This window comes from Pseudophryne corroboree, chromosome 2, assembly GCF_028390025.1.
Source record: "Pseudophryne corroboree isolate aPseCor3 chromosome 2, aPseCor3.hap2, whole genome shotgun sequence".
Classification (NCBI taxonomy): domain Eukaryota; kingdom Metazoa; phylum Chordata; class Amphibia; order Anura; family Myobatrachidae; genus Pseudophryne; species Pseudophryne corroboree.
Window position 1 is genome coordinate 23,069,569 of NC_086445.1, and position 72,089 is coordinate 23,141,657.

Below are 72,089 nucleotides of genomic sequence, written 5' to 3' on the forward strand. Positions count from 1 at the left end.
GCAATACTTCCATATGCCGTTTGGAATCCGCATCACCTGACCACTGTCGCGTCCATAACCCTCTTCTGGCAGAAATGGACAGCGCACTTACTCTTGATGCCAGAGTGCAAATATCCCTCTGTGCATCTCGCATATATAGAAATGCATCCTTTAAATGCTCTATAGTCAATAATATACTGTCTCTGTCCAGGGTATCAATATTTTCAGTCAGGGAATCCGACCAAGCCACCCCAGCACTGCACATCCAGGCTGAGGCGATTGCTGGTCGCAGTATAATACCAGTATGTGTGTATATACTTTTTAGGATATTTTCCAGCTTCCTATCAGCTGGTTCCTTGAGGGCGGCCGTATCAGGAGACGGTAACGCCACTTGTTTTGATAAGCGTGTGAGCGCCTTATCTACCCTAGGGGGTGTTTCCCAACGCGCCCTAACCTCTGGCGGGAAAGGGTATAATGCCAATAATTTTTTAGAAATTAGCAGTTTTTTATCGGGGGAAACCCACGCATCATCACACACCTCATTTAATTCATCTGATTCAGGAAAAACTACGGGTAGTTTTTTCACACCCCACATAATACCCTTTTTTGTGGTACTTGTAGTATCAGAAATGTTCAAAACCTCCTTCATTGCCGTGATCATGTAACGTGTGGCCCTACTGGAAAATACGTTTGTTTCCTCACCGTCGACACTGGAGTCAGTGTCCGTGTCTGGGTCTGTGTCGACCATCTGAGGTAACGGGCGCTTTAGAGCCCCTGACGGTGTTTGAGACGCCTGTACAGGTAATAACTGATTTGCCGGCTGTCTCATGTCGTCAACAGTCTTTTGTAAAGTGCTGACACTATCACGTAATTCCTTCCATAAGACCATCCAGTCAGGTGTCGACTCCCTAGGGGGTGACATCACTATTACAGGCAATTGCTCCGCCTCCATACCATTTTCCTCCTCATACATGTCGACACAATGTACCGACACACAGCACACACACAGGGAATGCTCTGATAGAGGACAGGACCCCACTAGCCCTTTGGGGAGACAGAGGGAGAGTTTGCCAGCACACACCAGAGCGCTATATATATACAGGGATAACCTTATATAAGTGTTTTTCCCTTATATAGCTGCTGTATAGATTTATCTGCCAAATTAGTGCCCCCCCTCTCTTGTTTTACCCTGTTTCTGTAGTGCAGGACTGCAGGGGAGAGTCAGGGAGCTTCCCTCCAACGGAGCTGTGAGGGAAAATGGCGCCAGTGTGCTGAGGAGATAGGCTCCGCCCCCTTCTCGGCGGCCTTTCTCCCGCTTTTTTAAGGAAAAATTGGCAGGGGTTAAATGCATCCATATAGCCCAGGAGCTATATGTGATGTATTTTTTGCCATATAAGGTGTTTTTATTGCGTCTCAGGGCGCCCCCCCCAGCGCCCTGCACCCTCAGTGACCGGAGTGTGAAGTGTGCTGAGAGCAATGGCGCACAGCTGCGGTGCTGTGCGCTACCTTATTGAAGACAGGACGTCTTCTGCCGCCGATTTTCCGGACCTCTTCAGTCTTCTGGCTCTGTAAGGGGGCCGGCGGCTCGGCTCTGGGACCCATCCATGGCTGGGCCTGTGATCGTCCCTCTGGAGCTAATGTCCAGTAGCCTAAGAAGCCCAATCCACTCTGCACGCAGGTGAGTTCGCTTCTTCTCCCCTTAGTCCCTCGGTGCAGTGAACCTGTTGCCAGCAGGATTCACTGAAAATAAAAAACCTATACTTAAACTTTTTTACTAAGCAGCTCAGGAGAGCCACCTAGTGAGCACCCTTCTCGTTCGGGCACAAAAATCTAACTGAGGCTTGGAGGAGGTTCATAGGGGGAGGAGCCAGTGCACACCAGGTAGTCCTAAAGCTTTTACTTTTGTGCCCAGTCTCCTGCGGAGCCGCTATTCCCATGGTCCTTTCGGAGTCCCCAGCATCCACTAGGACGTCAGAGAAAAATTGTGTAGTTTCAGAGTAGCTCCAGACCTACTCCTACCTTGCGATCACTTCAGACTTATAATATGTGATTATTACTGCGCTTATGTATATTAGCTGCTCCACATAAAATAAGAGTACCAAAATAATTTAAATAAAGAAGCGCTTGTTGTGAATAATACCGCTCATACCTTCCTCCGCCTCCTTCCTCCGTCTCTCTCTCTCCAACGCGTTTCGGGGTTTGAACCCCTTTGTTCAAACCCCGAAACGCATTGGAGAGAGAGACGGAGGAAGGAGGCGCCGCTACACGTCATCGTTGGACGCTCGGCAGAGCAATTTGCTCACATACCGCTAACTGGCGGTGAGGAAACCAGGTCCGGAGACCGGAAGCAAGCCGCGATCAGCGGCTTGTAAGTTAGGGACAGCAAGGCTAGACAGGACGGGACAGCTTCACATTAACACTACCCACTTCTGTTACCGGACCATTATACATTTGGAATCCTCAATACTCCATATCCTCATCTTAAACAAAAACACCTCTAAAAGGGGCTGTAAACATCATTTTTAACCCAATTTTTTACAGGTATGAGCGGTATTATTCACAACAAGCGCTTCCTTATTTAAATTATTTTGGATCACTTCAGACTATTTAGTTCCTGTTTTGACGTCACAAACACGCCCTGCGTTCGGCCAGCCACGCCCGTGTTTCCCCAGGCACGCCTGCGTTTGTATCTGACACGCCTGAGTTTTTACACACACTCCCCGAAAATGCTCAGTTACCTCCCAGAAACACCCAATTCCTGTCAATCACTCTGCGGCCAGCAGTGTGACTGAAATGCGTCGCTAGACCTTGTGTGAAACTGCATCGGCTGTTGTGAAAGTACGTTACGCGTGTGCATTGAGCCGCATACGCATGTGCAGAAGAGCCAAATTTTAGCCTGATTGCTGCACTGCGAACAACTGCAGCTAGCGATCAACTTGGAATGACCCCCATTGTTTTGTGCTGCATTGTAGTGCTCAGTATACTACAGTACATTAGTAATAGTCCAGTGCTGCATCTTGCTGCTCAGTGTCAGTTCTCAGTATTATCCTCATCAGTGCTCAGTATCACTACTCATTGTCTTGTGCTGCATTGTGGTGCTCACTAATACTACATTACTAATACTAGTCCAGTGTCTTGTGCTGCATCTTGCTGCTGTAGGGTGCTGTTGTAGTGTCCTGTCACTGTGCATGGGTCATCATCATTCCAGTCACAGTGGTATCTGGTATCTAATTCCAGACAATACCGCCGTCTAATTCCAGATATATTACTGGCATATAATTCCACACATTAAATAATGGAGAACAAAAATGTGGAGGGTAAAATAGGGAAAGATCAAGATCCACTTCGACCTCGTGCTGAAGCTGCTGCCACTAGTCATGGCCGAGACGATGAAATGCCATCAAAGTCGTCTGCCAAGGCCGATGCCCAATGTCATAGTAGAGAGCATGTAAAACCCAAAAAGCAAAAGTTCAGTAAAATGATGACCCAAAAATCTAAATTAAAATCGTCTGAGGAGAAGCGTAAACTTGCCAATATGCCATTTACGACATGGAGTGGCAAGGAACGGCGGAGGCCCTGGCCTATGTTCATGGCTAGTGGTTCAGCTTCACATGAGGATGGAAGCACTCAGCCTCTCGCTAGAAAAATGAAAAGACTCAAGCTGGAAAAAGCACAGCAAAGAACTGTGCATTCTTCTAAATCACAAATCCCCAAGGAGAGTCCAAATGTGTCGGCGGGTGCAATGCCTGACCTTCCCAACACTGGACGGGAAGAGGTGGCTCCTTCCCAGTGGCGTAACTAGAAATGTTTCTCCCCCAAGCCAAAAAATTATTCGGCGCCCCCCCCCCATAATTGTCAGTAGCAAAGGGACAAATGTGCCGCCAAAAAGGGTGTGTGTGGCTTCGCTGAAATGGGCATGGCTTCGCATAAAGGGGCGTGGCATTGCAGGAAAAGACTACCTTATACCCCAGTTTTGCAACCTGCACGCCCAGACGTTGGCCACCACAGGATAGAAAAATAATCCTGATTCATGCCCCTGTTATTATTTGTCATTTTTCCTCCTTATAGTAATGCCACATACTGCAATGGCCCTTAGACATTATGCCACACACAATAATGCACATGACACAATGGCCCTCATTCCGAGTTGTTCGCTCTGTATTTTTCTTTGCATCGCAGCGATTTTCCGCTTATTGCGCATGCGCAATGTCCGCACTGATATGCAGTTAGGAATTTTACTCACGGCTTTTTCATCGTTCTGGTGATCGTAATGTGATTGACAGGAAGTGGGTGTTACTGGGCGGAAACTGGCCGTTTTATGGGTGTGTGTGAAAAAACGCTACCGTTTCTGGGAAAAACGCCGGAGTGGCCGGAGAAACGGAGGAGTGTCTGGACGAACGCTGGGTGTGTTTGTGACGTCAAACCAGGAACGACAAGCACTGAACTGATCGCAGATGCCGAGTAAGTCTGGAGCTACTCAGAAACTGCTAAGAGAGGTCTAATCGCAATATTGCGAATACGTCGTTCGCAATTTTAAGAAGCTAAGATTCACTCCCAGTAGGCGGCGACTTAGCGTGAGCAAATCTGCTAAAAGCAGCTTGCGAGCGAACAACTCGGAATGAGGGCCAATATGCACACACTGTAATGCCCCTGACACATTATGCCACACACCGTAATGCCTGTGACACATTATGACAGGAATCGCAATGCCCGTTATACATTATGCAACACACTGCAATGCCCCTGATACATTATAGCACATACAATGTCTGTGACACATTATGACACACACCGCAATGACCCTGAGACATTATACCACATACCACAATGATCGTGATATAGTATCCAACGCACCGTAATGCCTGACACATTATGACACACACCACAATGATCCTGAGACATTATACCACATACCACAATGATCGTGATATAGTATACAACACACCGTAATGCCTGACACATTATGACACACACCGCAATGTCCGTGATACATTATGCCACACACTGCAATGACCCTGAGACATTATACCACATACCACAATGCCCGTGATATAGTATACCATACATCGTAATGCCTGACACATTATGACACACACCGCAATGTCCGTGATACATTATGCCACACACTGCAATGACCCTGAGACATTGTACCACATACCACAATGCCCGTGATATAGTATACCATACACCGTAATGCCTGACACATTATGACACACACCGCAATGTCCGTGATACATTATGCCACACACTGCAATGACCCTGAGACATTATACCACATATCACAATGCCCGCGATATAGTATACCATACACCGTAATGCCTGACACATTATGACACACACACCGCAATGTCCGTGATACATTATGCCACACACCGTAATGCCCATTACACATTAAGTTCTACAGTAAGGGTTCTAATTACTTTTAAATTACCTGCTCGTTGCCAGAGGTTTCATGCTCTTGGTTCCATGCACGGTGCCAGGGGTTTTCATGCTCAGGGTGTCATGCTCGTTGCAAGGGGTTTCATGCACTAGGTGTCATGCTCGTTGCTAGAGGGTAGTGCTTGTTGGTAGGGCTGTGCCCACAGTGCCACATATGCCCCCAGTGCCAGATATTCCCCCACAGTGCCAGGTACATGCCCCCCAGTGCCAAATATACCCCCCCAGTGCCACATATGCCCCCAGTGCCAGATATTCCTCCACAGTTCCAGGTATATGCCCCCGGTGCCAGATATTCCCCCACAGTGCCACATATGCCCCCTCAGTGCCTGCTCCCCCCAGTGCCAGGTATATGCCCCCAGTGCCAGATATTCCCCCACAGTGCCACATATGCCCCCTCAGTGCCTGCTCCCCCCAGTGCCAGATATTCCCCCACAGTGCCAGGTATATGCCCCCAGTGCCAGATATTCCCCCACAGTGCCGCCAGGTACATGCCCTCAGTGCCAGATATTCCCCCAAAGTACCTGCTCCCATATCCCCCCCCGCCGCTCCTTTGTGTTGGAGGGACACGGAGCGCACAGCGCGCGTATCTCCCGTGTCCCTCCTGGCTCTCCTGCGGGTCTAATAAAGGAAGTGCTGGTTCGTGAGCCAATCGGAGCTCATGAATGGCACTTCCTTTATTAGACAGCCGGAGAGCCAGGAGGGACACTGGAGAGGCGCGCGCGGTGCCCTCCGTGTCCCTCCAACACAGCAGCGGAGGGAAGAGACCGCAGATTGACATGCGGACGCATGTTCTAAGTCAGTGGCGTCCCCGCAGCCCCTCGCCCCCAAGCCACCGCGAGGACTGCGGGGGCAGTAGTTACGTCACTGCTCCTTCCACCATTTGCACGCCCCCTGCAAGTGCTGGAAGGAGCACCCGCAGTCCAGTTCCTGATAGTCAAATTGAAGATGTCAGTGTTGAAGTACACCAGGATGAGGAGGATATGGGTGTTGCTGGCGCTAAGGAGGAAATTGATGAGGATGATTCTGATGGTGAGGTGGTTTGTTTAAGTCAGGCACCCGGGGAGACACCTGTTGTCCATGGGAGGAATATGGCCATTGACATGCCTGGTCAAAATACAAAACAAAATCACCTCTTCGGTGTGGAAGTATTTCAACACAAATGCGGACAACTGGTGTCAAGCCGTGTGTTGCCTTTGTCAAGCTGTAATAAGTAGGGGTAAGGACGTTAACTACCTAGGAACATCCTCCCTTATACGTCACCTGCAGCGCATTCATCATAAGTCAGTGACAAGTTCAAAAACTTTGGGTGAACGCCAATAGTCCTGCAGGCCATGTCACTGGCAAGTCTGACGAGTCCTCTCCTAACTGGGATTCCTCCGATGGATCCTTGAGTGGAACGCCTACTGCTGCTGTTGCTGCTGGCGCTGCTGTTGTTGCCGCTGGGAGTCGATGGTCATCCCAGAGGGGAAGTCGTAAGCCCACTTGTACTACTTCCAGTAAGCAATTGACTGTTCAACAGTCCTTTGCGAGGAAGATGAAATATCACAGCAGTCATCCTGCTGCAAAGCGGATAACTGAGGCCTTGACAACTATGTTGGTGTTAGACGTGCGTCCGGTATCCACCGTTAGTTCACAGGGACTTAGAGACTTGATTGAGGTAGTGTGTCCCCGGGTCCAAATACCATCTAGGTTCCACTTCTCTAGGCAGGCGATACCGAGAATGTACACAGATGTCAGAAAAAGAGTCACCAGTGTGCTAAAAAAATGCAGTTGTACCCAATGTCCACTTAACCACGGACATGTGGACAAGTGGAGCAGGGCAGACTAAGGACTATATGACTGTGACAGCCCACTGGGTAGATGTTTGGACTCCCGCCGCAAGAACAGCAGCGGCGGCACCAGTAGCAGCATCTCGCAAACGCCAACTCGTTCCTAGGCAGGCTACGCTTTGTATCACCGCTTTCCATAAGAGGCACACAGCTGACAACCACATACGGAAACTGAGGAACATCATTGCAGATTGGATTACCCCAATTGGACTCTCCTGGGGATTTGTGACATCGGACAACGCCACCAATATTGTGCGTGCATTACATGTGGGCAAATTCCAGCACGTCCCATGTTTTGTGCAAACAATTAATTTGGTGGTGCATAATTTTTTGAAAAATGACGGGCGTGCAGGAGATGTTGTCAGTGGTCCGAAGAATTGCGGGCCACTTTCGGCATTCAGCCACCGCGTGCTGAAGACTGGTGCGTCAGCAAACACTCATGAACATGCCCTGCCATCAGCTGAAGCAAGAGGTGGTAACAAGGTGGAATTCAACCCTCTATATGCTTCAGAGGATGGAGGAGCAGCAAAAGGCCATTCAAGCCTATACATCTGCCTACGATATAGGCAAAGAAGGGGTAATGCACCTGACTCAAGCGCAGTGGAGAATGATTTCCATGTTGTGCAAGGTTCTCCAACCCTTTGAACTTGCCACACATGAAGTCAGTTCAGACACTGCCAGCCTAAGTCAGATCATTCCCCTCATCAGCCTTTTGCAGAAGCAGCTGGAGAGATTGAAGGAGGAGCTAAAATAGAGTGATTCCGCTAGGAATGTGGAACTTGTGGATGGAGCCCTTCATTCGCTTAACCAGGATTCACGGGTGGTCAATCTGTTGAAATCAGAGCACTACATTTTGGCTACCGTGCTCGATCCTAGGTTTAAAGCCTATGTTGTATCTTTCTTTCTGGCAGACACAAGTCTGCAGATGTTCAAAGACCTGCTGGTGAGACAATTGTCAAGTCAAGCGGAACGTGACCAGCCAACAGCTCCTCCATTTTCTACCACCACTGAAGCTGCCAGGATAAAATTTCCAAAACCACCCGCTGGTGGTGATGCAGGGCAGTCTGGAGCAAGTGCTGACATCTGGTCCGGACTGAAGGACCTGCGAACGATTACTGACATGTCGTCTACTGTCACTGCATATGATTCTGTCGCCATTGTGGAGGATTATATGAGTGACAGCATCACTGTAGGCACGTCAGACAGTCCGTACGTATACTGGAAGGAAAAAGAGGCAATTTGGAGGCCCTTGTACAAACTGGCTTTATTTGACCTAAGTTGCCCTCCCTCCAGTGTGTACTCCGAAAGAGTGTTTAGTGCAGTAGTTCATATTACAAATGCTTTTTGTGAATGGTCACTTCTTTGTGCCATATCATTATACACATATATATAGTGGCTTACAAGAAGACTTCTGTGTCGACAGTCTCAGAATATTGACATTAGGGCTAGGTGCAGGGCAAGGTAAGGGTTCAGCTGTGTGTTTGTGTGTCTGTGGGGGGGGGGGTAGGTTTAGGCACTAGAGGGCGGGTTTGAGGTATGTGTTAGGAAAAGAAATTAAATACCCGAATGCCGGAGGATAACGTATGCCTCACCCTTAATCTACTATGCTAATACTAATACCCTAACCCTCACCCTTAATCCTAATACCTTAACACTAACAACCCAGCCCTTACTCTTAATCCAAACCCTGACCCTAATACTCTTACACTAATGCCCTAATCAAATCCCTAACCCAAACCCATAATCCAACACTAACTCCTAACCCTAATAACAGCACCCTAGAAAGGCAGACAAAAAGGCCCAAATGGTTCTTATCCTGGAAAAGTGATTACAGAACTTGATCTACAAGTCCAACATACTTAGAATTGATTTATGTCATCTCCTCCTACAGTTTCTCAAGCTTTTTTTCCAGTAGTTTAATTAAGGGAATCACCTGACTTAGGCTGGCAGTGTCTGAACTGACTTCATTGGTTGCTTCTTCAAATGGTTTCAGTAGCTTGCATAAAATGGAAAGCATTATCCGCTGTGCTGGACTAAGATACATTCCCCCTCCTCTTCCTATGTCATGTCTTGTTGTGTAGGTTTGGATGGCTTGATACCGTTCATCCATTCACTGAAGCATAAAAAGGGTAGAATTCCACCTTGTTATCACAGTATACTTCAGTTTGTGGCATGGCAAATTATACTGTTAAACTGCAATCTTCTCTCCATCTCTCCTTCCTCCCACACACACCACAATCTGTCTTTCTCCAGTGACTCCATGCTACATTCCCGGCTCCATAAGCCAATTCTGAAGCCTTGTATCCCCTCACCAATCCACTCTTACCCAGGAGAGAGACACACCTGTGCTGCACTTCCCAGACCTGAACACCGCAAAGCAGACCCCACCGGAAGAGGCTGGTGTGGGGCACGGGAATCACGGTCAGCGGAGCTGCTGCTATGTCCTGTAACTGCCTGCAACAGAGCAGGACCCGGAAGAGCATGCACACAGTCAGTGTGTGTGAGAGGCTCCTGTCACTCATAGGCTGCAGCCACACCGCCTCCAGCTCGCTGCCCTATTTGGACAATACAGCTTACATTCCTGCCAGGCATTTATCAGCATATACTTGGGGCCCCTCTGATCCTTGGGGACCGGTACATTTGTCCCCTTTGACCCCCCTGTCTCCAGCCCTCTGAATGACAAAAGTGTCCACCAGTTTTTCGGGCCACAGACAGAATCACCTGCAAGCCCCTGTCATTTAAAAAAAATAAAAATAAGAACCACTAACTTAATTGTGTGCGGAAACATGGGACGTGTTCAAATTCACCCAGTTGTGATGCTCTCACAATATTACTGGTGTTATCTGAAATGGCAAATCCTGAAGCGAGTGCTAGCGGGGGTCAGCCATTTTGCTATGACATCCCTCAATTTTTCTAACAGGTTGACACTGGTATGCCTCTTAGTGAAGTCAGTGATAGAGTAGCCTGTCTTCTTATTATCATGGGCAAGATCTGCTGCTATTGGCACCTGACATACACAAACAAGATCCCACATCCTCATCATTCCACATATCTCCCTCATCCTGTTGCACTTCCACAGTGGCATCCTCAATTTCTATGTCACCAGCTATACTTGTACTGCTAATCTCCACAAGTGCAGAAGGTGCAGAAATGGTACAGCATCAGAAATGTCAGACTCACACATAGCTAACATGGATGTTCTTAGACTATCTTCAGGGATTTGTGACATTTCTGAACAACAGATTGTTCTTCAGCCTAGTGTTTTTTCTGCACTGATTTGCCTGTTTTACATTTGACACCTTTTCTGGACTCTGAGTGAGCTGTTGCATCATCATGTGAGGTTACAGAAGAAGATGCCTGACTGACAGCAGTTCCAGAACCACCAATCACAAATAAAGGCCAATTTCCTTGCCACTACATGTGGTGAATGGCATGTCAACAATTTTATGTTTTTCGGCATTATTTTCCTATATTTTGATTGTTTTGATTTTTAAATTATCTATCTTAAACCCTCTATGCCCTTGAGCACCGGACTTAGTAGATGTTGAAGTATTAATATCATGATCATCATGACTGTCAGCAGCCAGAGCACTAGTACATGGTTACTGGTCCTGCTCTTCCATTGACTGATCGTAATCCGTATTGTCTCCCTGCATTTTTATTATTAATGTGGTTCAATGCTGAGCATGTACAAGTTTTACAAAAAAGAAAACATTTCTTTATGTTTTTTAACAAATTACAACTTCACACTGCGACTCTCATAGTGCTTAAATATTATTAATGCAGTTTCACAGCTTGGCCCCAAACACACACAACTTTAATTTTTTTTTTTTTAGATTTATTTTCTAATAAATGACAATTTCACAGTGTGACACACTTAGCCAAAATGCAAGTAATATAGATGTTCCGGCACTATAAAAAATATAAAAGAATGTTTTGCTAACTACCTACATCCATCTAACTTGGCCACTAGGGACATGTGGGTGCCAGTCAAACAGTGTGAAAGTGTCCTCCCCTCCGGTGGTCTGTGTGAAATGGCACCTGAATCACCACAGGAGGACTTACGTTGAATCCAAAACACGCAAGACCCAAGGCTAGGAAGTTGACATTTTGCCTCATTTGGAATCCAAGAAAGGTGGGAAAAGATGGGAAAAACCTGAGCTGGTACTCGGAAACCGAATATTCAGGTAGTTTCGATTCTAAGAGAACTGAGCCCATACATCTCTAACGTGAAGACGCCATCAATGGTCACACCATCAAAATTTGCAGAAGCTCCATACTAGGGGCAGATTTTCCTTCAGAGTATGGCCTCCTATGTGAACATTTGGCATCTGAGTGTGCAAATAAATCAGCGTCATGCCCACAATTGTCCCATACCAAGCCCAAACACAGAACATCTTTGTGTGTCTGAATAGCCACCTCCCAGTCCAAGCACATTTCCAATGCATTACTTACTGTATACCGTGTGGTTCAATTGCAACTGTGCATACACACAGCTCAATGCGCGTGACATAAGAGCATTTAGGTTTTTTTGCACCCGCGCAGTAGCAGAAAATCGCTCACCTCTGTGAGCATCAGCACTACGTGCTACTCAGAATTAGGCCTATAATGTGGTAATTTATAGATCATTTTTATTTAATTATATTGCATCATATTTCTCAATCATATATATTACCAATCATCATCACTTGCAAGTGTGAACTAGAGATTATTTATTAGAAAACCAAAACCACCCGAATTTGAATTTCGGGTTTTGGATTGCAAAAATTCCATGATTTTTGCTATTTATTTTATCCATTTTCAAGAAATCCCAAACCCAAGATTCAACTTTTTAAATTTGAATTCTGCACAAAAACACTTGAGGGTGATTTTGCAAAACAAACAAAAAATTGATGAACTTAGAACCAAAACTAAAAGACGACTTCACACACATCTCTGGTGTGAACACATCATCCAAATGTTATTTCCTGGATGTGATTATACATGGGTCTTTTATACATATTTCCCCCATTTGCTTTATGTATTATTTTAGAGAGATACGTTTAGATGAGTGACTGTGAAATATTAATCAAGGAGTGTTTTTTCTTTTAAAAACAGTCCCCAGAGTTCTCTTAATTTCCTCAGTCCTAAGACAAAATATTATGGGGCTGGTGCAGTGCGGCACAAATGAGTATATGCAAATAAGAAAAATATAGACGTCTATTTGAGGTTTTTGTGTTGTGTCAAAGGTATAAACAATCATCCGAGGTATAAAGTATGTGCCAATCACAAACCAGTGGGTCACGCAGGTGTAGAAGGCTTTATGCCAGCTCTCAGATCGGGCTGTGGTGCAGATCTTTGTGATTATAATGCTGTATGAGAATATAATAAAAGATAACGGGCCAAGGTGAAAGGCCAAACCAATATAATATCCTTTCAATAACGTAGACGTTGGGTCAGCACGAGATGTGACAGATACAGTCCCCATGGAACAAAAAAAGTTCTTTACTTTATTTGAACCTAGGTATGGAAGTTGGTAAGTTATATATATCAGACAAATTCCAATCACAGCGGCCGTGAGCCATAACATTAAGCATAGGAGTGCAACAAGTCCGTTTCTCATGATGGAATGGTATCTGAGCGGTTTGCAGATGGCAACATAACGATCCACAGCCATCAGCAACAAAATCAATGAATCAAGCGAATTCAAAGTATGAATGATGAACATTTGTATAAAGCATCCGTAGAGGGACATAGATCCGGCACCTAACCAATACTTGGCTATTATTTTTGGCAAGGTTGATATGTCAAAGAGAACATCGGACATGGCCAGGCTGGCGATGATTATATACATTGGCTGGTGTAAGTGTTGCTTCAGAACGACCAGCGTTATTACAGTGCTATTCACGCACAGTGATACATTATAGAGGAGGAAGATCAGTATTCCAAAGACGATATGAAATTTTTCTGGAAGACCTGGAAAACCGATGAGGACGAACTCTAAGATCTCCGATTCATTGGCCATTCAAACATTCATGGACTTATATAGTGTATGCATCTCTGCAAGAAATCACAAGAGGAATGTAAAATGAACGAAACACACACAATTTACAAATAATGCCGTCATCAAATTGACATACAAAAAGCAGCAAATTAAGTATTTTAGAATATTAAGATTCAAAAATCCCAAAAGAAACACAATAAAAAAAAATTGTGTTTATTTTAGGATTTTTGGATTTGCACACACAGTAACAGAATACACATGAGACGTGACAAACGTGTGTAATTTTTAAAGAGCAATATAGAGGTCTGGCATAAACGAGGACAGGACCACATAGAGAAGTGAACATAAAACACAGACTATAAAATATCATGTAAATATATAATGTAGCATATTCAGTGGCTTAATACATAGCTGGATCCCCAAACTGACAAATCTACCAACTCAACTACACTAAACTATCTAGCCCCCCACCCACCCACTCAATGCAGAAAAATGGACCTTAGGGCCAGGGAACAACCAACTCAGGATCAATAGGCCAACAATGAGACTGCAAAAGAAATAAACAAGACCTATGAACCAGCTTCAGAATCTAGACAGCTAAAAAGCAAGCATGAATACATAATGTAGAAAGCAATGGAGCAAAGCTTGGAGGCAACCTGATTATTAACGGAGAAAAATATATACACAGGATATACAGTAATAGCAGTAAAATCATCAGACAGAATACAAAAAACATGTAGACATAGTAGAATATCCATAAAACTGAGCAGAAAATATTATTAACTCAAATGCAGTAAAATAAGTCAAGGAAGGTCATCCCGTTCCAAGGTGTGCAGGTGAAGTCATGCCATGAGATCCTAGGGAAAGTCTGAGAAATTAAGCAATGGAGCAAAGCTTGGAGGCAACCTGAATATTAACGGAGAAAAATATATACACAGGATATACAGTAATAGCAGTAAAATCGTCAGACAGAATACAAAAAACATGTAGACATAGTAGAATATCCATAAAACTGAGCAGAAAATATTATTAACTCAAATGCAGTAAAATAAGTCAAGGAAGGTCATCCCGTTCCAAGGTGTGCAGGTGAAGTCATGCCATGAGATCCTAGGGAAAGTCTGAGAAATTAAACCAGCCACCTGAAATCACCCAGAAACAAACCAAAACAATCATGGAGATGGAGAGCCGAAGATCACGTAGAGGCCTCTATATGTGGGCAAGTTGGAAAAAAAAGTTTTGGACCACCACAGAAGTATCATAATCCGCCACCTCCCAATGAATAAATCCCAACCAATCCCCGATTAAGGCAAGGTGAAGAACAGAAGTACAGTAGGAGGACTTGTGCAATAAATGTATTCTCCTGGACGAAAGGGCTGCATGCACTGTATCAGCCCTGTCCTGAGTTATTGTATGTTCTAGGAAAAATTTTTCACTAGAGGGAGGTTTAGATGGTTTAGCTGTCAGGTCCTTTTTTGATATGCATAAACATGAATTATCTGCACTGATCAGAACCATAACATCTGTAGTAATTAGGACCATACCATCTGCAGTCCCCCCTTTTTGAACAACAAAAGGGAAGAATGTCTCCCAGCGCTTGGTTATATCGAGTGAACTCTATACAAACAGAATCATCAATAATCACACAATTCAAAGGAATAAAAATAAATTTTCTTTTATTAAAGATAAGCTATGGGGATTTCCATAAAAAGTGTCTTTTACTTTAGTCTAGAATATTAAAAATTATACAGTGACTCCTAATACCGGTATACTAAAAAAATAATAAGACAACAGGACAAACAACATAAATAACATGTACGATAGCGGTACGCTGTCTTTTAGCGATTTATCCACTAATCACTCATGGGTGAGTCTTAAGTCCCAAAGTATGTAAATTATTCCAAGATAAACCTCACTGAAAAGTGAGTCTTAAGTCCCAGGAATGAGGTAGTTTTCCCCCTTTTTGAAGCACAGCATCTCCTGACCACCCCTGTCTCCAACACCAACCCCTTTTGTCACTAATACCTATACAGCATTCATGAACTCAACTTGAGATTTCTTTGTTATTCAATCACACTGTCCTTTATTACATTTCAAGATGCCGACATACCCGGGATTTGAACCCATTACCTGTGGCATTGCAGTCAGACAATCTATTCATTGAGCTATCTGCCCTTGCGTAGAAAGCTAGAGACTAATAACTATCTGAAGCTTACCTTGTACTTTGTGAAAAAATGATCTGCATTGCGGCTGGGCAGATCTATGTAGTGTGTGGCTGGAAGGGATTGGATGTGTGGCTACATACTGTACTATATAGATCTGCTCAATTGCAATGCTGATTATTATTTTTTTACAAAGTACAAGTAGCTTCATATAGTATTCATAGTTTTTATGCAGGGTGAAATAGCTCAATGAGTAGGGTGTTGATTAGAATTTAACAGGTTTGTCACATGCCAGAGGCGGCGTACGCCGCGCATACCCCTGCGTGCCTGCTGGTCTGTGTTGCGGCCTCCGCCTTCGGTGGGCCACGGGCTCCGGCGTCTGGCTGGCGCGGCTCCCGGCGGTTCTCCAGGGCAGGGGCGCCGCCATGACACCCGGGATCACGTGGGCGGGAGCAGGTGACGTCATCAGACTGTTCCGCCAATCCAGCGGTGGCGGAAGATTCAAAGTCAGACGCCGGACAGAGACTCGGCGCCTGAGTATCATCTTTCCCCTGAAGTGGATGCCAGCGCTCTTGTTCCCGGCGAGAATCTCTGAAGCTGTACTCCAGTGTCTCCGGCATTTCCAGGTGCCAGTTCGCTGCACAGGTTCCAGCGTTCCCAGCGGCTGGTGTGTCTCTCTGCGGTCCAGTCACCAGTGCTCCTAGGAATCAGCGTGGGCTGCGGGCCCTAATCACCGTTCTCAAGTTCTGCAAATCATCAGCGACTTAAACCTCTGCACTCAAGTTCTTCACATCATCAGCGTCTCAGTCACCGTTCTCAAGTTCTACAAATCATCAGCGTCTTAAACCACTGCACTTAAGTTCTTCAAATCATCAGCGTCTCAGTCACCGTTCTAAAGTTCTACAAATCATCAGCGTCTTAAACCACTGCACTTAAGTTCTTCAAATAATCAGCGTCTCAGTCACCGTTCTCAAGTTCTACAAATCTTCAGCGTCTTAAACCACTGCACTTAAGCTCTTCAAATCATCAGCGTCTCAGTCACCGTTCTCCAGTTCTACAAGTCATTAGCGTCCTAAAGCACTGCACTTAAGTTCTTCAAATCACCAGCGTCTTAATCTCCGTTCACAAGTTCTTTAAGTCATCTGTGTCTTTAACCACCATTTACAAGTTCTTCAAATCATCAGTGTCTTTTAAGCATCGCTCACAATTTCTTCAGTCACCAGTATCTTTAACATTGCTCACAAACCCTTCAATGGGCCTGGACATTCCTTCATAAGTTCCCTTTATGCTATATGACTTTGAGTTGTTCTTTTCCTGCAATAAAGCTCTTCAATATTTCACCAAACCTTACTGTCAGAGTCCTGTATGAGGAAATCCTATATCAGGTCACCCCTGTTCCGGCCCAGTTGTGGTTCCTCTTCCCAGCCATTGGAAGAATCCCCGAGTTCACAACACCCTCAATAGGGTGACAGTGACAGTGTTATAGGTTTGAATCCTGGGTATGGCAGTATATTGAAATTAGTGATGAGCAAGTTTGGTTTCTCGGAAACCGAACCCCCCCTGAACTTCACCCTTTTTACACGGGTCCGAGGCATACTCGGATTCTCCCGTATGGCTCGGTTAACCCGAACGCGCCCGAACGTCATCATCCCGCTGTCGGATTCTCGCGAGATTCGGATTCTATATAAGCAGCCGCGCGTCGCCGCCATTTTCACTCGTGCATTGGAAATGTTAGGGAGAGGACGTGGCTGGCGTCCTCTCCATTTATTCATTGTTGAGTTGATGCAAATATTTGTGCTGCTTATATCATTGTGGGGACTGGGGAGCAGCTTTATATTAATATAGGAAGAGTACAGTGCAGAGTTTTGCTGATCAGTGACCACCAGTTTTATCCGTTCTCTGCCTGAAAAAAACGCTCCTTATCTGTGCTCAGTGTGCTGCATATATCTGTGCTCACACTGCTTAATTGTGGGGACTGGGGAGCAGCTGTATTATATAGCAGGAGTACAGTGCAGAGTTTTGCTGACAGTGACCACCAGTATACGTTGTCTGCCTGAAAAACACTCCATATCTGTGCTCAGTGTGCTGCTTTATTGTGGGGACTGGGGAACACCAGTATAATATATATATAGGAGGAGTACAGTGCAGAGTTTTGCTGACCAGTGACCACCAGTATATAATATAAAGCATTATGGATTTACGGTACAGTAGGCCACTGCTGTACCTACCTCTGTGTCGTCAAGTATACTATCCATCTACATTCTATACCTGTGGTGCATTTTAGTTTTGCAGTTTGCTGACACAGTGACCACCAGTATATATATAGCAGTACGGTACGGAAGGCCACTGCTGTACCTACCTCTGTGTCGTCAAGTATACTATCCATCTACATTCTATACCTGTGGTGCATTTCAGTTTTGCAGTTTGCTGATACAGTGACCACCAGTATATATAGCAGTACGGTACGGAAGGCCACTGCTGCACCTACCTCTGTGTCATCAAGTATACTATCCATCTACATTGTATACCTGTGGTGCATTTCAGTTGTGCGCAGTATATATAGTAGTAGGCCATTCCTATTGATACTGGCATATAATTCCACACATTAAAAAATGTAGAACAAAAATGTGGAGGGTAAAATAGGGAAAGATCAAGATCCACTTCCACCTCGTGCTGAAGCTGCTGCCACTAGTCATGGCCGAGACGATGAAATGCCATCAACGTCGTCTGCCAAGGCCGATGCCCAATGTCATAGTAGAGAGCATGTAAAATCCCCCCCCCAAAAAGCTCAGTAAAATGACCCAAAAATCTAAATCAAAATCGTCTGAGGAGAAGCGTAAACTTGCCAATATGCCATTTACGACACGGAGTGGCAAGGAACGGCTGAGGCCCTGGCCTATGTTCATGGCTAGTGGTTCAGATTCACATGAGGATGGAAGCACTCATCCTCTCGCTAGAAAAATGAAAAGACTTAAGCTGGCAAAAGCACAGCAAAGAACTGTGCGTTCTTCTAAATCACAAATCCCCAAGGAGAGTCCAATTGTGTCGGTTGCGATGCCTGACCTTCCCAACACTGGATGGGAAGAGCTTGCGCCTTCCACCATTTGCACGCCCCCTGCAAGTGCTGGAAGGAGCACCCGCAGTCCAGTTCCTGATAGTCAAATTGAAGATGTCACTGTTGAAGTACACCAGGATGAGGATATGGATGTTGCTGGCGCTGGGGAGGAAATTGACAAGGAGGATTGATGGTGAGGTGGTTTGTTTAAGTCAGGCACCCGGGGAGACACCTGTTGTCCGTGGGACGAATATGGCCATTGACATGCCTTATCAAAATACGGAAAAAAAAATCAGCTCTTCGGTGTGGCATTATTTCAACACAAATGCGGACAACAGGTGTCAAGCCGTGTGTTGCCTTTGTCAAGCTGTAATAAGTAGGGGTAAGGACGTTAACCACCTCGGAACATCCTCCCTTATACGTCACCTGGACCGCATTCATCAGAAGTCAGTGACAAGTTCAAAAACTTTGGGTGACAGCGGAAGGAGTCCACTGACAACTAAATCCCTTCCTCTTGTAACCAAGCTCCTGCAAACCACCCCACCAACTCCCTCAGTGTCAATTTCCTCCTTACCCAGGAAAGCCAATAGTCCTGCAGGCCATGTCACTGTCAAGTCTGACGAGTCCTCCCCTGCCTGGGATTCCTCTGATGCATCCTTGAGTGTAACGCCTACTGCTGCTGGCGCTGCTGTTGTTGCTGCTGGGAGTCGATCATCATCCCAGAGGGGAAGTCGGAAGACCACTTGTACTACTTCCAGTAAGCAATTGACTGTCCAACAGTCCTTTGCGAGGAAGATGAAATATCACAGCAGTCATCCTGCTGCAAAGCGGATAACTCAGGCCTTGGCAGCCTGGGCGGTGAGAAACGTGGTTCCGGTATCCACCGTTAATTCAGAGGCAACTAGAGACTTGATTGAGGTACTGTGTCCCCGGTACCAAATACCATCTAGGTTCCATTTCTCTAGGCAGGCGATACCGAAAATGTACACAGACCTCAGAAAAAGAGTCACCAGTGTCCTAAAAAATGCAGTTGTACCCAATGTCCACTTAACCACGGACATGTGGACAAGTGGAGCAGGGCAGACTCAGGACTATATGACTGTGACAGCCCACTGGGTAGATGTATTGCCTCCCGCAGCAACAACAGCAGCGGCGGCACCAGTAGCAGCATCTCGCAAACGCCAACTCGTTCCTAGGCAGGCTACGCTTTGTATCACCGCTTTCCAGAAGAGGCACACAGCTGACAACCTCTTACGGAAACTGAGGAAGATCATCGCAGAATGGCTTACCCCAATTGGACTCACCTGGGATTTGTGACATCGGACAACGCCAGCAATATTGTGCGTGCATTACATCTGGGCAAATTCCAGCACGTCCCATGTTTTGCACATACATTGAATTTGGTGGTGCATAATTATTTAAAAAACGACAGGGGCGTGCAAGAGATGCTGTTGGTGGCCCGAAGAATTGCGGGCCACTTTCGGCATTCAGCCACCGCGTGCCGAAGACTGGAGTACCACCAAACACTCCTGAACCTGTCCCTCCATCAGCTGAAGCAAGAGGTGGTAACGAGGTGGAATTCAACCCACTATATGCTTCAGAGGATGGAGGAGCAGCAAAAGGACATTCAAGCCTATACATCTGCCCACGATATAGGCAAAGGAGGGGGAATGCACCTGACTCAAGCGCAGTGGAGAATGATTTCAACGTTGTGCAAGGTTCTGCAACCCTTTGAACTTGCCACACGTGAAGTCAGTTCAGACACTGCCAGCCTAAGTCAGGTCATTCCCCTCATCAGGCTTTTGCAGAAGAAGCTGGAGACATTGAAGGAGGAGCTAAAACAGAGCGATTCCGCTAGGCATGTGGGACTTGTGGATGGAGCCCTTAATTCGCTTAACCAGGATTCACGGGTGGTCAATCTGTTGAAATCAGAGCACTACATTTTGGCCACCGTGCTCGATCCTAGATTTAAAACCTACGTTGTATCTCTCTTTCCGGCAGACACAAGTCTGCAGAGGTTCAAAGACCTGCTGGTGAGAAAATTGTCAAGTCAAGCGGAACGTGACCCGTCAACATCTCCTCCTTCACATTCTCCCGCAACTGGGGGTGCGAGGAAAAGGCTAAGAATTCCGAGCCCACCCGCTGGCGGTGATGCAGGGCAGTCTGGAGCGAGTGCTGACATCTGGTCCGGACTGAAGGACCTGCCAACAATTACTGACATGTCGTCTACTGTCACTGCATATGATTCTCTCACCATTGAAAGTATGGTGGAGGATTATATGAGTGACCGCATCCAAGTAGGCACGTCAGACAGTCCGTACGTATACTGGCAGGAAAAAGAGGCAATTTGGAGGCCCTTGCACAAACTGGCTTTATTCTACCTAAGTTGCCCTCCCTCCAGTGTGTACTCAGAAAGAGTGTTTAGTGCAGCCACTCACCTTGTCAGCAATCAGTGTACGAGGTTACTTCCAGAAAATGTGGAGAAGATGATGTTCATCAAAATGAATTATAATCAATTCCTCTGTGGAGACATTCACCAGCAGCAATTGCCTCCAGAAAGTACACAGGGACCTGAGATGGTGGATTTCAGTGGGGACGGATTAATAATCTGTGAGGAGGGGGATGTACACAGTGAAAGGGGTGAGGAATCGGAGGATGATGATGAGGTGGACATCTTGCCTCTGTAGAGCCAGTTTGTGCAAGGAGAGATTGATTGCTTCTTTTTTTGGTGGGGGCCCAAACCAACCAGTCATTTCAGTCACAGTCGTGTGGCAGATAGTGATGTGCACCGGAAATTTTTCGGGTTTTGTGTTTTGGTTTTGGGTTCGGTTCCGCGGCCGTGTTTTGGGTTCGGACGCGTTTTGGCAAAACCTCACCGAAATTTTTTTGTCGGATTCGGGTGTGTTTTGGATTCGGGTGTTTTTTTCAAAAAACCCTAAAAAACAGCTTAAATCATAGAATTTGGGGGTCATTTTGATCCCATAGTATTATTAACCTCAATAACCATAATTTCCACTCATTTTCAGTCTATTCTGAACACCTCACATCTCACTATATTATTTTTAGTCCTAAAATTTGCACCGAGGTCGCTGGATGGCTAAGCTGAGTGACCCTAGTGGCCGACACAAACACCTGGCCCATCTAGGAGTGGCACTGCAGTGTAAGACAGGATGGCCCTTCAAAAAAATTGTCCCCAAATAGCACATGATGCAAAGAAAAAAAGAGGCGCAATGAGGTAGCTGTGTGACTAAGTTAAGCGACCCAAGTGGCCGACACAAACATCTGGCCCATCTAGGAGTGGCACTGCAGTGTCACGCAGGATGGCCCTTCAAAAAAATACTCCCCAAACAGCACATGATGCAAAGAAAAATGAAAGAAAAAAGAGGAAGGTCAGGCATCGCAACCGACACAATTGGACTCTCCTTGGGGATTTGTGATTTCGAAGAACGCACAGTTCTTTGCTGTGCTTTTGCCAGCTTAAGTCTTTTCTTTTTTCTAGCGAGAGGATGAGTGCTTCCATCCTCATGTGAAGCTGAACCACTAGCCATGAACATAGGCCAGGGCCTCAGCCGTTCCTTGCCACTCCGTGTCATAAATGGCATATTGGAAAGTTTACGCTTCTCCTCAGACGCTTTTAATTTTGATTTTTGGGTCATTTTACTGATCTTTTGTGTTTTGGATTTTACATGCTCTGTACCATGACATTGGGCATCGGCCTTGGCAGACGACGTTGATGGCATTTCATCGTCTCGGCCATGACTAGTGGCAGCAGCTTCAGCACGAGGTGGAAGTGGATCTTGATCTTTCCCTATTTTTTTAACCTCCACATTTTTGTTCTCCATATTTTAATGCGCACAACTAAAAGGCACCACAGGTATACAATGTAGATGGATGGATAGCATACTAATGGACGACGAGTGACGACACAGAGGTAGGTACAGCAGTGGCCTACCGTACTGCTATATAGTATACAGTATAATAAATGGACCTGGTGGACACTGTCAGCAAACTGCTAAACTAGTATAAAGAAAAAAAGCCACCACAGGTATACAATGTAGATGGATGGATAGTATACTTATGGACGAGTGACTGACGACACAGAGGTAGGTACAGCAGTGGCCTACCGTACTGCTATATACAGTATAATGGACCTGGTGGACACTGTCAGCAGACTGCTAAACTAGTACTACTAGTATAAAGAAAAAAAGCCACCACAGGTATACAATGTAGATGGATGGATAGTATACTTGTTATTATTAATGGATGATGAGTGACTGACGACACAGAGGTAGGTACAGCAGTGGCCTACCGTACTGCTATATACAGTATAATGGACCTGGTGGACACTGTCAGCAGACTACTAAACTAGTACTACTAGTATAAAAAAAAAAGCCACCACAGGTATACAATGTAGATGGATGGATAGTATACTTATGGACGACGAGTGACGACACAGAGGTAGGTACAGCAGTGGCCTACCGTACTGCTATATACAGTATAATGGACCTGGTGGACACTGTCAGCAGAATGCTAAACTAGTACTACTAGTATAAAGAAAAAAAGCCACCACAGGTATACAATGTAGATGGATGGATAGTATACTTATGGACGACGAGTGACGACACAGAGGTAGGTACAGCAGTGGCCTACCGTACTGCTATATACAGTATAATGGACCTGGTGGACACTGTCAGCAGACTGCTAAACTAGTACTACTAGTATAAAGAAAAAAAGCCACCACAGGTATACAATGTAGATGGATGGATAGTATACTTATTATTATTAATGGATGACGAGTGACTGACGACACAGAGGTAGGTACAGCAGTGGCCTACCGTACTGCTATATACAGTATAATGGACCTGGTGGACACTGTCAGCAGACTGCTAAACTAGTATAAAAAAAAGCCACCACAGGAGTGTTTTTCAGGCAGACAAACGTATACTGGTGGTCACTGTCAGCAAAACTGTGCACTGTACTCCTGCTATAGCTGCTCCCCAGTCCCCACAATTAAGCAGTGTGAGCACTCAGCACAGATATATCATGCAGCACACTGAGCACAGATATGGTATGGAGCGTTTTTTTCAGGCAGAGAACGGATAAAAAAAAAACTGGTGATCACTATCAGCAAAACTCTGCACTCTACTCCGAGTCCTAACAGCTGCTCCCCAAACCTCCCCACAATTAGTAATAAAACAAGCAATCAACTGTCTCTTCTACAATTATAAACGGAGAGGACGCCAGCCACATCCTCTCCCTATCAATCTCAATGCACGTGTGAAAATGGCGGCGACGCGCGGCTGCTTATATAGAATCCGAATCTCGCGAGAATCCGACAGCGGGATGATGACGTTCGGGCGCGCTCGGGTTAGCCAAGCAAGGCGGGAGGATCCGAGTCTGCTCGGACCCGTGTAAAAAAGGTAAAGCTCGGGTGGGTTTGGTTTCTCGGAAACCGAACCCGCTCATCACTAGTAGCAGATCCTGTCGCTGAAATGATGGGTTCGTTAAAGTGTGCATGTCCTGTTTATACAACATAAGGGTGGGTGGGAGGGCCCAAGGACAATTCCATCTTGCACCTCTTTTTTCTTTCATTTTTCTTTGCATCATATGCTGTTTGGGGACTATTTTTTTGAAGTGCCATCCTGTCTGACACTGCAATGCCACTCCTAGATGGGCCAGGTGTTTGTGTCGGCCACTTGGGTCACTTAGCTGAGTCACACAGCTACCTCATTGCACCTCTTTTTTTCTTTGCATCATGTGCTGTTTGGGGACTATTTTTTTGAAGTGCCATCCTGCCTGACACTGCAGTGCCACTCCTAGATGGGCCAGGTGTTTGTGTCGGCCACTTGTGTCGCTTAGCTTAGCCATCCAGCAACCTTGGTGCAAATTTTAGGACTAAAAATAATATTGTGAGGTGTGAGGTGTTCAGAATAGACTGGAAATGAGTGGAAATTATGGTTATTGAGGTTAATAATACTATGGGATCAAAATGACCCCCAAATTCTATGATTTAAGCTGTTTTTTAGGGTTTCTTGTAAAAAACACCCAAATCCGACAAAAAAATTTCGGTGAGGTTTTGCCAAAACGCGTCCGAATCCAAAACACGGCCGCGGAACCGAATCCAAAACCAAAACACAAAACACGAAAAATGTCCGGTGCACATCACTAATTGAAATGTGTCATTTAGTAAAGCGTACTGTAACTGAATAATAGCAAGCGCTCAAGTTAAGTGCATGAATGTGGTATAAGAGATGTGTGGTGAGCTAAATGGCTCAGGAGGCACTGGCTAGACCCAGAGCCAGATTTACATGCAATATATGAGCCAAAGGGTGTATGTGGGCACAGGGCCGGTGCTAGGGTGTTCGGCGCCCCCCTGCAAACTCTAAATTTGCGCCCTCCCATATTCATTTGGCGCGCGCCGGGAAAAGGGGTGTGGTCTCACAAGTAAGGGGCATGGCCACACAGTAGTAAAATTACGCCACAATGTAGCACAATCTTATTAATCTTATATGTAATGCCCCACAAGTAGTAGTAGCGTCCTTATACGTAATGCCCCACCCGTAGTAGTAGCGTCCTTATACGTAATGCCCCACCCGTAGTAGTAGCGTCCTTATATGTAATGCACCCCAGTAGTAGTAGCATCCTTTTATATAATGCACCCCCAATAGTAGTATCATCCTTATACATAATGCCCCCCGAGTAGTAGTAGCATTCTAATACATAATGCACCCACAGTAGTAGTAGCGTCCTTATACGTAGTGCACCCCCAGTAGTAGACGTGTCCTTATACGTAATACCCTCCAGAAGTAGTAGCGTCCTTATACGTAATGCCCTCCCGGTAATAGTAGCGTCCTTGTACATAATGCCCCCCAGTAGTAGTAGCGTTCTTATATGTAGTGTACCCCAGTAGTAGTATCGTCCTTATACGTAATGCCCCCAGCCCCAGTAGTAGTAGCGTCCTTACACGTAATGGCCCCCCCAGTAGTAGCGTTGTTACATGTAATGCCCCCCTGTAGTAATAGCGTCCTTATACGTAATGCCCCCCCAGTAGTGGCGTCCATAGAGCGCGCGCACAGACATACCTCACACACACACAATTCACACATATATGCACACACATACACACCCACCATACACACACACACACACACACACACACACACACACACACACACATATATACACACACACATACACACCCACCATACACACACACACACACACACACACACACACACACACACACACACTTCTCTCTCACCCTCTACTTACCTAATCCAGTCTCCCTCTGTACAGCAGCCAGGTCCGTGTAGCTCCGCCCCCTTATGGATGGCCCGTTTAGCCACGCCCCCTTCTGTCCCGTGTAGCTCCGACCCCTTCTGTCCCGTACACGGCGCTCTCACACAGATGAGATGAGGTGAATGGAAGGAGGAGGCGTTTCATGCTGCAGGTGCCCGCTGCCAGTGCCTGTCAAGTCACACAGTGACAGACACAGCAGTGGCAGCAGCAGCAGCAGGGGGAACAGGACGGTGCAGCAGGGAAGGGATGCAGAGTAGGGGAAGCGCCTATCCGTCCCAGCGCCTCCCTGCACTGCATCCCTTCGCTGAGCGGGTAGCGCCGGGCCTGTGTGGGCATTATACACAGGTGCAGCAGTACAAACTCTTGGAAATGTGGTGAGATTTGATCAGAGATATGCGGAAAAGATAAGCAGGGGAGGCACTGCCTCACCTGCCAAAGATTTTTTACTCCAGAGTTTTGGCTATAAAAATGATTAGAATAATGCAAAGAAGATATTGCAAACAAATTATTTGTATTTTTCATATACTTTATAGAGTCAAAACTCCGGCACAAACGTTAGTATGACAGGAAAGGCTCTGCCTCACCTGCCTCACCCCACCGCACGTCACTAAGAGGAGTTGTGTCAAAATCTATGTTCTTGCAGTGGTCTATAAATGTGTGTGTACACTTGCTGTTCCACCTGTTCTTCACACGGGAGTTTCTGATTTTCACTGGTGTAAATATAAATGAGTGTTAATAATTTGGTAAATCTATAGAGATGTAAATTTGAGATGTCTTGATGTAAGTAAATATTAATCCATGGCTCTTGGCATTACCCGAGGAGCAGCCATAGCAGATACGGTAAAAAATGACAGGACCATTTTTGTAGTTTATTAAATTCTACCCACTGGAGGTGCAATCCTAATTTTGATCCGATTGTCCGTTTGGGTGTTATCATTTACGTAATGCAGGCCACACACCGGTAATGACGTCATTATGTCAACCCCTTAGTGGATTTTTATTAAAATTCTAATTACGTAGTTTTCCTATTTCCCACCTGCAGAATACCTATGTTACATTGCATCTTCCTAACATACCGGGAAGTGAGAGAATTAGTGATGAGTCAGTGAGAAGGTGAAGGCTTTCACATCTATCTATCTATCTATCTATCTATCTATCTATCTATCTATCTATCTATCTATCTATCATGTGGGAAGGGGCATCATATGGACTCTGATTGACGGTATATGGTAAAGAAAATGCACATTTGTTAAAAACCACAATAAAGAAAATAAAATCACATGGTTTAATTAGCAACCACTAACTAGACCATAGGTGTATTGGTAGGGTCATGCAATATATCAGACTGGCTCCTGCATTAATCAGTGTTTAAATTAGGCCTTTCTCCTTTGTATCCATACAGGTTCCGATTTTAGCAGTCAGGTATTACCAGTAGGTGAATCTGCATATCCAGATAGTCACTATACTGTAGCAAGCAAATTTGCAGAAGAATGGGCTGAAGGTATCCAGAACACATCCACCAGGTATCCAGAACGCATCCACCAGGTATCCAGAATGCTGCAGATTATTCTAAGGAGAATGGAAAAGTCCAAACAAAAGACCATAGAGTAACAGGAATCCAGAAACACAAGCTCAACACATTTTCCTGGGCTGTGGTTACCCAGCTTCCTCCTTACCATGCTCCTAGCTGGGTGAGCTTGGTGACCATAGTCCAGGGAGACACGCTGAGCTTTAGTTAGTGCTTGCTATTTATACCATATGATTTTATTTATTTTCATTGTGGGTTTAATAAATGTACATTTTCTTTGCCAGATATCATCCATCATATATTAATTGTGTATGCTAGCACTAGTTTTACTCCTTCTATTTGCTGCTGGTGCCCAAAATGGCTGCCTCACCTTCTGCATGCTCCTGATCATCTCCATAAAACAGCTTAAATTCTCCACAACTGACCTATGAATCATCATAAATATCCAAGGACTTACCTTCAACTTGTACTACTCTACACGGACATCTCATCATAACCAACGGATTGTATTCCTGCGCTGAGACACACTAAATTGAATACTCTGCAACTCTCCACTGAGAAGTCTTTCAGTTTGGAATCTACTGTACTCTGCATTGGACATCCCAGACAAGGTACTGTGGACCACAACCTATATTTTGGCTCCATCCAGCCCCTCACTTAGACATCATCCACCTCTGTTCTCTGAGTAACAAATAACTCTGACTTCTTGCATTTTTCAACTAATATCAGTATATTCAGGCTCTGAATGGCTGAAGGGTCACTGTTCATTTCAAATTGCAGGATCCCAGCCATTCCCCAGGACAAATGATATCACTACCCCCACACAAAATCTACTTCAAAGGCCTTTTCACACCTACACAATAGGAATTGGATTCTAACACCTTTTCACACCTACACAATAGGAATTGGATTCTAACACCTTTCCACAAGCCTGCTCTGTCCTGGAATAATTGACCAAATCAGCAACAGAAAAGGAAAGTTATTTTATTTATCAGTTGCTTCAAATATACACATTGGATTATTGGAGCAGCAAAAGGTTATAGCTATGTCTCTGTTTACGAACCCATTATAATTGGATTACATACCGAATTGGGGAAAAAAATATATATACAGCTTTCTCTCCCTCTCTCATCATCATATGCAGCTCATACTTATAGCAATCTGTTATTGATGACCCAATGTATAAGTATTCCTCGAGCTTCATTCTTTCACTCTGCCCACCATGTTCCGCAGTTCCTATTACACCATCACAGACTACTATCCTCCAATCCCTTGGCATTCTAAAAAGAAACACAGGCGCATTTGTGGGAAGCGAGCAGGCCAGAAACTTCTTTTCCCCGGTAAGCACTTACATCCTTTGCCCACCTGCTCATCCCCAGCTTCAAAGAACACTCAAATAGAAGTGATACCCAAAAGACGGACCTGTCCTTGGAAGAACAGAACTGTAAATTCTTGCTTTGTGACCCCCAATACACAGAGCGCCTGCACTTAACATAAAGAAAATGGAAGGCCCTCTGGTATGCCCAGTCAGGTCAGTCCTTTGTAATTCCAGATCTATAAGAAACAAGACTGCAACAATTGCTGACCTTATTGAATCTGCAGATCTAGCCTGTATTACAGAGACCTGGCAAGATGAAAATGCAGCACCTACATTGGAGGCTGCGGTCCCAACAAACTACTCTGTCATCCACAACCCAAGATTGGACCGCAGGGGTGGTGGAGTGGATATCTGCTTCAAAAAAGACCTTAAACTTAGGGTCCACCCTATTGAAATGACTCGCTCATTCGAGTGCATTGCTGCCCGGAGTTCGACAGGTTTAGGTTTCAGAGTACTTCTCATTTACCGGCCCCCTGGAGATGGAAAGATATTTCTACAAGAAATTGCAGACACTGTTGCTGGCCTGGTTCTGGAACATCAAAGATGGCTCATCCTCTGGGATTTCAATGCATGGGTATATGATGAACTTAAGACAACAAGGAGAAAAAAAGACTCTTTTGTGGGTGCACTCTTGACTTTGAAATATGACATGAAATATACAAGATATGATATATAATGATAAAATCAACTTTTATTGACAAAAAATTAAGATAATTAGTGGTTAATGAAAGAAATAACAGTCCAACAAAGCAATATAGACAAAAAATTACTAATGTATTAATAATAATAAACCGGCTGACGGAGTATGTATAGATATTCTAAATGGTTAATGTGAATATTGGTATATTTGTGACGCTGCGTACCAATAACAGATGAATCCCTATCCTGTCTTAGTGCCAAAATAAATAGTCAATGAGACCTGCATACTGATTACAGTTAAGAATATAAATTCCCATTATATCCAGCTGATACAAAGTAAAGAAGCAGTGGGAAATAAGATGGCAGTGTGAATCTGCTGTCAATGTTAGACACTGAGCATGTGGAATCAATATGTGCTCTACTACACTGAGTCTTCCTCAATGGTCACCCACTTGAGTACTGACCCAGCCCAACACTGATTAGCTTCCAAGTTCGGACGGCTTCGGGCGTTTCCAGTGTGGTATGGTAGTAGAGAAAATAGGCGGTAATGGAAAGCTCAGGAATCACTGATGAGAGTTCACGAATCACATAGTATCAAGAAAGAGACAGATATAGGCCAGTAGAAGAAAATAGATGGATCTGCTGCCAGTGTTAGACAGGGGTATGGCCCTGAATCACTGGTGAGAGTCCATGAAATTAAAATGTAAATAGGAATAGGAAAAAGAGAAAATAGAAATCTCGGTATAAATTAGGTATCAGCAAAATCAAATGTCCTGATGGACTATTAGAAATTGATAAGGAGCAAAAAATGAACTAAAATAACACAGTCTTTTGCGATTGCTAAGGTGAAGCCAAACAGTGTTACCACTGTGAAGAATAGAAATACCAGTAAAAATTGAGTATCGGCAAAATAATATATCCTGATGAACTATTAGAAGTAAATAAGGAACAAATGAACAAAAAAAAAACCCAGTCTTTTGTAATTGCTGAGGTGAAGCCAGACAACAGTGTTACCACTGCACAGAATGTATTGAATCGCTATTAAAGAAAGGCAAAGTGATACAATGTAGTCAAAAACATTGACTGTGATAAGAAAACAGAGCTGTAACCAGTGAATGCTACTCCTTGGGCTGTCACTGTAGGTTGAGGATAAAGGATAAACATTTTTAAATTCTCATGATATAAGTGTACATCAAATGGAAAGTGTACTATCGATATCTAGCTATTATTGGTGTTATTAATAGGTAGGTAATTAATATAATGGCATATATGGCTACCTAAAATTAGCAAGGGCTTAATGAAGAATATGATATAATGAATAAATGAAAAAATACTCAGTCAGTGCGGGCCTCAGAATGATCACAAAGATTGGTATGAAATAGATGTTACCCGCAGTGGCTGTATCGATGTGGAGACTCCTTCTATCACACTGCGGTTTGTCCCGAAATGATGAGGTGCGTGATGCCACCGGCCCGGCAGGAACCCAGGCAGGTGCAGGTGAGCGTCCTGTAATCTGGTCAGCCTGTCTGGAAGAATGTCCGAAGAGGCACGGGACCGCCGTAGGTGCAGGGAAGGAGAGTGCTCCGGTCAGCCGATGCAAGGAGATACCAGCAGGGGCACGAGGACAGCCGTTTTTTTTTTGTTCATTTGTTCCTTATTTACTTCTAATAGTTCATCAGGATATATTATTTTGCCGATACTCAATTTTTACTGGTATTTCTATTCTTCACAGTGGTAACACTGTTTGGCTTCACCTTAGCAATCGCAAAAGACTGTGTTATTTTAGTTCATTTTTTGCTCCTTATCAATTTCTAATAGTCCATCAGGACATTTGATTTTGCTGATACCTAATTTATACCGAGATTTCTATTTTCTCTTTTTCCTATTCCTATTTACATTTTAATTTCATGGACTCTCACCAGTGATTCAGGGCCATACCCCTGTCTAACACTGGCAGCAGATCCATCTATTTTCTTCTACTGGCCTATATCTGTCTCTTTCTTGATACTATGTGATTCGTGAACTCTCATCAGTGATTCCTGAGCTCTCCATTACCGCCTATTTTCTCTACTACCATACCACACTGGAAACGCCCGAAGCCGTCCGAACTTGGAAGCTAATCAGTGTTGGGCTGGGTCAGTACTCAAGTGGGTGACCATTGAGGAAGACTCAGTGTAGTAGAGCACATATTGATTCCACATGCTCAGTGTCTAACATTGACAGCAGATTCACACTGCCATCTTATTTCCCACTGCTTCTTTACTTTGTATCAGCTGGATATAATGGGAATTTATATTCTTAACTGTAATCAGTATGCAGGTCTCATTGACTATTTATTTTGGCACTAAGACAGGATAGGGATTCATCTGTTATTGGTACACAGCGTCACAAATATACCAATATTCACATTAACAATTTAGAATATCTATACATACTCCGTCAGCCGGTTTATTATTATTAATACATTAGTAATTTTTTGTCTATATTGCTTTGTTGGACTGTTATTTCTTTCATTAACCACTAATTATCTTAATTTTTTGTCAATAAAAGTTGATTTTATCATTATATATCATATCTTGTATATTTCATGTCATATTTCAAAGTCAAGAGTGCACCCACAAAAGAGTCTTCTTTTCTCCTTGTTGTCTTAAGTTTTAGTACTGACTCTGGGTGCACCACCAAACTATAAGAATTAGAAAACCTAGTTTTCTTTTCAATTTTCTATTTTGGTACTAAGTTATATTCCTATATCGATTATATCCTGTGCGGTATTTCCCAAAGATACGTATATGATGAACTCCCACGCCTTGGCTAGGACCTCCTGTGCACAATAAATGGTCTGGGCTTCACACGGGTCATTCCTTCTGCCACACATAAAAATGGTCACACTCTTGATCTTGTCTTTCAGATTGGATTAGAAGTCACTGACCTAAAAATAAACCCAGTCATCTGGTCAGACCACCACTCTCTGTTTCTCAGTTGCAACCCCTCAAATAAGATCTCTGCCCGTGGAGTTGACCAGGTATTGTCCAAGGAGGGGTATGACTCCCCAGGCTCTAGCAGCAAATCTGGATCGCTCTGCTAAACTGGGTGCCTGTGAAGATTCCTGTTCCCTAGTCCATTATTATAATAGGGATGTTATGGCTGCAATTGATATTATCGCCAATGTGCATATAAGACCTCGTAAAAAACCACAACATCGAGCTCCCTGGTTTGACAACAGTGTTAGTGACTTGAAGAAAAGAGGGCATAGACTGGAAAGACGATGGAGGAAGACTAACCTAGTGGATGACAAAATAAAACTAATAAAGCATATCAATCGACAATCACCCATAAGAAATCACAGTTCCTGTCAAATGAGATCACGGCAGCAAACAATAGGCCAGCTCAACTTTTCCGCACAGTGGAGATGATTTGCAAGCCAGCATGCCTGCAGACTGATGAAACCCTCTTCCAGGCAAGATGCAATCTCCACAGTGCCATCAAAGGAGTGCCAAACTACAAAGCCTGCCAATATAAGCCACCTTCCTTCATGAACCAGCTTTAACCCAATGGATGTAAAGGACATTGCTGAAATTGCTCGGATTTTGCGTCCCACCACCTGTGATCTGGACCCTGCCTCAACCAAGCTTCTAATAGGTTGTATGGATATAATTGGTCCTGTCTTTGCAGAAATTGTTCAATGCTCTTCGCAGATAGACATTTTTCCTGGACCCCTAAGGGAAGCCATTGTTAGACCTCTTCTTAAAAAACCTAATTTATATCCCGACTGCATGACCAACTACAGACCGGTATCAAACCTTCCTTTTCTAGGAAAGGTTATTGAGAAAGTGGTTGCAAATCAACTGGAAACCCGCCTGACAACCCATGATATTTATGATCCATTCCAATTAGGATTCAGGAGAAGACATAGCACTGAAACCGCCCTGGTGTGTGTGTTAAATGATCATCTGATGGCAAGAGACAGAGGTGACTGTTCAATATTAATCCTTCTGGATCTCTCTGCAGCATTTGATACCGTGGACCATGGGCTTCTGATTGAGCGACTGATACATTTCTGTGGACTGGATGGCACAGTCCTAAACTGGTTCAAATCATTTCTCACAGGCAGGTCACAGAGAGTATCATCTGGAGCAGGAGTGGGCAACAAGCGGGCCGAATGTGGCCCGCGAACCGATCTTGCCTGGCCCGCTGTCTCCCATCAGTGTGCAATGACAAGCGGCCCGACTGTCTGAGCCACTTGTCATTGCGCTACACTGCTGCCAGACGCGGTGCCGCTGAGGAAATCCCGGTCACTTCACAGGGTCTACTGACCGGTATTTCTTCTGTGATGTCATGCGCTGGGTGGCACGGGGAGCAGAGCCACAGCAGGAGCGGCGAGCGGCGGGCAGCAGCAATGACTCCGGGGAGCGGACAGCAGCAGTGACTCTGGACAGCGGGCAGCAGCAGTGACTACGTGAAGCACGGGCAGCGAGGATCAGGCAATGGATCATCTTCCACTGTGAAAAAAAGGCAAACCCCCTGCCCAGCCAGTACCTGAAATGGGTCAGTACTTAAGCTGCAATATGGGTTCAGGGGAGGGGGGGGGAGGGAGATAAAAACTGCTATATAGGTCGGGGGAAGGTGGGGTAGGGACTGCTATATAGGTTCAGGGAAGAGGGAAGGGACTGCTACAGTATATAGGTTCAGGGAAGGGGGGTAGGGACTGCTATATAGGTTCAGGGGAGGGGGGAAGGGCGGTAGGGACTGCGGTGCATGCGCATTTCAGACCCGATTTACAAGATATTTTGTGTGTGGCCCTCGACTATTCACTGGTTGTGTTAAGCGGCCCCCCAGCTGAAATAATTGCCCACCCCTGGTTCTATACTATCCCCCATGCTTTTTGCAGTTTACAAGCTCCCGCTGGGTGAAATAATCAGGAGCCATGGCCTGGTCTACCACTGCTATGCAGATGATACACAACTGTACTTGTCCTGTGCTCCAGGCACTGATAACCCAATAGCAACCCTAAATAGCTGTCTAGCTGAGATCAAGGAGTGGATGAGTGCCAGTTGGCTGCGACTGAACCCAGATAAAACAGAGGTCCTTATGATAGTACCGCACCATCAAAGGACAAGACTGCAGCATAGCCAACCAACTGGACTTACACTCGGGGTTTCAGAATCACAAACCACTGATCATGTGCGGAATCTTGGCATTGTCCTGGATGGTGGCTTGACACTTAAACATCAGATATCAGCTACAATTAAATCCTCATTCTTACACCTGAGGAACATAGCCAGAATCAAGCACTTAATTTCCTCAGATGCTCTGCCAAAAGTCATCTATACATTTGTATCATCTCGATTAGACTACTGTAATGCCCTCTACCTTGGTCTCCCAGCAAAAGAATTGCACCACTTACAGCTGGTGCAAAACACAGCTGCCAGGCTGTTACCCAACCTGCCCCGTTCTAGACACATAATACCCATCCTCTACTCCGTTCACTGGCTTCCTGTAAGATGGCGAATCATCTTCAAGATTGGCTAACTAAGGTTCAAAGCATTACATGACCAGGGCCCAAGGTACCTGAAGTAGCTACTGAACCCATACTGCCCCACTCGATTACTGCGATCTGTAGATGAAGGACTTTTAGCAGTACCTAGAATCTCCCGTAATTCATCTGGGGGTGGAGCTTTCAGTCATGCGGCTCCGACTCTATGGAATCACTTCCCCGCACAGTGCGAGAGGCCCCAACTACAGAATCCTTCAAAAGTAGACTCAAGACTTTCCTGTTTACTCAGCATTTCCATAATGTCCCTTTAGTATCTTCATGCTTCTGTATTTTATGAAAAGCTTTTCTGTACTTCATTCTTTTCTGTACTATATTATGCTATGTATCTGTTAAGTGCCTTGAGTCCTATTGGAGAAAGAGCGCTATATAAATGAAATTATTATTATTATTATTATTATTATTATTATTATTATTAAATTATTATTCTAGGTCTCAAAATGTTGCTGCTCTCCTGCTTTTCTGTGTATGTGTCCCTGGGATGTCCTCTGATATTTTTTCCACATATAGGGCCAGATGTACTAAGCATTGGAGAGAGATAAAGTGGAGAGTGATAAAGTACCAGTCAATCAGCTCCTAACTGCCATTTTTCAAACACAGCCTGTGACATGGCAGTTAGACGCTGATTGGCTGGTACTTTATCAGTCTCCACTTTATCTCTCTCCAATGCTTAGTACATCTGCCCTTACAGCTTGTAACATGACAGTTAGGAGCCGATTGGCTGGTATCACTTTCCACTTTATCTCTCTCGGAGTGCGTGTCTGTGTGTACTGTATACAGCAATTTTTACCTTGTAGCTTTTACTCTCATCAATGTTAATGTAAAGACCTGACATGAATATCATACATTTGCTTCTTTGCCAGTCTGGAATATGTAATAGTACAGTATAATAGGAGCGCGGGTTCAGCGCAGTCTATAGAAAGTTACTCACAGTCACAATGACCAGCAACTTGTATTGTGTCTGCGTCGTCTCGTTGTGTCTGCGTCGTCTCGTGCCGGAAACACTCGCTGTCCTCACTGGTGTTTTATACGGATATTGCTGCAAGGGACGTGGTCCCCGGTGACTATCCCGTCATACAATGTAGCAGTAATAATTGCTCATTAAGTTACTGTAAGCATCCAAACTTCACGTTTTATTTTTAGAAGTGACGCATCTATTTTTTTTCTTTTTTATAGTGTTCATTGGAGACAGTGCAGTGAATGGAATTTCTGTTTTTATTTTAATATTTAAAACGATTAGGTAACAGCTACAGTTTTGTACCCAATATTACTAATAATGTTTCCTCAAATACAAATGCAAATATAGAACCTTAAAGTGCACTCACCGTGCTTGCCAAATATAATAATCTCATCATACCAGCACGGACGGTGTAATGTTAGCATTACCGCCTCACAGCACGGAGGTCATGGGTTCGATTCCCATCATGGCCATTAACTGTGTGGAGTTTGTATATTCTCCACGTACTTGCTTGGCTTTCCTCCCACAATCCAGCAAAAAATGTTCAGCAAAATTAACCCTAGCGTGAATGTGTGTACATGTGGTAGGGAATATAGAGTGTAAGCTCCACTGGTGCAGCGATTGTTGTGAATGGCCAAATATTCTCTGTAAAGCACTGCGGAATATGTGTGCGCTATATAAGTAATTGGTAATAATTAGAGATGAGCGGGTTCGGTTCGTCGAGATCTGAACCCCCCTGAACTTCATGTGGTTTACACGGGTCCGAGGCAGCCTCGGTTCTTCCCTCCTTGCTTGGTTAACCCGAACGAGGCAGAACGTCATCATCCCGCTGTCGGATTCTCGCGAGATTCGTATTCCATATAAAGAACAGCGCGTCACCGCCATTTTCACTCGTGCATTGTAGATTGAGCGGAGAGGACGTGGCTATGTTCTCTGCCTGAAAAGCTCAATATCTGTGCTCAGTGTGCTGCATTGTGGTGACCACCAGTATATAGTAGTACAGTACAGTAGGCCATTGCTGTATCTTGCAGCTCCGTGTCAGACTCAGTTCTAGTATCCTGATCAGTGCTCAATATCTGTGCTGCATTGTGGTGACCAGTATATAGTAGTACAGTGCTGCATTGTGGTGACCACCAGTATATAGTAGTACAGTACAGTAGGCCATTGCTGTATCTTGCAGCTCTGTGTCAGACTCAGTTCTAGTATCCTGATAAGTGCTCAATATCTGTGCTGCATTGTGGTGACCAGTATATAGTAGTACAGTGCTGCATTGTGGTGACCACCAGAATAGAGTAGTACAGTACAGTAGGCCATTGCTGTATCTTGTTGCTCTGTGTCACTTCTAGTATCCTGATCAGTGCTCAATATCTGTGCTGCATTGTGGTGACCAGTATATACTAGTACAGTGCTGCATTGTGGTGACCACCAGTATATAGTAGTACAGTACAGTAGGCCATTGCGGTATCTTGCTGCTCTGTGTCACTTCTAGTATCCTGATCAGTGCTCAATATCTGTGCTGCATTGTGGTGACCAGTATATAGTAGTACAGTGCTGCATTGTGGTGACCACCAGTATAGAGTAGTACAGTACAGTAGGCCATTGCTGTATCTTGCAGCTCCGTGTCAGACTCAGTTCTAGTATCCTGATCAGTGCTCAATATCTGTGCTGCATTGTGGTGACCAGTATATAGTAGTACAGTGCTGCATTGTGGTAACCACCAGTATATAGTAGTACAGTACAGTAGTCCATTGCTGTATCTTGCTGCTCCGTGTCAGTTCTAGTATCCTCATCAGTGCTCAGTATCACTGGTCAGTGTCATGTCAGAACAAAATGTTTTGGAGGTTGTGGAGGTGTCTTCCTCAGAGGAGTCTGTACCAGGTACTCAGGATTGCCTTGAGTGGTTTCATCCCATTAGGATGGAGACAGAGTGGCTGGATAGCCTAGGAAATAAGATTCCTCAGAGTTCATTAGGGCTTACTCTATTAAGTTGCTGGAAAAAAGCTACGAAGAATGCTCTAGATATGGATCAGCCCATTTCATCTAGGAACCCCTCAGCTCCTGATACACAGGTCTTGCAGGCCAACGCGGTCATTGATGCCGACACGGATTGACACAGAAGTTAGAGGGGGGCACCATGATAGATTGGAATATAAAATTCAGCAATTTATCAATGCCATTAGGGATGTGTTAGAAATACCTATACAAATAGAGGAAAATTCTTGTATGCTAACTGCAAAATCATTAGTGACATTCCCGGTTTCGGAAGAGCTGAATACCCTATTTGAAAGATCCTGGTTAAACCCAGAAGAGGTTTTTCACATCCCCAATAAAGCACTTAAGACATATCCCTTTCCTGAGGAGGATAGAAGGAGATGGGAGATTCCTCCCATAATGGACATTTCGGTGTCCAGGCCATCAGGTGTAATTACATTACCTGTACCAGGCTCGGCCTCGTTAAAGGAGCCAACTGACCGCAAGATAGAGACAACTCTAAAATCCATTTACACGGCTACTGGAGCCGCCCTTAGGCCCACTATTGCATGCACTTGGGTAGCTAGGGCTATGTTAAAATGGTCAGACAATTTAATAGAAGACCTTGATACAATCCATAGGGATGATGTTGTCTTGATTCTAGGTCACATAAAGGATTCGACTAAATTCATGGTGAAAGCCATTAAGGACATTGGGCTGATGAATTCTAGAGCATCCTCCATGGCAGTAGCGGCTCGCAGAGGTCTCTGGATCCGCCAATGGAACGCAGACGCCGAATCCAAGAGGTACCTCCCCTTCGCAGGTGAGACACCGCTTGGGGACACTCTGAATACAAATCCTTCTGCAGCACCACCTGTGAGAAGACGTCACTTTGCTTCTCTGATGAAGTCCCCTTGGGCTGCCAGATCGAGAAAATTCGGGAGGGCCTACTTCTGCACGAGGCTAGGCCATAGAAAGAGCAGAAAGTCTGCACCCTCTACAGGTGCACGGGTTCAGAGGTTGAATTCTACTCCCTTAGCGTCCTCAGCGTGACACGGAAGGACTCCCATGTGGGGGTCCACTGGGGAAGGGGGGGGGATCTCATCTACATCACTACAGGGGAGCCTTAGTGATTATTATTATATCCCGGGTAATAAAAATTATTACCCAGGGTTAGAAACTGGATTCAGGAGTTTCCCCCTGGCTGTCTGTTTAATCAGCCCTGCCAATTGTTAGGACAGTGGGTTTGTCCCTGTCATATATAAAAAAAAGTTTTTTCTAAAGTACCATCATGTCTGACACTTCCGTATATATCCAGTGGTACTGCCATTTGATATAATTCCCGACATTACTGCCATTTAATTCCAGTGATTTTGTCATTTTCTTCCAGTGATTTGGACCAATAAATAATACCATTGATTAGAACGAATAATTCCTGTGATATTGAGGTGCTTGTGTCGGCCACTTGTGTCGCTTAGCTTAGCCATCCAGCGACCTTGGTGCACCTCTTTTTTTCTTTGCATCATGTGCTGTTTGGGGACTATTTTTTTAAGTGCCATCCTGTCTGACACTGCAGTGCCACTCCTAGATGGGCCAGGTGTTTGTGCCGGCCACTTGGGTCGCTTAGCTTAGTCATCCAGCGACCTCGGTGCAAATTTTAGGACTAAAAATAATATTGTGAGGTGTTCAGAATAGACTGGAAATTAGTGGAAATTATGGTTATTGAGGTTAATAATACTATAGGATCAAAATGACCCCCAAATTCTATGATTTGAGCTGTTTTTGAGGGGTTTTTGAAAAAAAAATACCCAAATCCAAAACACACCCGAATCCGACAAAAATTCTTAAGGGAGGTTTTGCCAAAACGCGTCCGAATCCAAAACACGGCAGCGGAACCGAATCCAAAACCAAAACACAAAACCCGAAAAATGTCCGGTGCACATCACTAGTAATAATACCAATATGTATCCATCCCAGACTGTGGGGGTCATTCCGAGTTGATTGCTCGCTGCTGATGTTCGCTGTGTGGCGATCATTTAAGAAAACGGCAAAACTACGCATGCGTATGGGCCGCAATGCGCATGCGCGGCGTACGGGTACAAAGAGCATCTTTGTTTTGCACTGCTTCTAGCGAAGATTCCATTCGCACAGCCGATCGCAAGGAGATTGACAGGAAGTGGGAGTTTATGGGTGTCAACTGACCGTTTTCTGGGAGTGTTTGGAAAAACGCAGGTGTGTCCAGGCGTTTGCAGGGCGGGTGTCTGACGTCAATTCCGGGACCTTCATCGCTGCAATCATCGCACAGAATAAGTAACTACAGGGCTGGTCTTGTTCTGCACAAAATGTGTGTGTACCCGCTCGGCTGCACAGGCGTTCGCACTCTTGCAAAGCGATAATACACTCCCCCGTGGGCGGCGACTATGCGTTTACATAGCTGCTAGTGAGCGATCAACTCGGAATGAGGGCCAGTGAACCATCATGCTTTGTACTCATGAGATTAGTTCTCTTATGGTTGTCCGTGGATACAAACTGTCATTTTGGACTCGGTACTGTGGGGCAGATTTATGAAGCCTGGTAAAGTGATAAAGTGGAAGGTGATAAAGTACCAGCCAACCAGCTCCTATCTTCCATGTTACAGGCTGGGTTTGAAAAATGACAGTTTGGAGCTGACTGGCTGGTGCGTTATCACCAGGCCCGCCATCAGGGGGGTGCTGCGGGCACAGCTGTCCCGGGCCCGGCCTCTGTAGCAGAGAGTGGAGGGACCAGGCCACTGATGCCGCTTCCCGCTCGCCGCCATCCGTCCTCTGTCCACCGTCCGTCCTCCTGCCACCGCCACTGCCACCCGTTGTTTGCCCGGCTCCTGCAGGCTATGAAAAATGTCCCTCTCAAGATGGCCACCATCTCAGAGGAGACAGTTATTAAAGATACTAGAGGAGGCTCTAGTATCTTTAATAACTGTCTCCTTCAAGGTGGCGGCCAATTTGGAAGGGACATTTTCAATAGTTTTACTTGAAGCAGGCTGCCGAACAGTCTGCTGCGGCTCTAGCAGCTCCAGCGGCGGCAGTGGCTGCAGGGGGGGAGGACAGGCAGAACCCCTGACAACAAGCAGTTCCCCAGTGAGCAGGTACTGGGGCAATACTGTGTGGGGCATAATATAGTGCTGGGGACATAGAAATTTTCTTTAAAAAAAATAATAAAAAAAAATATATATATAATTTAATTATTATTATTATTATTATTATTATTATAATATTGTGATTAATGAAGGTCAGGTTAATTAAAGCACATGCTTTAGTACCTTTCATATATAACTGAAAATGTATGACATCCTGCGAGAGTTATTTACTATAAACGTCAGTGTCTGAGCGCTGTGTGGCTTGGTGATTTTATTACACTAAGGGGCCCATTTATCAACAAGTGATACAACTCACTGTGAATGATAAATGGTGCTCCAGCCAATCAGCTTCTAACTGTCATTTCTCAAACACGTGACAGCTGGGAGCTGATTGGCTGGAGCACCAATTATCATACGCAAAGTTTTATAATCCACAAAGAGTTTTATCACTCGTTGATAAATGAGCCCATAATTATCTAGTGAACACTTTTCTATCTATACTGATCACGGGTAGTGGGACATGGTGGGATATAGAAGTCTCCTGCTTGGCTTCTATGTGAGACCTGATTATTAATTGCTATAAAGCTGTTCCAGCATCCCTGCACTGCTACCCGTTTGCAGTATTAATGCACCAGCTGGTGAGCTGTATGAAACCCGACTTGGCTCCATCAGCAGTATACAGTACATGTAACAGTGAGTACGGCTGTACCTGCTACTATATCTTAAAATATACCGACACCGCTGGCTAAGTAACTGGGCTGTTCATAGTCATCTGCTGATGTGTCCTAAATAACTGCAATATCAACACCTACACACTCACCATTTCCAACAGTGCACCAACAGCGTCCACGCGTTGAGACGCCACTTTCCAACGGCGAGCGCTATTGTACAGTTAGGCGAGTTTCCAGGGCTTTTCTCACAGGCAGTAGATATGGTTGAAAGAACTGTGCTAATTAATACCACATAGGTTTAGTTTAGCTGGTTGCTGCTGATATACTATTGGTAGGTGTACTACAGAACACCTACTCTAGAGAGAATACAGTTTTATAAATGTATGCCTCTATGTAGACCACTTTTAGAATTTGTTATGAAAATTTCAATGAAAATTATGATAAGCTAGGGATGCGCTGAACTATCTCCTTGTACAACTTTTCTCACATGCACAGTAGCTAAAAATCACTCAATAAACATCGCATTGCATGCGTCTCTGGAATGGGCCAAAGGTCTGATTGACAGTATATGCTGGAAACGGGAAGCAGTCAGAATCCCAGCTATCGGGATCCCGGCAGTCACAATACTGACGCCAGAATCTCAACACCATTTTGAATGCTGACACCGGCATCCGGAATGAGTGCACCACCCCGACGCCGGAATTCCGACAGCTGGGATCCCAAACAAAGAGACACCGTGGCGCTGGACAGTTAAGCCATGGGGGGGGGGGGGGGAGTCTAGGTTTAGGCTGCATTCCGGGGGGTTCGGTTTCGGCTACACATTGGGGGGTTAGGCTTTGGGGAGCGGGGGGGGGGGGGGGTTAGGGTTATGCACCCCCCTTGAAGGGTTAGGTTTAGACTGCGGGGATGTGGACTTAGGTTTAGGCACGTCTGGGGGGTGGTTCGTGTTAGGCACTAAGGGGGCAGGTTAGGCTGCAGATAGGGAGGGTTAGTGGGATGGGGCGAGAGGAGTACACCCCTTACTCACCCCTGTCAAATTTTTAACCAGCGGTATCCTGGCGTCGATATTTTAAATGCCGGGATCCCATGCTCCGGGATTACATACTGATCTCCTGGAGATTGTGACTTCATAGAAGCTAAAGCTACTGCACGTACAGTATATATTTCTGCATATGATTGTCACGTAAATGGATTTAGGATAATATAGGCAATCTGATGTACTTAAAGAGCTGCTTCGGGGATTATGTCACATACCCCTACAGTCCCCATTACACCCCATTGCAGTGACAGCGCATGTTTATTCTGTTACTACTGATTTAGCGGAGGTACCTGCGCTGTTGCTATCGATGGTCTCACCTCTGGCCTTACATTGATCATTGGTCTCAGTGGCAAAGTTCGGGCGTGGGTTGGGACTTTCAGCTCCGGCACTGCTGGGTGGGTGTATTTTTTGCTGCTTTTTGGAACATGCTCAGTAACATATAATCTCCCACTGTGTAAACTTCTGAATTGTTTGCGTGCGTTTCTCAGTCAGGCGCACTATGGGCCTAATTCAGCATGGATCGTTATTCTGAAAAATTGCAGGCGTCTGCGAGTAGAAAGGACAGGAAGTAACAACGCCCCGTGCAAATTTGCAAATGCATCACAGATCGCTATCTACTCGCAGATGCACGCGCAAATTCCGGAACATCAAAGATATTTTGCCATCTGAGCAAATGTGATTAGGTCTGAGGCTGCCAACAATCTGTGACTGAGACGGGCTGGAAGTGGTCTGCGCTGATGTCAGAGACCCTCCCCAAAAACACCTGGGCACGCCTGCCCAGGCGTTGTTACACACCCAGAAAAAGGCAGGTTTCCACCTAGAAACGCAGACCTCCTGTCAGTTATTCAGCGGCTACATAGCATTTATGATTGTTTATTTTGTCGTTCGATAATCGCTCCATTTGCAATTTCTCTGAGTAGCAATCCATGCTGCATTAGGCCCTATGTCCTACAGAATGCATTATCGCATCCTCAAGGATATGGTGGTCAGTATGGCAGCAATATTAGCTGAATGTAATACAGGAGACACAAACGTAGATTCATGCTTGATGGTTACACAAAGAATAAGTTATGAATTTTGGTACCAGCTCCGGCATCATATTTACTTGGCGGTTTGTCTCAGGCTGCGGGTGTTACGGTTAGCGAGGCATTTGCTGCAGCAGCCGTAGTTGAGCGCAGGACTGCCAGTTGCTTCCTATGCTTTTTCCTTACTGTGTTTTTTGCGGGCACAGAATTGTCAGCAGGGTGTATTTTTCCAGTGGTTCAGAAAGCATTGCAGGGTACGTGCTGGGTAGGATGAGGACCCATAGTCCTTTGCACCAGGGTTCTAGGTGTGCCACCCATGTAGAGGTGTGATGGACAGACAAGGCCAGTGCAAGGTTTCTGGGCACCCTAGACAAAACTTCAGCGTACTGCCCCCAACCACCACCAATACCCACTTCCCAGCCCTTCAGATGAAAGTGTGACTTATAAGTTCCACAGCCACCACTTGCATTAAGTACAACAAGGATGTTTCTTTCAGAGACATCCTTAATTTTGTAATAGGCAGACTCATTGGCACCTCTCCAGATCTCGGCGCTCTAGGCAGCTGCCTAATGGCAGAACCGGCCCTACAGACAGATGTTTGATATTACACCTCCTCCAATAGCGGTCTGGCTGCTAAGGTCACTCGGCAGGACAGGCTTTTATCTACATTAGTGGAGTATCAGTTAATCTTCTTGCCAATATCTAATAATCAGATGTGGAGGAGATGATGCATATGGGACCCACCTTTCAGATGTTGCCTTCTCATTCTAAAGTATTTACGTTTCAGGGTTCAACTGGATGAAGGTTCTATGTGATAATTCCCACTAGGCGTGTGTTTTGTCTCCGGCTGGTATAGTGGCTAGGCCTCTCGATGCCCTCGTTTTCTCCATGGGTGTTTCAGCAAGTCACTTTTTTTTCGGCTAGCGTCATACTGTATGTGCTGTTCCCTTTCAATTTGGTTGCCAAGTGATACCCATCAGCTGAGTTGTTGTTGGTGGTTGGGGTTTGCGATATTAGGTGTTCACTGGCCACACCATGTTATTTTGGTGAGAGTGATTTTGTCATGGGTGGGTTTATTTCTTGCACGATGATCTTGGTGGTTCCTACACCGGGAGTTTGCTCTACATGCCATTCTGTAGTAGGCCCAGATGGTTTAGCGGTAGAATCATGTTCTGCGCAATAGGTTCACTGATGTGCTACTGCTTTCCATTTCCTTGGGGTATTTTTCAATAGTTTGCGCCGTAGTCTATTTTGATCAGTGAAGCTGTGTCCCTTGGATTAGCCCATTGCGTGTTTGCACCCAGAATTTATGGGTAGATCGTGCATATTAGCTGAAGCGTGCATTGGGTTTTTACTGCATGTTTTGTCTTGTAGCAGGCCTTGCTTCTTGTCAGAGCCGGCCCTAACCAATATGATGCCCTAGGCAAGATTTTGGCTGGTGCCCCCTAGCACCACCGCTAGTTCCGCCTCTGACCCTGCACCCCTTTCCAGCACCATCACCCCTCACCCATAGCAGTCCTTTTTTTGTTTTCCTACCCCCTGTAATTGAAATAAGAACAGTACGCACGGCGCACAGCCCAAAAAGGTATGTGTTTTTGCTGGCAAGGGGCATGGCCACACAATAGTACCCCCAATTCAAATTATGCCTCACAGTGGTACAACTTTATTCACAATTTATTATGCGATAGCGTTCCTTATTCACATTACATCACACAGTTTACCTTATATACGTTACTCCTCACAGTAGAGCCCCTCATTCACATAACATCATACTGAATTACTCCTTATTCACATTACACCACACCATATTGCTCTTTATTCACATTACACCACACCATATTGCTCTTTATTCACATTAGTGCCTTCTCTATACGTTACGCCACACAGTAGAGCACCTTATACACATAATGCCACACATTGGTAATGCATTTATACACATAATACCACACAGTAATGCCCATTACACATATGACACACATCATTAATGTCCTTATAAACATAATGCGCCTTACACATTATGCCAACCCTTATTAATGCCCTTATACACATAATTTCCCTTACACATATGCCGCACATTATTAATGCCCTTATACACATAATGACACACATAGTGCCCCTTACACATGTTACACATTATTAATGCCCTATACACATAATGACACATACAGTTCCTGGAGTGAGTCAACTGGCAGCTCCGGTAACGTCGGGTGCCTATTTTTTTAATGAAAATGCATCTTATTTGCATTGCTATGTGGCTAGGATGCACAAGCAGCTTCTGCTGCTTAAAATGATATGCAGCATGTCTATATACTGTGTGAGACTGTGGCTGTATCTGCATACGAAATGCTACACACAGAATATAGGCATGCTACATATCATTTTAATCAGCAGAAGCTGCTTGTGCCCCTAGGCATACCAGATGCCCTAGGCAATTGCCTAGTTTGCCTATGCCTAGGGCCAGCTCTGCTTCTTGTCATGCTTGTCATTTGCGTGCGCTTGTGTCCTTGTACATTGCTTCTGTGAAATTCTGTTTGTTTCTCATACAAAGCTTTACTTTCCTGTTGCTTTTGCTATGGCCAGGCAGGAGCCTCCGGAGTAGATGACTTGGTGTCTCAGGGGAAGACAGTGGTGAATACAGCACTTCAAGATCGATCGATTGGCAAGGGGTTGTTGTGTTTCACCGGATGCTCTCGGGTGCTAGAAATTTAATGTGGCCACGTGAATCATTAATTATGTTCGTTTATATTGTGTCCTAACTACTTGTCACCTCTCGTGGGGGTCCATGAAGAGTTTTGTTTTACCATGCTGGTTTTAATTAACTTACTGCCTTATGCTAAACTGGCAGTTTTTTTTGTGTTTTGCCTCAGGTCAATTTATGACACATTTCATGGTGGTGGCTGCGGTTCCTTAAGGGGAACCTTTGTTGGTGGGAAAGAATGGTAGCAGTGGTTTTCTTGCTACAGGTTTTGAGGTGAGACCACCCCTCCCCTCTCAATATACTGGTTAAGCCGAATCTACTCTTCAGTGGACACCGCCAGGCCAGTTAGGTTTCTCATGTACAGTTGATAGGGGAGTTTGGTTACCTTGGGCCGGATTTAATGAAGTTCGAGTTGGCTGGAGGTACAGGTTCCCGGCCGAACTTGGCCATTTTTTTAAAGTGGAAATGATTTACAAGCATAGTTTTGCCTATTACACGATTGCCGCTTTAAAAAAAAAGGTCAGAGTTCAGCTGGGAACCCGCACCTCTGGCCAACATGGACTTCATTACAGCCAGCTCCTTGAGTTGCTAGTGAACCCCCGTCTAGACATTGAGTTTGGTGATGGGCTGGAAGTTGGCCCTATCTAGAAAGTTTGGGGATGTTTGGCAGTTGGTCCCTGTTTAGGGAATTATATGTTATGGGCTGGCAGTTGGTCCCTGTCTAGGGAATTATATGTTATGGGCTGGCAGTTGGTCCCTGTTTAGGGAATTATATGTTATGGGCTGGCAGTTGGTCCCTGTTTAGGGAATTATGTGTTATGGGCTGGCAGTTGGTCCCTGTCTAGGGAATTATATGTTATGGGCTGGCAGTTGGTCCCTGTCTAGGGAATTATATGTTATGGGCTGGCAGTTGGTCCCTGTCTAGGGAATTATATGTTATGGGCTGGCAGTTGGTCCCTGTCTAGGGAATTATATGTTATGGTCTAGCAGTTGGTCCCTGTCTAGGGAATTATATGTTATGGGCTGGCAGTTGGTCCCTGTCTAGGCAATTATATGTAATGGGCTGGCAGTTGGTCCCTGTCTAGGGAATTATATGCAATGGGCTGGCAGTTGGTCTCTGTCTAGGGAATTATATGTAATGGGCTGCTAGTTAGTCCCTGTCTAGGTAATTATATGTTATGAGCTGGCAGTTGGTCCCTGTCTAGGGAATTATATGTGATGGACTGGCAGTTGGTCCCTGTCTAGGGAATTATATATAATGGCCTTGTAGTTAGTTCCTGTCTAGGGAATTATATGTAATGGGCTGGCAGTTGGTCCCTGTCTAGGGAATTATATGTTATGGTCTAGCAGTTGGTCCCTGTCTAGGGAATTATATGTAATGGGCTGGTAGTTAGTCCCTGTCTAGGGAATTATATGTAATGGGCTGGCAGTTGGTCCCTGTCTAGGGAATTATATGTGATGGGCTGGCAGTTGGTCCCTGTCTAGGGAATTATATATTATGGGCTGGTAGTTAGTCCCTGTCTAGGGAATTATATGTTATGAGCTGGCAGTTGGTCCCTGTCTAGGGAATTACATGTTATGGGCTGGAAGTTGGTCCCTGTCTGTGGAATTATATGTAATGGGCTGGCAGTTGGCCTCTGTCTAGGGAATTATATGTAATGGGCTGGCAGTTGGTCCCTGTCTTGGAAATTATATGTTGTGGGCTGGCAGTTGGTCCCTGTCTAGGGAATTATATGTTATGGGCTGGCAGTTGGTCCCTGTCTAGGGAATTATATGTTATGGGCTGGCAGTTGGTCCCTGTCTAGGGAATTATATGTTATGGGCTGGCAGTTGGTCCCTGTCTAGGGAATTATATGTTATGGGCTGGCAGTTGGTCCCTGTCTAGGGAATTATATGTTATGTGCTGGCAGTTGGTCCCTGTCTAGGGAATTATATGTTATGGGCTGGCAGTTGGTCCCTGTCTAGGGAATTATATGTTATGGGCTGGCAGTTGGTCCCTGTCTAGGGAATTATATGTTATGGGCTGGCAGTTGGTCCCTGTCTAGGGAATTATGTGTTATGGGCTGGCAGTTGGTCCCTGTCTAGGGAATTATATGTTATGGGCTGGCAGTTGGTCGCTCTCTAGGGAATTATGTGTTATATTCTGGCAGTTGGTCCCTGTCTAGGGAATTATATGTTATGGGCTGGCAGTTGGTCCCTGTCTAGGGAATTATGTGTTATGGGCTGGCAGTTGGTCCCTGTCTAGGGAATTATATGTTATGGGCTGGCAGTTGGTCGCTCTCTAGGGAATTGTATGTTATGGTCTGGCAGAGCGTCCCTGTCTAGGGAATTATATGTTATGGGCTGGCAGTTGGTCTCTGTCTAGGAAATTATATGTGATGGGCTGGCAGTTGGTCCCTGTCTAGGGAATTATATGTAATGGGCTGGTAGTTAGTCCCTGTCTAGGGAATTATATGTAATGGGCTGGCAGTTGGTCCCTGTCTAGGGAATTATATGTGATGGGCTGGCAGTTGGTCCCTGTCTAGGGAATTATATATAATGGGCTGGTAGTTAGTCCCTGTCTAGGGAATTATATGTTATGGGCTGGCAGTTGGTCCCTGTCTAGGGAATTACATGTTATGGGCTGGAAGTTGGTCCCTGTCTGTGGAATTATATGTAATGGGCTGGCAGTTGGCCTCTGTCTAGGGAATTATATGTAATGGGCTGGCAGTTGGTCCCTGTCTTGGAAATTATATGTTGTGGGCTGGCAGTTGGTCCCTGTCTAGGGAATTATATGTTATGGGCTGGCAGTTGGTCTCTGTCTAGGGAATTAAGTGTTATGGGCTGGCAATTGGTCCCTGTCTAGGGAATTATATGTTATGGGCTGGCAGTTGGTCGCTCTCTAGGGAATTATGTGTTATGGTCTGGCAGTTGGTCCCTGTCTAGGGAATTATATGTTATGGGCTGGCAGTTGGTCCCTGTCTAGGGAATTATGTGTTATGGGCTGGCAGTTGGTCCCTGTCTAGGGAATTATATGGTATGGGCTGGCAGTGGGTCGCTCTCTAGGGAATTGTATGTTATGGTCTGGCAGAGCGTCCCTGTCTAGGGAATTATATGTTATGGGCTGGCAGTTGGTCTCTGTCTAGGAAATTATATGTGATGGGCTGGCAGTTGGTCCCTGTCTAGGGAATTATATGTAATGGGCTGGCAGTTAGTCCCTGTCTAGGGAATTATATGTGATGGGCTGGCAGTTGGTCCCTGTCTAGGGAATTATATATAATGGGCTGGTAGTTAGTCCCTGTCTAGGGAATTATATGTTATGGGCTGGCAGTTGGTCCCTGTCTAGGGAATTATATGTTATGGGCTGGCAGTTGGTCCCTGTCTAGGGAATTATATGTTATGGGCTGGCAGTTGGTCCCTGTCTAGGGAATTATATGTTATGGGCTGGCAGTTGGTCCCTGTCTAGGGAATTATATGTTATGGGCTGGCAGTTGGTCCCTGTCTAGGGAATTATATGTTATGGGCTGGCAGTTGGTCCCTATCTAGGGAATTATATGTTATGGGCTGGCAGTTGGTCCCTGTCTAGGGAATTATGTGTTATGGGCTGGCAGTTGGTCCCTGTCTAGGGAATTATATGTTATGGGCTGGCAGTTGGTCGCTCTCTAGGGAATTATGTGTTATGGTCTGGCAGTTGGTCCCTGTCTAGGGAATTATATGTTATGGGCTGGCAGTTGGTCCCTGTCTAGGGAATTATGTGTTATGGGCTAGCAGTTGGTCCCGGTCTAGGGAATTATATGTTATGGGCTGGCAGTTGGTCGCTCTCTAGGGAATTGTATGTTATGGTCTGGCAGAGCGTCCCTGTCTAGGGAATTATATGTTATGGGCTAGCAGTTGGTCTCTGTCTAGGAAATTATATGTTGTGGGCTGGCAGTTGGTCACTTTCTAGGGAATTATATGTTATGGTCTGGCAGTTGGTCCCTGTCTAGGGAATTATATGTTATGGGCTGGCAGTTGGTCCCTGTCTAGGGAATTATATGTTATGGGCTGGCATTTGGTCCCTGTCTAGGGAATTATATGTTATGGGCTTGCAGTTGGTCCCTGTCTAGGGAATTATGTGTTATGGGCTGGCAGTTGGTCCCTGTCTAGGGAATTATATGTTATGGGCTGGCAGTTGGTCCCTGTCTAGGGAATTATATGTTATGGGCTGGCAGTTAGTCCCCATTTAAGACTGACTTATCTGTATTGATGGTACACTGCGTATAGGGCTGTTCTTTCATCGTCACCATACACTTTTCTCCTTTTAAATAAATAAATAAATATGACCCTTTTTTTCCCCACCATGACACCAAACGTTGGGCCCTCAGTTACTCCTATAGTAATATGGACAGTATGACTGAGAGCTGCAGATTAAGATTCTGCTTTTAGTACAGTATAATAACAGTGCTGGTGTTATATCTCGCCATACGCTGCCCTTTTTGCCTTTAAGAGAATTAGAATACTATTCACTTTAATCTGCGACCACAGACGATTAGGAAACGCCTGTGATTCTTTTCACAGTTACTATCTCAGACAAATCCCCAATTGGTTTTCTGCTGCGCTCACAGAATCTCTTTTCCTAATGTTACATTTACAGCCATAATTATGCCGCTGTCTGCCGGTTCTATAGTCCGTAGGGATGTCATTATGTAACGACACTTTTGACTTTTGTTAATAAAGTCACCAAGGGCACCATTAGCTGTGTCATTGTGTCATTGTGTTATTCTCTCAGCTGCTCTTTCTAGTCATTAGTGTATGGCTGGGGATTTTTTTTTTTTTGCCAAGTCAGTTTTGCAACTACTGTACTTTAAGAATATATTTAATAAAAGTGGCATACATACAGTATATTTCTGTATTATCAATAACATTATTTCTATATAATATATAAAACGCTAAAAAACAAGGAATATGAACTTTTTAGGTTATAATATCTGTAACTCATTGAAGTAACTACCTGATCATTTCACTAACACAGTAATTGATACATATATTAATTAATTTTATACAAGTGATAAGAATTACAAAGGATACAATGTTGAGATATGAACTTTTAATATAACGGGGAGATTCAGAGGGTGACGCACCTGTTGGCAGAGTGTTGCGGTCTCGGATATGGATGTTAGTCCACACAATGGCACTTAACTAGAATGGAGGTTTATTCAGGTAACAGAGGTAACAGTGCGTTGTATACAGAAGAGGTTCTGCAGCAGCAGGAACTCACAGTAATCTGGTAATGGAGTACAGCGGTCTGGCATACACATTGTACAGCTGCGGCGTCTGTGCAGTTTGTCTCTCCCAGGAAGAATCACAGAGGAAGCGCATGGTCCCGCCGGACAGTGTACATCAGGCTCTTACATTGAGCTGTCACTTGATGGTAAATGCTAGAGCAGGGAAGCTGCCTCTAGCTCTGGAACGGAGACAGACCGCGGAGTGATCAATTCTTTAACACCCCCCTTGCTCAAGGCTGTCTCTGGTCACATATATAAGCATAACACTTTATCAAAACCGTTTCAAGAAATTTTTCCTTTAACCGAAAACACATTAATAAAGCATGGTAAGTAAACAGTAAAACAAATCAACATTTCTCAAAAGTATTCCAGTCCACATTCTGTCATGAACATATTCAGCCAGTGTGATGACAGTCCCTTTGTCAATATATCGGCAGCATTGATTTTGCTTCCTATGTAATCCACATTGACAGATTTATTCTCCACTAACTCACAGACAAAGTGATGTCTAATGGCAATGTGTTTGGACCATCCATAATGCTTGGTGCTGGAAGACAAATCAATTGCTTTCTTGTTGTCACACGCAATGTTGGTAGTCTCACTGTGGTAAAGACGGCTAAGCTCACATAAAGTCTCCTTTATCCATAAAGCTTCTTTTGCAGTTTCTGTAAGTGCCATGTACTCCACCTCAGTGGTGGATAGGGCAACAGTGGGTTGCTTCCTGCTCACCCAGATGATGGCTGAGCCCTCAAAAATGAACAAGTATCCCATATAGGAACGATGGTCATCCTCATCTGATCCCCAATCGGCATCACAGAAAACTTTCAAAGTTGTATATTTCAATTTTGTAAACATCAACTTTAATGAACTTGTACCTTTCAGGCATCTTAAGATTCATTTGACTGCAGTCCAGCGTTGCTTCCAGGGTTGATTGCAAACTGGCTTGCCCGGCTCAGTGCATGTGTGATGTCGGGGCATTTTGATAAGGAACCTCTCTCATTAACTCTATCTCCTCCTGGCTGGTTGGTGACATGGCCTTTACCATCTTCATGATTTTATCAATAGGAGTGCTCACTGGCTTTGCATCAGACATTCCATACTTGCGAAGTATTGCATCAATATATGTCTGTTGATCAATTGTAACAGTCCCATCTTTCAGGTTTTGTACAATCCTCATGCCTAACAAATGATTTGCAGGGCCTAGATCCTTTAGTTTGAATCTTTGTTTCAGCTGCTGTTTTACATCAGTAATGTGCTCTTCTTGACCTGCTTGCAATAGATCATCCACATACACAACTATTATGAACCATTTTTACTCTATAGTTTTGTGATATAAGCAGCGATCAGTCTCTGACCTAACAAAGTTAATCTCTAGCAGCACAACATCCAGCTTTACATACCAACAATGACCACTTTGCTTTAGGCCGTATAAAGATTTATTTAAGAGGCAAACTTTTCCTTCTTGGAACATATTCTCGTCCTAATGCTCAGGTGGTTCCATATAAATCTCCTCAATTAACTTTCCAATTTGGAATGCAGAATCAAAGTCTAACAATTCATGAATTGTAGCAATGGCAATGACTAACCTCAAGGTGCTGTACCTTGCAACAGGAGAAAAGATCTCTCCGTAGTCGATCCCATATATTTGTGTGTATCCTTTAGCAACAAGGCGGGCTTTATAACGAGCAATAGTCCCATCCGCATTTAGCTTTCTGCAAAAGACCCTCTTGTTCTTGATTGTCTTATGGTTATTTGGCCTGTCAACTGCAGTCCATGTATTGATATCATCCAGAGCTGACAGCACTGTATCTATTGCTGACTTCCATTCTTTCCAGTTGCTACTTGATTTTGCTTCCTGTTTATTTTGGGGTTCACAGTAAGCTATATTTGCATATTCCTCACTGTATCTTTTGGATGGAACACCTTTATTGCGCCTCATGGAACTTCTGTTTCCTGATTGGTTATACACATTAACACTTTCAGGTTCAGACACGCTTTCCGCTGCCTGTACATCCAGTGATACATATTGTTGCTGTGATTCTTGTTCCACTGTTCCAGTGATTGGTGCTGTTTCATGGAACACCACATCTCTAGACTTTAGAAGACAACTATTTGTAATGTCCCAAAGCCTGTATCCTTTGCTTTCTTCTCAAAACCCTAGCATAATACATTCCACTTACTTTGGATCTAATTTTCATCTTTTCTCCTTAGGTATATGTGCATATGCTTTACAGCCGAAGACACGGAGATGATTGACAGCTGGCTTTTTCCTGGACCACGCCTCCAGTAGCATTTTACCTTTTACGGCTACTGTGGGCGCACAGTTTTTAAGGAATACTGCAGTGGACACTGCTTCCACCCAAAAACTTTTCTCCAGGCCTGCGTCACTCAACATTGTCCATGCTCTCTCAACAATTGTATGATTTTTTTCTCTCACACATCATTCTGTTCTGGCATGTAAGCAATTGTTAGTTGATGCTGTATGCCATATTTCTTCTGGAACTCAGCTAAAACTCTGCTAGTCTCTGCCATTGTCGGACCTCAAGACTTTTAATTTCAGATCCGTTTGAGTCTACACTGGGTTCTTGTATTCCGCAGTTTTATTGACAACTTCACTTTTAGCTTTCATAAAATATACGTGTGTCATCCTTGTGTCATCATCAATAACTGTTATAAAGTATCTGTAGCCACTAATTGATTCCATCTCCTTCAGACCACATACGTCAGTATGCAGTACAGCTACTGGTATTTCCATTCTACTAACTGACTTTGGGAATGGGTGCCAGTCTGCTTTCCTTTTATACAACTCTCACACACAAGTCTCTCAGTATTACTCACAGTGATTCCATTTGCCATTCCATCGAGTAGTTTCTGGACGTTGTCATATCCCAGATGACCTAGGTGCCTGTGCCACAGTCCCATTGACTGGTTTGAATCAGAGGCCGCCATTGCAGAACACCGATCAGTGTCCAGGACATACAGTTGGTTGCACCAGGTTGCTGAAGCAATTACAGTTCCTTTCTCATTTTGCACCACACATTTTCCTTTTGCAAACTGGACTCTGTAACCCTTTTCCTCCTTGACGCTTATAGCAATAAGATTGCTTCCCAAGTCTGGCACGAACAAGACGGCTTGGATGTCCATAATAACTGATTCACCTTTAATTCTTAGACACACTGTGATTGTCCCAAATTTTGAAGCAGTAAGAACTTTGGGGGTCATTCCGAGTTGTTCGTAGCCCTGCAAAATTTTGCAGGGCTGCGAACATGTCCATAGACAGGCGGTGGGATGCCCAGCACAGGGCTATCCCACCCTGCATGTCAGGGCCGCCCCCTCCCCCGCAGAAGTGCAAAAGCATCGCACAGCGCCATTCCACTATGCCCCGCCCATCGACCACCTCTTCCTGTCATGCGCAGTTCAGACCAGATCGCGCCGCTGCGATACACTGCAGCGTGCAATCAGGTCAGAATGACCCCCTTTGTCTCCAATCCCTTTTACTGTAATGCTGTCAGTGAATTGAAGCATTCCTGATTACCACGTAAATGCCTCGTGGCTCCCGAGTCCATGTACCAGCAATCCTTCTTGTGACTATCTGCTACATTCAATGCTGACTCGTTTGATTTGTCATGCTTTTTCTGCGTACAACGGCAATTTCTCAGTCTGCAATCTGAAGCCTTGTGCCTCAACTTGTGACATATAAAGCACTTAAACTGGAGCTTTCTGGACTTGGTACCTTTTGTGAATAAGGCAGAATCCTCAGCATGTGTCTCGACAGGAATACATTCTTGGAACCGCAACAGCTTGGTGTCACGATCCGGGTATCTGGACGCCATTATTTGCCATTTAGATGTCTCCTGAGGCTGGCTCAGCGTTCCAGGACCGGATCTCATCTGTGTTACTGATGTCCATGTTCTACATTTCCCTCCTGTCACTCTGAGACGCTGTCACAAGCGGCATCACGTTTGGCGTCTCAAGCCTCTGCGGCCTCCGCCGCCGCTCCCGTGTTCCCAGTTACTGATTGTCGGTGTGGCGGTTCATGTCTGCCGCGATCCCAGCTGTCATCCATGTGGTTATCAGTGTGACGTCTCCTGCCCTCCGCGGTCTGCGCCGCCATTACTGCTGAACCTCCACATGGTTTCTCAAACTAACTTTCCCTCCAAGTGCTAACATGGGCGCAGCCATGTTGGTTTCAGTCACATGTCTCAGTTTCCTCCAATCCGCTGCTCCTGGAATCTGCATAATTGCCCAGCCAATGCCTGCCTTGCTGCAGGTATAAGTATCCTGTGCCTGGGCCAGGAAGGCATCAGTGCTTTGGTTGTCAAACCTTGTTCCAGTCTCTCTCTCCTGTGATTGTTTCTCCAGGTTTCCAGCTCCTGTTACCAGCAGCCACTAGAGATCCGCACCTGCTTTCCATCCTGCGGTGCAGCCTGACTCTGCAGTCCTCCGTGACTACTCCAGCTTCCAGATACCAACTATCTACTTCCAGCGATCAGCTTTCAGCAATATCCAGTTTCCTTAAAGTGCCGGTTTTGTTCCAGTGGATACCCACATACCAGCAGTGTCCACAAACCAGCGGTAACCACCGTTCATCTTTCCAAGTTCCATGCTCCCTAGCTTCATCATCATCTGGCTGGTTCCATCCAGCATCCACTCCATGTCTTCATCACCTGGCTGGTTCCATCCAGCATCCACTCCGTGTCTTTATCACCTGGCTGGTTCCATCCAGCATCCACTCCGTGATTTCATCATCTAGCTGGTCCCAACCAGCATACACAGCAGTCCTTCCAGCTACAGTGATCCAGCTCCAAGTATTACATCTGCTGACGTGTTCCTCGGCTACCTTTAATACTACAGTCAGGCCTGGGAAGGACAATCCATCTATGGGACTTTAACATCTGATCCATATCCTACCAGTGCTCTGTGGCTCTAGCCAAAGTTCATAGTTATCCATCTTTTCACTGTTTAACTGTTAATAAATACAGAACTTGTTAATAAATCTATTATTGACTTTTAAAACCCTGGTTGTCATGGTCACACCTTCGGGTGATCCTTCTTCACTACACTTACATGTCCAGGGGTCTGATTAAACCTCCCAGGTTTAAGTTTATCCCAGCCCCTACAACTGAGGCTTCCTCCTGTCAGCCCAGACCCTCAGTTGGGACACTTGGCTCTTACAACTTCTGTTGTCAACTTGGTATCATTGCACTCCAAAGCTAATGCCAGGAAGTGGCAATGATGATGTTACAGAATCTGACACCAGAATTTAATTATTCTGGTGTTAGATTCTGTAACATCGCCATTGCCACTTCCTCGTCATCCACCTGTGCTCCTACAGATGCCAACTGCTGAGCTATTGACAGTATTTTATCAATATAATTGTTCATGTCTTTACAGGCACTTAACTTTGTCCCATACAGCAAGTTTATTCTTCTCCTCAGACCTTTGTCTTCTTACGCCATTTGCAGAGCTGCCCACATGTCTTCGGCTGATAATGGAGTAGACATATGGTTCCATGGCCAAGTCTATCATCCCGATGGCTCTATCCACTTCAACAGGGTTTGGGTCTGCTCCTGGCTCAATTGTGACATTCCACAACTTTTCCCGCTGAAGCTGCATCACCATGGCGAATTTCCACGTTGTGTAATTCTCTCAGCCTTTTAGCTTTGTAAAGTTCACACTGTTCCCTGTACTGTACATTCTCCTTTTGTGTTTAATAGAAGTACTCCTTTCTTAATCAGCTGCACTTTTATTTCTGTGTACCTCCGTTTCAGAATGCCTTTCTGATTTGGGGTCCTGGGCCCATAACCTGTTGGCAGAGTGTTGCAGTGTCGGATATGGATGTTAGTCCACACAATGGCACTTAACCAGAATGGAGGTTTATTCAGATTACAGAGGTAACAGTGCATTGTATACAGAAGAGGTTCTGCAGCAGCAGGAACTCACAGTAATGTGGTAATGCAGTACAGCGGTCTCACATACACAGGGTGCGGCTGCGGGCAGACAGGGTCACACACACAGGAGAGCAGAAGCTGCACCTCCGTGCAGTTTGTCTCTCCCAGGAATAATCACGGAGGAAGCGCATGGTCCCGCCGGACAGTGTACATCAGGCACCTCCTCTCACATTGAGCTGTCACCAGAGGGTAAACGCTAGGGCAGGGAAGCTGCCTCTAGCTCTGGAACGGGGACAGACCGCGGAGTGATCCACTCTCTAACTGCACCTAGCGTTGCTAACGCATATTTTTGACGCAGCAGTGATGCAAAAATATGTTAAGGCCGCAGGAAACGTTTGAATAAAAAATGCGCCACCTGCCTACATAGCAGATCCAAGCACCGCGTCTGAAGATGGACACAGCCGTTGCACATCTGAGAAAGCCTTGGCTTGTAGAAAATGTAATGGGCTATTCCTGCTCGGTGACAGGGACGTGGCTAATCAGATTATTATTATTATTATCCTTTATTTATATGGCGCCACAAGGGTTCCGCAGCGCCCAATTACAGAGTACATAAACAAATAATCAAACAGGAAAACAGCAACTTACAGTTGATGACAGTAAAGGACAAGTACAGGGTAAATAAACATAGTTACATCAGCAGATGACACTGGAATAAGTATCAGGTGGCAGAAGACTGATGGAATTGGTGCAGTTGAAGATTATTAAAGTAAGAAAGGATAAGCACATGAGGGAAGAGGGCCCTGCTCGTGAGAGCTTACATTCTAAGAGGGGAGGGGTAGACAGACAGGGGTGACACAGTTGGGGTACATAGAGAGCGTAGAACAGAGGGTTAGGATGAGATTTGGCTGGGTTTGGTGAAGAAGTGGGTCTTGAGAGCCCGTTTGAAGTTTTATAGAGAGGTGGAGAGTCTGAGGGGGAGAGGTAGGGAATTCCAAAGAAGTGGTGCAGCACGTAAAAAATCTTGGAGGTAGGAGTGGGAGGAAGTAATCCGTAGGCAGGAGAGTCGGCGTGCGTTAGCAGAGCGAAGAGGACGGGTGGGAGTGTAAAGGGAGATAAGGTCAGAGATGTAGATGGGAGAGGAGTGGGTGAGGGCTTTGTAAGCAAGTGTGAGAAGCTTGAAATGGATTCTGAAAGGGAAGGGGAGCCAGTGAAGGTCTAGTAAGAGAGGAGAGGTGGAAGTAGTGCGTTTGGTGAGGAAGATGAGCCGGGCAGCAGCATTGAGGATAGATTGCAGTGGAGAGAGGTATTTGTCAGGAATGCCAGTCAGGAGCAGATTACAGTAGTCCAGTCTGGAGATGACCAGTGAGTGGATAAGAGTCTTAGTAGCATCCTGGGTCAGAAAAGGTCTGATCCTGGAAATATTTTTTAGATGAAAATGGCAGGTTTGTGAGAGGTGCTGAATGTGTGGTTTGAAGGAGAGGGAGGAGTCAAGGATTACTCCAAGGCAGCGCACTTGGGGGCTAGAGGAGATAGTAGTGCCATCAATAGATAATGAGATTGTAGGAGGTGAGGTTATGCGGGAGGGAGGGAAGATGATCAGCTCGGTCTTAGACATGTTAAGTTTAAGAAAGCGCTGGGACATCCAGGAAGAGGTAGCAGATAGACAGTTGGAGATACGAGTGAGTAGAGCAGGGGAGAGGTCTGGAGAGGAAAGATAGATTTGGGTGTCATCAGCGTAGAGATGATATTGGAAACCAAAAGAACTGATGAGCTTACCTAGTGAGGACGTATAGAGAGAGAAGAGAAGAGGACCAAGGACAGAACCTTGGGGTACCCCTACAGTTAGTGGAAGTGAGGGGGAGGTGGAGTCATGAGAGGAGACAGAGAAAGAACGGTCAGAAAGGTAGGAGGACAGCCAAGAGAGGGCAGTGTCACGTAGACCAATGGAGTGAAGAATTTGCAGTAGGAGAGGATGGTCCACAGTGTCAAAAGCAGCAGAGAGATCAAGTAGAATAAGTATAGAGTAGTGTCCCTTAGATTTAGCAGCATGGAGGTCATTGCATACTTTAGTGAGGGCAGTTTCAGTGGAGTGGAGAGGACGGAAGCCAGACTGGAATGGGTCAAGCAGTAAGTGTGAGGAAAGAAAGGAAGTAAGACGGTTGTAGACAATACGCTCAAGGAGTTTGGAGGCAAAAGGGAGGAGAGAGATGGGTCGGTAGTTGGAGAGAGTGTTTGGATCAAGTGTAGGTTTTTTAAGAATAGGAGAGATGAGTGCATGCTTGAAGGCAGAGGGGACAGTGCCTGATGAGAGGGAAAGATTGAGAAGGTGGGAAAGATGGGAACAAGCAGAAGGAGAGAGGTAGCGGAGGAGGCGAGAGGGGATAGGGTCAAGTGGGGAGGTGGTGAGGGGACAGGAATGAATGAGGGCCATGACTTCCTCTCCAGATGCATGGGAGAAAGATGACAGAGTAGGTGCGAGGGATGGGGAGGGTTGGTAAGGGATAGGAGAAAGCTGGTTACTGATGGACTGGTGTGATGTGATGTCCTGACGTATGGAGTCAATTTTGGATGAGAAGTAATTGGCAAAGTCAAGAGCAGAGAGTGAGGAAGGGAGACGAGGTGGAGGTGGGCAGAGGAGTGAGTTGAGAGTGGCAAAGAGGCGCCGGGGGTTGGAAGACTGGAAGGAGATGAGGTTCTTGAAGTATGACTGTTTAGCAAGAGAAAGGGCAGCACTGAAGGATGAGAGCATAAGTTTGAAATGGAGGAAGTCTGCCTTAGAGCGTGATTTCCTCCAGTGTCGCTCAGCAGTACGTGAGCATTTTTGCAGATATCTGGTGCATTTGGTGTGCCAGGGTTGAGGTGTTAATTTGCGAGGGTGAATAGTGGTTGGTGGAGCAACAGAGTCAAGAGCAGAAGTAAGGGATGCATTGTATGTGGAAGTGGCTTGTTCAGGGCATGAGAGAGAGAGAATAGGAGAGAGAAGTGAGTCAAACAGGGAGGAAAGGAATGTAGTGTCAATAGCTTCAATGTTACGCTTAGTGATGGTAGCCTTAGGAGGCAGAGATGGGCAAGTCGAGAGAGATAGGTTAAAGGAGAGCAGGTGGTGGTCAGAGAGGGGAAATGGGGAGTTGGAAAAATCAGAAATATCACAGCGGTGAGTGAAGACCAGATCCAGTGAGCTCCCATTCACATGGGAGGGTGAGGAGGTCCACTGGGAGAGACCAAGTGAAGAGGTAAGGTTAAGGAGTTTAGAGGCAGGGGATTGTGTGGGGATGTCTATAGGGATGTTGAAATCGCCTAGGATAATGGAGGGAATGTCAGAAGAGAGGAAGTGAGGAAGCCATGAAGCAAAATTGTCGATGAATTTGGAAGCAGTGCCAGGGGGGCGGTAAATGACAGCTACTCTAAGATGTACTGGTTGGAAGAGGCGTATGGCATGGACCTCAAATGTTGAGAATGTAAGGGATGGTTCTGGTGGTATGAGTTGGTAGGAGTAACTAGAAGGTAAAAGGACCCCAACATCACCTCCATGGCGACCCCCAGGTCGGGGTGTGTGTGTGAATGTGAGGCCCCCAGCAGAGAGAGCAGCAGGAGAAGTAGTGTCAGAGGGCGTAATCCAAGTTTCAGTAATGGCTAGTAGGTGTAGGGATTTGGAAATAAAAAGGTCATGAGTGGGGACCAGTTTGTTACAAACAGATCTGGCATTCCAGAGGGCACAGGATAGGGGGTATGAGTGTGTGGGAGAGATGTGAATGAGATTATCAGGGTTGCTGTAGCGATGAGGTGAGATTAACTTTGAGGGCAGGGATGGTGAGAGAGTAGTGATGGTACAGGTGCCTGAGTTAGGAGGGGAAACTGCAGGAGTTGGGCAGGGAGAGAGGTCAGTGTGATGTGGATGGGGATATGGGCAGGTGACAGGGAAGGGAGAGAGGGAGCAGGGCTGAGTTGTGGGGTAGCAGGACCATGGGGCTGAGGTAAATGAATGTGGGGTAACAGGAAAGGAGGGGGAAGGAAACAGAGGGATGGAGGGGAGACAGAGGAGGAGGTGTAGGAGACTAGGGGGGAAGGATAAAGATACATTATTAGGTAGACACTGAGTGATGTGGGGAGTATAAGAAAGCCTTGACATAGTGTTGAGTAGGTAAATAGGTTGAGGGAAAGTGGAAGTAGGAGTGGAGACTGTAAGGGAATCAGAGTAGAAGAATTGCAGAAATGCAGTTGAGAAAAGCAGTGTAGTCTCAATGGGTGTAGATTTAGTATGGAATGAGTCAAAAGCGTAGATAAAGTGGGTGCAGAAATGTATTTGGGCTGTAAGAAATGAAAGGGTTGTGAGAGGGTTAAGAAGCAATGATAATTCTGTTAGATTTTTCAAGTGTTTTTAGATGAGAAGATGAACTCACAATTCCCAGAGAAGATCTTTGTAATCCTGATTATGGTTGGAAACCAGATCTTACTAATGTTATTTCCAGCAAGTGGGTTGCATAGTGTTCACAGAGTGAAAGTTGGAGGGTGATAAATTTGCATATGCAGTTGATATTGTTAAGTAGTTCATCTGTTGTTGTTTGTGGTTTTCTTTCAGTTTTTCGTCCAGTTTAAGTCCAGGCTAAGTCCAGGCTTTGATATTAAAATTATATATCTGCTCCCTTTGAGCCTCCTCCCTTAGAGTCCTACACCCTGGAATAATCAGCCAGGCTTAATCAGCCAAGTATAATCAGATGCCTGGAGATCCAGGGGCTTATGGAAGTGTCACTGAGTGTCACACGGAGGTTGCTGAAAATAGTTGCGGACACAGAATACTTAGTCATCCAATGAGAAGCTCTGCCAGTGTGGGATTCTGGGACATTGAGGGGCTTATTTTGTGTATGACGCAAAAGGTTCAAGTTTACACCTGAACAGTCCCTTCAGACCTGATATGAACCTGCACATTTAAAATCCCCCGCCCTTAATGAAACACATTATAGTTAGCCAAAATTGCACTATCCATCTAAATTTACTCAAGGCCGATGCAAGATTAATTAGCGCCCTAGACGAAGCTTAAGCCTACCCAATAACTTTATTCCAACAACAACAATGGGGGTCATTCTGACCTGTTCGCACGCAGCTGTTTATCGGGTCGCCGGGTTACGTTGCATCCTACGATGGAAGCGATCGCAGAGCTGACCACAAGGAAGATTGACAAGAAGAAGACATACCTGGGCGGATCCGGACCGTTGGAGACCGTTTTCGGGGAGTGGTGATGAAAATGCTGACGTTTCTAGGAGAACGGAGGGTGGATGTCTGACGTCAAAGCCGGCCCCAGCATCGCAGAGATCATCACACAGGGTAAGTATGTCCAGGGCTGGTCTTCTTCTGTTTTACTTTTTTTAGCTTAGCAGGGCTGCACAAGTGATCGCAGCCCTGCTAAGCTAAAATACACTCAACCATAGGCGTGGACTAGTTGATCGCAGCAGCAGCAAGTTCTTAACTCCTCCAAGAATTCTTACAAAGCTAAAGTTCCGATTCACTGATGTGTAACGTAAAATGTTTGCCAGGCTCCACTGGTGCCCAGGGTCAAATGCAGAATTTCTAGAGGTAGGGTAACAAGTGTTGTGTATTTATTTATTTATTTATTTATTTATTTATTTATTATGGGATGTTTACATTTAATTGACCACTTATGTTATATATATATATTAGTTAAATATGTTTGATGCCTGTTATACTATAGACCAAACAGTATATAGTGTTTAATATTAATACTGTATTCCATACGATATCCAGTGTATAAAAAGTCCAATGTCTACATTAATATCCAGGGTCGTTACCAGGTTCTTCTACCGATCCCCCAGACTCCCAGGCGTGCTCCAGTGTTCCGCAGAGCGGGAGATTGTGGATTGCATTTGGAAACCCCTCTCCTGAATTTCTGTGTTTGCCCCTGCACAGAGGGGTTACCCTTACACAGAGCATCATGAGAGGTAAATGGAACAGGCAGTACCATTAAATATAGCCTGAAGTAGTGAGAGGTGGGTGAGAGGAAGGCCTGAAGGACAAAGTTGCAGTAGTCAAGGTAGGAAATGACAAATGTATGGATGAGAGTTTTGGTCTGTGGTGGCTGCAGCCCCCTGGTCTGCAGCACTGACCGCACAGTGCATAGCAGGAGTGATTACACATATAAACATACATGTTTGTCAGCGTCCGGAGTCTTACCGGTACGCTGGAGCCGGGGGGCTTGTTTCCTTGGCGTTGTACGGGCAGCGGCAGAGGTGGGCTGCTGCGCCGGATCCATGGGCAGCAGTAGCGGAGGTGAGGGGGTCTGCTCGTGGCGGCGGGATGGCGCTACAGCGGGTCGCTCTTGCTGAACCGTTGCTTGGAGACCAGGGGCAGTGAGCAATGTGCCTTTGCAAAAAGGTCTGCATTACTGGGCGCCGCCATGTTGGAGACCAAGTTTTAAGCATAGTTCCTGTTTCCTGTTTCTTCCAGCCAATCCAGGGGAAGCTCTCCCTATAAAAGGGGGCTGGTTTAGGACAGGGATGCCAGTGCTTCAAGTTACAACCCTGTTGTAGGTGCTTTAGCCTGTGCTCCCAGGATTCCTGCTGTATCTTGGTTCCTCCTGATCCTGCTTGGTCGGTTCTCTGTTGCTGCTGCAGCCCTGCTGTTTCTTCCCTGCTGCTGCCTGTGGAAGCGCTTCTGGAAAACCCGGTCCAGTAAGACTCTTTGGGCACAGTCGGCCCCGGGTCTTCTGCCTCGTCTTTCAAGCCACACTCCACAGATCTCCTTCACCAGCCACGCCTTTGTACCACTGACCACAGCCTGCAGATTATTATCTTCAAGCCTCGTTTTCCAAACCATAGTCCACAGTCCTTGTCTCCAGCCACGTTTTCAACCACCATCCACAGTTCCACAGTTCATCATCTACAGTCTCGTCTTTCAAATCACAGTCCGCAGTTCTTCACCTCCAGCCACGTCTTTAACCATTGTGCTTCAGCCTCAGTTCCCTACCTCAGCTCTGTACATAATAAATACTTTCCATTGACTCTCAAACCCCGCCTACGTTCTTCATTGCTCCGTGTCCCATGTGAAGGAACTATATCCAGCCCCCTCATCTGGTTCATTTACAGCCTGCTACCTCCTCGGGCAAATCTCAGCTGCCGGATCCTCAAACCCTGCCAGACGTGACAATGTTATGCTAACACAGACAAAAATTTGTAGGTGGTGGTCCAACGGGCGCAAAGCAGCTAAGATGTAACAGATTTCAAAATAAATGTCACCAAATTTAGAACAAGAATTAGAAACCAAAGATTTGAAACACTGTTATACACCACCAGCCCTAAAATGGAGGAGATATCACCATAACATTCCTTTTAGATTGAGGGTGGAATTCTTTTCTTTGTGGTATCTCCCCAACTCGGATCAGTCGGATGTGGACTCGCCAGGTATGGATGTCTTAAAAAAGACAAAAAAACAGGGGCGACCAATGCGTAGTAAATTTTACCACGACTTATTATAGTTCATAATAGTAACTCTAGATGGCTACAGTGGATTCGAAGCGTACCCCACTCACACTTAGAATAGGGATATTAAGTACATAAAGGTATCTTTGTGAGGTTATCCTCTTAACACCCAGTGTGACATACAGGGATCTCAGTCAGACGGAAGAGTGACTTGCAATAAATTCCTGGAGGAGACCGATGATGCTAACAGGAGTGTGAGTAGCTACTTTTATCCGGATTTTTATTCACAATTTTTTTAAAGTATTTTTTTTTCCTGTTGTTTCTTTGCAAGAGATTATCATCTCTCCTTGCCATTTTATCATTTAATGCACTGCCTTGCTTGGTTTTTCCATGCGTTCATTTCTTTTTGTTTTTCCATGTATTGTTAAATAAATATTTGTACCCCCCCCCCCCTTTTTAATGCACTCCGATATGAGTATTGTAATTTCTTTTATTTTGGGGTACATAGAACAATACATGGTATAACCCAAAAGCTGCATCTTCCATTTGAAGTCTAAAGATACCCTGATAGGAGAGACACGACACATCAAATTGTGAGTCTGTTATGCCATATTGTATTACCTTTTCCACCCTGAGGGGATAAAGATACCTTTATGAGTTTTCAATCTACCTCCTGAGTGTGAGTGTTGGGGTACACACCGGCTGTTTTATTTATTGAAGCCATCTTTAAGTCCCATATATACTCCAGCATAAAGAAACCTTGATATGTTTAAAATTCTCCTTTCATACGTGAGTGGGGTACGTTTTTAATTCACTTTAGTCTGAGAAAGACACTTTGTCCATTATAACAAATATCAGCTAAATTACTACACATTGGCTGCCTTCTTGTCATTTTTCTATGATTCACGGTTGGAGAGTTTATGACAATCACAAGCTGAAATCTACATCAGAAAAATTGAAAGATACCTTGATAGGAGTCATACAGCACTTCCAATTGTGAGTTGAGGTACGCCATTGTTGGATTACTATTTTTCCTGAAGGAGAAAAAGATACCTTTATATGCTTATCACCAGTTTATCGAGTGTGAGTGTTGGGGTACGCATCATCTGTCTCCTCCAGGAATTTATTGCAAGTCACTCTTCCGTCTGACTGAGATCCCTGTATGTCACACTGGGTGTTAAGAGGATAACCTCACAAAGATACCTTTATGTACTTAATATCCCTATTCTAAGTGTGAGTGGGGTACGCTTCGAATCCACTGTAGCCATCTAGAGTTACTATTACGAACTATAATAAGTCGTGGTAAAATTTACTACACATTGGTCGCCCCTGTTTTTTTGTCTTTTTTATGACATCCATACCTGGCGAGTCCACATCCAACTGATCCGAGTTGGGGAGATACCCCAAAGAAAAGAATTCCACCCTCAATCTAAAAGGAATGTTATGGTGATATCTCCTCCATTTTAGCGCTGGTGGTGTATAACAGTGTTTCAAATAGAGATGAGCGGGTTCGGTTTCTCTGAAACCGAACCCGCACGAACTTCATGTTTTTTTCACGGGTCCGAGCAGACTCGGATCCTCCCGCCTTGCTCGGTTAACCCGAGCGCGCCCGAACGTCATCATGACGCTGTCGGATTCTCGCGAGACTCGGATTCTATATAAGGAGCCGCGCGTCGCCGCCATTTTCACACGTGCATTGAGATTGATAGGGAGAGGACGTGGCTGGCGTCCTCTCCATTAGAAATTAGATTAGAAGAGAGAGAGAGATTGTGCAGAGTCAGACAGAGTTTACCACAGTGACCAGTGCAGTTGTTGTTAGTTAACTTTTATTTATTTTAATATAATATATCCGTTCTCTGCTATATCCGTTCTCTGCCTGAAAAAAAACGATACACAGCAGCAGCCAGTCACACTGTGTGACTCAGTCTGTGTGCACTCAGCTCAGCCCAGTGTGCTGCACATCAATGTATAAAAGGCAAAGCTTATAATAATTGTGGGGGAGACTGGGGAGCACTGCAGGTTGTTATAGCAGGAGCCCCCAGGAGTACATAATATTATATTAATTTAAAATTAAACAGTGCACACTTTTGCTGCAGGAGTGCCACTGCCAGTGTGACTAGTGGTGACCAGTGCCTGACCACCAGTATAGTAGTATATTGTTGTATGTATTGTATACTATCTCTTTATCAACCAGTCTATATTAGCAGCAGACACAGTACAGTGCGGTAGTTCACGGCTGTGGCTACCTCTGTGTCGGCAGTCGGAACTCGGCAGGCAGTCCGTCCATCCATAATTGTATTACAATATATACCACCTAACCGTGGTATTTTTTTTTCTTTCTTTATACCGTCGTCATAGTGTCATACTAGTTGTTACGAGTATACTACTATCTCTTTATCAACCAGTGTACAGTGCGGTAGTTCACGGCTGTGGCTACCTCTGTGTCGGCAGTCGGCAGGCAGTCCGTCCATCCATAATTGTATTATTATTATAATATATACCACCTAACCGTGGTTTTTTTTTCATTCTTTATACCGTCATAGTGTCATACTAGTTGTTACGAGTATACTACTATCTCTTTATCAACCAGTGTACAGTGCGGTAGTTCACGGCTGTGGCTACCTCTGTGTCGGCAGTCGGCAGGCAGTCCGTCCATCCATAATTGTATTATTATTATAATATATACCACCTAACCGTGGTTTTTTTTTCATTCTTTATACCGTCGTCATAGTGTCATACTAGTTGTTACGAGTATACTACTATCTCTTTATCAACCAGTGTACAGTGCGGTAGTTCACGGCTGTGGCTACCTCTGTGTCGGCAGTCGGCAGGCAGTCCGTCCATCCATAATTGTATTATTATTATAATATATACCACCTAACCGTGGTTTTTTTTTCATTCTTTATACCGTCGTCATAGTGTCATACTAGTTGTTACGAGTATACTACTATCTCTTTATCAACCAGTGTACAGTGCGGTAGTTCACGGCTGTGGCTACCTCTGTGTCGGCAGTCGGCAGGCAGTCCGTCCATCCATAATTGTATTATTATTATAATATATACCACCTAACCGTGGTTTTTTTTTCATTCTTTATACCGTCGTCATAGTGTCATACTAGTTGTTACGAGTATACTACTATCTCTTTATCAACCAGTGTACAGTGCGGTAGTTCACGGCTGTGGCTACCTCTGTGTCGGCAGTCGGCAGGCAGTCCGTCCATCCATAATTGTATTATTATTATAATATATACCACCTAACTGTGGTATTTTTTTTTTCTTTCTTTATACCGTCGTCATAGTGTCATACTAGTTGTTACGAGTATACTACTATCTCTTTATCAACCAGTGTACAGTGCGGTAGTTCACGGCTGTGGCTACCTCTGTGTCGGCAGTCGGCAGGCAGTCCGTCCATCCATAATTGTATTATTATTATAATATATACCACCTAACCGTGGTTTTTTTTTCATTCTTTATACCGTCGTCATAGTGTCATACTAGTTGTTACGAGTATACTACTATCTCTTTATCAACCAGTGTACAGTGCGGTAGTTCACGGCTGTGGCTACCTCTGTGTCGGCAGTCGGCAGGCAGTCCGTCCATCCATAATTGTATTATTATTATAATATATACCACCTAACCGTGGTTTTTTTTTCATTCTTTATACCGTCGTCATAGTGTCATACTAGTTGTTACGAGTATACTACTATCTCTTTATCAACCAGTGTACAGTGCGGTAGTTCACGGCTGTGGCTACCTCTGTGTCGGCAGTCGGCAGGCAGTCCGTCCATCCATAATTGTATTATTATTATAATATATACCACCTAACCGTGGTTTTTTTTTCATTCTTTATACCGTCGTCATAGTGTCATACTAGTTGTTACGAGTATACTACTATCTCTTTATCAACCAGTGTACAGTGCGGTAGTTCACGGCTGTGGCTACCTCTGTGTCGGCAGTCGGCAGGCAGTCCGTCCATCCATAATTGTATTATTATTATAATATATACCACCTAACCGTGGTTTTTTTATACCACCTAACCGTGGCAGTCCGTCCATAATTGTATACTAGTATCCAATCCATCCATCTCCATTGTTTACCTGAGGTGCCTTTTAGTTCTGCCTATAAAATATGGAGAACAAAAAAGTTGAGGTTCCAAAATTAGGGAAAGATCAAGATCCACTTCCACCTCGTGCTGAAGCTGCTGCCACTAGTCATGGCCGAGACGATGAAATGCCAGCAACGTCGTCTGCCAAGGCCGATGCCCAATGTCATAGTACAGAGCATGTCAAATCCAAAACACCAAATATCAGAAAAAAAAGGACTCCAAAACCTAAAATAAAATTGTCGGAGGAGAAGCGTAAACTTGCCAATATGCCATTTACCACACGGAGTGGCAAGGAACGGCTGAGGCCCTGGCCTATGTTCATGGCTAGTGGTTCAGCTTCACATGAGGATGGAAGCACTCAGCCTCTCGCTAGAAAACTGAAAAGACTCAAGCTGGCAAAAGCACCGCAAAGAACTGTGCGTTCTTTGAAATCCCAAATCCACAAGGAGAGTCCAATTGTGTCGTTTGCGATGCCTGACCTTCCCAACACTGGACGTGAAGAGCATGCGCCTTCCACTATTTGCATGCCCCCTGCAAGTGCTGGAAGGAGCACCCGCAGTCCAGTTCCTGATAGTCAGATTGAAGATGTCAGTGTTGAAGTACACCAGGATGAGGAGGATATGGGTGTTGCTGGCGCTGGGGAGGAAATTGACCAGGAGGATTCTGATGGTGAGGTGGTTTGTTTAAGTCAGGCACCCGGGGAGACACCTGTTGTCCGTGGGAGGAATATGGCCGTTGACATGCCAGGTGAAAATACCAAAAAAATCAGCTCTTCGGTGTGGAGGTATTTCACCAGAAATGCGGACAACAGGTGTCAAGCCGTGTGTTCCCTTTGTCAAGCTGTAATAAGTAGGGGTAAGGACGTTAACCACCTCGGAACATCCTCCCTTATACGTCACCTGCAGCGCATTCATAATAAGTCAGTGACAAGTTCAAAAACTTTGGGTGACAGCGGAAGCAGTCCACTGACCAGTAAATCCCTTCCTCTTGTAACCAAGCTCACGCAAACCACCCCACCAACTCCCTCAGTGTCAATTTCCTCCTTCCCCAGGAATGCCAATAGTCCTGCAGGCCATGTCACTGGCAAGTCTGACGAGTCCTCTCCTGCCTGGGATTCCTCCGATGCATCCTTGCGTGTAACGCCTACTGCTGCTGGCGCTGCTGTTGTTGCCGCTGGGAGTCGATGGTCATCCCAGAGGGGAAGTCGTAAGCCCACTTGTACTACTTCCAGTAAGCAATTGACTGTTCAACAGTCCTTTGCGAGGAAGATGAAATATCACAGCAGTCATCCTACTGCAAAGCGGATAACTGAGTCCTTGACAACTATGTTGGTGTTAGACGTGCGTCCGGTATCCGCCGTTAGTTCACAGGGAACTAGACAATTTATTGAGGCAGTGTGCCCCCGTTACCAAATACCATCTAGGTTCCACTTCTCTAGGCAGGCGATACCGAGAATGTACACGGACGTCAGAAAAAGACTCACCAGTGTCCTAAAAAATGCAGTTGTACCCAATGTCCACTTAACCACGGACATGTGGACAAGTGGAGCAGGGCAGGGTCAGGACTATATGACTGTGACAGCCCACTGGGTAGATGTATGGACTCCCGCCGCAAGAACAGCAGCGGCGGCACCAGTAGCAGCATCTCGCAAACGCCAACTCTTTCCTAGGCAGGCTACGCTTTGTATCACCGCTTTCCAGAATACGCACACAGCTGAAAACCTCTTACGGCAACTGAGGAAGATCATCGCGGAATGGCTTACCCCAATTGGACTCTCCTGTGGATTTGTGGCATCGGACAACGCCAGCAATATTGTGTGTGCATTAAATATGGGCAAATTCCAGCACGTCCCATGTTTTGCACATACCTTGAATTTGGTGGTGCAGAATTTTTTAAAAAACGACAGGGGCGTGCAAGAGATGCTGTCGGTGGCCAGAAAAATTGCGGGACACTTTCGGCGTACAGGCACCACGTACAGAAGACTGGAGCACCACCAAAAACTACTGAACCTGCCCTGCCATCATCTGAAGCAAGAAGTGGTAACGAGGTGGAATTCAACCCTCTATATGCTTCAGAGGTTGGAGGAGCAGCAAAAGGCCATTCAAGCCTATACAATTGAGCACGATATAGGAGATGGAATGCACCTGTCTCAAGTGCAGTGGAGAATGATTTCAACGTTGTGCAAGGTTCTGATGCCCTTTGAACTTGCCACACGTGAAGTCAGTTCAGACACTGCCAGCCTGAGTCAGGTCATTCCCCTCATCAGGCTTTTGCAGAAGAAGCTGGAGGCATTGAAGAAGGAGCTAACACGGAGCGATTCCGCTAGGCATGTGGGACTTGTGGATGCAGCCCTTAATTCGCTTAACAAGGATTCACGGGTGGTCAATCTGTTGAAATCAGAGCACTACATTTTGGCCACCGTGCTCGATCCTAGATTTAAAGCCTACCTTGGATCTCTCTTTCCGGCAGACACAGGTCTGCTGGGGTTGAAAGACCTGCTGGTGACAAAATTGTCAAGTCAAGCGGAACGCGACCTGTCAACATCTCCTCCTTCACATTCTCCCGCAACTGGGGGTGCGAGGAAAAGGCTCAGAATTCCGAGCCCACCCGCTGGCGGTGATGCAGGGCAGTCTGGAGCGACTGCTGATGCTGACATCTGGTCCGGACTGAAGGACCTGACAACGATTACGGACATGTCGTCTACTGTCACTGCATATGATTCTCTCAACATTGATAGAATGGTGGAGGATTATATGAGTGACCGCATCCAAGTAGGCACGTCACACAGTCCGTACTTATACTGGCAGGAAAAAGAGGCAATTTGGAGGCCCTTGCACAAACTGGCTTTATTCTACCTAAGTTGCCCTCCCACAAGTGTGTACTCCGAAAGAGTGTTTAGTGCCGCCGCTCACCTTGTCAGCAATCGGCGTACGAGGTTACATCCAGAAAATGTGGAGAAGATGATGTTCATTAAAATGAATTATAATCAATTCCTCCGCGGAGACATTGACCAGCAGCAATTGCCTCCACAAAGTACACAGGGAGCTGAGATGGTGGATTCCAGTGGGGACGAATTGATAATCTGTGAGGAGGGGGATGTAC

At 45.2% G+C, this 72,089-nt stretch overlaps 1 protein-coding gene and 2 pseudogenes across 1 annotated transcript; 1 reads left to right on the top strand and 2 right to left on the bottom strand.

Moving 5' to 3' along the window:
• Nucleotides 1-11,901: 11,901 nt before the first annotated feature.
• On the bottom strand, nucleotides 11,902-43,070 carry LOC135050463 (olfactory receptor 2AT4-like). Its single transcript, XM_063956954.1, has 2 exons — nucleotides 42,884-43,070; nucleotides 11,902-13,286 (listed from the first exon to the last, which is right to left on the bottom strand). The coding sequence occupies exon 2, from the start codon at nucleotides 13,249-13,251 to the stop codon at nucleotides 12,316-12,318; it is 936 nt and encodes a 311-aa protein (XP_063813024.1). The 5' UTR covers nucleotides 13,252-13,286; nucleotides 42,884-43,070; the 3' UTR covers nucleotides 11,902-12,315.
• LOC135054391 (5S ribosomal RNA) lies at nucleotides 29,704-29,822 on the bottom strand (annotated as a pseudogene).
• On the top strand, nucleotides 31,354-31,472 carry LOC135054392 (5S ribosomal RNA; annotated as a pseudogene).
• Nucleotides 43,071-72,089: the final 29,019 nt, after the last annotated feature.

What these genes read in the sequence shown, in the direction of transcription:
- LOC135050463 (XM_063956954.1), bottom strand. Translation starts at nt 13,251, where the DNA reads ATGGCCAATGAATCGGAGATCTTAGAGTTCGTCCTCATCGGTTTTCCA.